The 72,089-nt window shown below is 35.2% G+C and overlaps 3 protein-coding genes across 5 annotated transcripts; 1 reads left to right on the forward strand and 2 right to left on the reverse strand.

Moving 5' to 3' along the window:
• Window positions 1-397: 397 nt before the first annotated feature.
• Window positions 398-15,224, reverse strand: LOC18423063 (Cleavage/polyadenylation specificity factor, 25kDa subunit). The gene is made up of 7 exons (XM_006827640.4): window positions 15,078-15,224; window positions 4,585-4,630; window positions 3,802-3,895; window positions 3,601-3,674; window positions 3,073-3,159; window positions 1,471-1,581; window positions 398-945 (listed from the first exon to the last, which is right to left on the reverse strand). Exons 1-7 carry the CDS (start codon window positions 15,194-15,196, stop codon window positions 874-876), a joined length of 603 nt encoding a protein of 200 aa, XP_006827703.1. The 5' UTR covers window positions 15,197-15,224; the 3' UTR covers window positions 398-873.
• A 7,015-nt stretch (window positions 15,225-22,239) lies between these two features.
• On the forward strand, window positions 22,240-35,383 carry LOC18422907 (propionyl-CoA carboxylase). 2 transcript variants are annotated; one of them, XM_006827641.4, is made up of 13 exons: window positions 22,240-22,971; window positions 23,087-23,288; window positions 24,127-24,201; window positions 24,334-24,435; window positions 25,910-25,950; window positions 26,605-26,718; window positions 27,553-27,667; window positions 27,927-28,117; window positions 28,229-28,345; window positions 31,974-32,054; window positions 33,013-33,251; window positions 33,684-33,723; window positions 34,400-35,383. In XM_006827641.4, exons 1-13 carry the CDS (start codon window positions 22,873-22,875, stop codon window positions 34,988-34,990), a joined length of 2,007 nt encoding a protein of 668 aa, XP_006827704.3. In that variant the 5' UTR covers window positions 22,240-22,872; the 3' UTR covers window positions 34,991-35,383. The 2 variants fall into 2 exon arrangements, with proteins under 2 accessions (XP_006827704.3, XP_088727601.1); XM_088871475.1 differs by lacking the exon at window positions 26,605-26,718.
• A 5,948-nt stretch (window positions 35,384-41,331) lies between these two features.
• ATAF1 (NAC (No Apical Meristem) domain transcriptional regulator superfamily protein) lies at window positions 41,332-44,600 on the reverse strand. 2 transcript variants are annotated; one of them, XM_088871476.1, is made up of 3 exons: window positions 44,054-44,600; window positions 42,999-43,285; window positions 41,332-42,593 (listed from the first exon to the last, which is right to left on the reverse strand). In XM_088871476.1, exons 1-3 carry the CDS (start codon window positions 44,211-44,213, stop codon window positions 42,174-42,176), a joined length of 867 nt encoding a protein of 288 aa, XP_088727602.1. In that variant the 5' UTR covers window positions 44,214-44,600; the 3' UTR covers window positions 41,332-42,173. The 2 variants fall into 2 exon arrangements, with proteins under 2 accessions (XP_088727602.1, XP_006827706.1); XM_006827643.4 differs by having other exon boundaries at window positions 42,999-43,294.
• Window positions 44,601-72,089: the final 27,489 nt, after the last annotated feature.

The raw sequence follows: 72,089 nt of genomic DNA on the forward strand, positions 1-72,089 counted from the left end.
GAACATAAAAACAAAAACAAAAACAAAAAAAATATTTTGAATCCCATAAATAATGCATCTTGCAACACATTACCTAGACCATCCATTTTCAAGATTCTCATGTGTTTATAGATCTAATTGATTTTAACTATTTTTTTTGTTTAAAATTTCATTATCAGATATGAAAATAGATTGAGATGATTCTATTAATTTTCTACACCAAAATTACATGTGATGATAAAATTTAAGGTGTACCTTAATTGGATTGTTAAAAGGTGTAAACCTTATAAAAACCACACCCTAATAATAATAATAATAATAACAACAATAATAATAATAATAGTAATTACAAAATTCTCTGCCCCTTTCTCCCTCTCACTCTCAATGACATGAAAAAAGACGAATCATCAAACAAATCTTGAGGAAGATATTACACAAACTTTTAATGAAATTCAATCATACATTTCAATCAAGAAACCATTAACAAGCCCCAAAAATATAGTCAACAGACGAAGTTCATAAACCAACTTTGTCCTAAAAGTGGGTTCAAGGCTACAGGAACGCATTCTTGCAACGGATGTTTGTGGTCTCGTACCCACTTTAGCTTTCGTGAGCACTTTGCCTTAAATCCCTCTCTCTCTATATATATATATATACTTGATGCCCTCACCACATAATTATGCATCCTTGCATAACATGTCTATCAGGAATACAGCCAAAGTATCGTGTCTGGCTTCGTGGTTATCAATGTCAATTAATCAAACACAACACTTGGTTCATCGTGCATCAGAGAGAGACCAATTGCTGTTATAATTTAGCTTTAGTTTGGGGAGCATCTGATGGCCACAAAAGTCAAGCAGTCAAGGAAATCAATAGCTGAAAGCTCTGAAGTTTTCATGCATTGATCATGTTGAACTGAAACCTTGATAATTGTTGCGGGATGGTGGAGATGACAGGCCCATATCTCTGCAACCAAATTCCACCATTTGTCAAAAAACCAAAAACAAAGACCAGATTGTATTTTCTTTTTTCATTCAAAGACCCCCCATTGGAGAGTTTTTCTCTCTCCCCGTAATAGAAACATATTTTTAAATGGATGATTATATAAATTAATCTATCCAGTTGCTTACAATCACAAAAAATGCAGCATGCTTTTGAAACCCAAGAAGATATTGCAACCTGAGGCATTTAAAGGGAAGAAATGACGGATTTTGATCCTATTTTATTGGGTGAAAGGAACATCTTTGGGCATAATCTGTCTCTCCCCTCTTACTGAGGGCTTTGAAGGGAAGGAATGATCAATTTGGATCCTACTTCATCAGGAAAAGGATAAAGCACAAGAATCTCTCTCTCTGCACAAATGCCAAACCTGTGTGGGGAGAGAGAGAGAGAGCTAGAAATCAACAGCCTCCTGCCCATCCAACCACTTTCACCCATCCAAAACAGGAGAAACAAAAGAACAACAAGGCCCAAAAAGAGCATCGAGCATACCTGAACATTGTCATAAAGCTCAAATAGGGGAACAGCAAGCAGTTTCAAGTTTTTGGGCACTGCAAAGTACTCCCTCTCAGACAAGTGAACAAGGAAAAGCTTCTTACATTCCTGGATCAGAAAAAGATTCACTGAGCCAAGCAGAGAAAGGATTAAGAAAACTGTCCATACAAGCCAAGCAGAGAAAGGATACTAGAAAACAATCTAAACAACAACTAAGAGAGAGGCACAGTACATGCAGCCTTCTAAAGAGAAAACGTCATGTGTTCCACATTCATAACAAAAAATGACCTTCATAAACTGCCGATGGTTTCTTCTCCTTTTTTCCTTCCTGATCGTTAGTGTTGTAGGGATTTCAAGGAAAATGAAGGAAATACCTTATCTCTTATGCACCGAGAATCGCATGTACAGATGTGAGATGCAAATGAAGAAGGAAAAAGTCTATATAAGGAAAATGTTTATATAAGGTTGAGGCCCTAAACAAACAAATTAAGGCCTCAAAAATTCACTAGAAAGAGTTTTGATGTCAAAAAACCCTCAAATCGATCATCCCGATCTTGAGCTCTATAGACAAAAAAAAATTGGATTTCAAGTCTAGGAAATAGTGCTTCTACTAATGCATGTTCTGGGCCATCAATCTACTCAATCTACACTATTTTTGAAGCTTTAAATTTTATAATTAGAGATGAAAATAAATTTTCAGGCCATCATAAAGTAAAGATTTTTGCAACTGAAAAATCATCTTTCAACAATATTTAGCACTGTTGTTATCTTCGCTTCGCTTCGGGCGAAGAACCTGAAGTCTTCAGGTTTACCCTCCATAGCAAAGCGAACCAAATACGGAAGAGTGTTCTTCCTTTGGTACTTGTAACTTTTTTAAACTTTCCATAAGCAAAAGGATGTGTAACTGTTGAATGGCACCTATGTAAAATACAAAAAGGAAAATGACATCTTACATTCTTTGACACATATAGAGATGTAAAAAAACAAAGCATTTCCACCTTATGGGCTTTGACCAGGCTCAAAGCAAAAGTAAAAAGTAATGATATTTTTTAAATTTAAAAGAATTATTCAAGTACTTTTAATTTTAGTAGTATTAAAATAATATTTTAACTATTTTATTTATTATTAAGTGTAGTAATAAGTTTATATATTATTGATTTTTTATTTTTATAAAATTTAAAAATAATTTTTTATTTATATAAAATAAATAAATAAGAACCGAAGTCTTCCCCCGAAACAGCCGAAGCACCAAATCGCTTCATTTTTTAAACCAAACCGAAGCAAGCTCCGAAGTGAATATGACAACATTGATATTTAGAACTACGCCTTACTTTGATCATTTACAGCCTCAACCTCATACAAACCACACCCTATAAAGAAATATCACAACATTTGATGCTGAAATCAGACCTAGGTCTATGATTGCCCTTGATATGATAAATGACATGAAATACCTAGTCTAAAAAGCATTTGGAATGGCATTTAATGTCAAAAAAGGAATGACATAAAGTTACCCGATTGAAGGGGCTCTCTCTCTCTCTCTCTCTCTCTCTCTCTCTCTCGCCACACACACACACACACACACAAGCAGGTTCCAACCTTAGGTTTGGTGATGTGCGGAGGGCAGTATGGGTACATTATGGTTTCAAAGTTCGGCCTCCACCATATGGCCACACATTCTCCAATCTGTGACAAGGCCAACAAACCCATAAATGTGAGTCGATACAATGATCACACACAAAATCTGTGCCAGACCCCAGAATAAGTACGAATTCCATACACACGGCACAAACGGTGGCATGTGTTTTGCAAAAAACACATAAAAGACTTAAATCATCTCAAAAAAAAAAGACTTCCGAAATTAGAGAGAGAGAAAGAGTAGATATGGTAAAATTTCATATACATGGGTCACTTTTTATATAGTAACCTTCTATGCCCCTCCATTCCAAAAGAACAAAACTTCAAACATTCTTCAATTTTATTTTATTTTTGCTGATAATTAGCAATACAATGTTCATGAGCATTACCAGTCATTGTAATCTGTGGGCACTACAATAAGCAGATGAAAAGAAAAAACATCAAACTAAAATAAATCAATGCACATTTAACGACAGTAAGAATTACTACCTGCCAATCAGGCTGGAGGGCAGCAGCATTGGCAGCCAATTTACTTGACAATTTGCGTTTTAGGCCCTCAATTTCTGCAAGATTCAGGAAGCGCTGATAAGAACACTCAAATGACAACATTCAAGAAATTTAAACTTCAAGAAAGCAGCAGTTGTGTGAGAAGTGTTTGCAAAAATAAAGATAGCAACCACAAAGGCTCACCATTCTCTCCAGGCTTCAGACGCCCACCAGGGAGCTTACAGAAGGTATTTCCAATTTGAAGTAGTAGTATATGTGGATGGTTATGTTCCTGTACCTGCGTCATACCAAAACTACATATCACTTTGCAAAGAGAGAACAAAATAAGTCAAACATATACATCCTAGAACTCTTAAATGTTCATTGAAACACAATACAGATTACAAGGATTGAAACTTTAAATTTTATGCAAAAATATCACATGATATGATTTTCTCCTTTTTTTGTTATGTAATTTATATTGATTGGAGAAACCATTTACATCAACTTGCTCCAAGAGGAGCAAACAAACTAACAATAGAATATGAAATAATAAAAAACTTGAACAAAATTATGTGCTTTCAGAAAAGACTTGAGGATTTTTGTCAACCACAAAGCCCCTCACATGTTCCTCCCAAGTTTCTGATGACCCTCATTTCATTTTGTTTTGAAAGATAAGTGTCCTGACAATTTCTTTGGAAGGGTTAGAAGTGTGGAATAGGAAGAGAGCACTGGGAGAAAACATCAAGATGAATCTCATCTCTTACGTACTAATTGGGCAGGAGCTTCAAGTGCAGTAGAGGACGCAGTAAAAGAATGCCCACAGCCAGGCAATATAGCCCATTAAAGAAAAGGCATAAAGATAAAGGCTGCATAATATAATAACATTTCCCCAAATCATACACAAGATAATCATGTAACATATTCAAAAAAAGTAAATTTAGAATGGCTGTTGATAGGATATAAATAGAAACAGTGGGAACTAACCAGTAGAATCGCTTCCACACTTGTTCTCATGCCCTCTTTCATATAGCTGCGATGAATAACAAAAATACTAAGCATAATGGGACTGAGTCACTTAATTGCTGAACAAGAAAAATTACTATCTTAATCAATAATAGATTGCAGATATATCAATAGAAATGATATGACCAAATGCATTTTTTTTAGATAGTATAGCAGTATGATATAATATAGCAGTAGGATTCAGAATAACTGAACTTCAAGATTTGATAGAATTTGACAATAAGGAATATCAACTCGTCAAAGTTATGATATGCTCGAGAAAATCCGGAGACTATATGCCAAGTCAAGGTGACCACCCTTGGAAGCACAATGCCCAGTATAGAGGATAATTAATGTGATATAAAAGAAAGCAGGCAATATTTCTAACATAAAACAGATAACACTGTATCGAGGAAAAACAATCTTAAGGATAAGGAGTAACTAAGAGCAACTTCCATAGCAAATACATGCGAAGCTAAACAATCTTTCTTAATTATCAGAATTCAGAAGTCAGCGACCAATATAGTCGCTTGGATTTTCCTCAATACAGCACAAACATCTCTATAGTATGTTCTCAGAAAAACATAGCCCATTGGTTCACCAGTGTCCACTGAAATGACGTAGAACATGGTAGAGTGGGCTCACCAAAACAAGACATGACCCCAGTAGTGGAAAACATTCACTCTTATCACGGTTCATCATTTCAGTGGATTAGAAGATGTTGACAACCCAATGGGGGACAATTTGTCCATAGCCCAGTTCATTATAGCAGACATCCCCTACTTATACATCTATCACAAGTAAAATGGTACAAGAATAGCTGCCTAATGAAGTACTTTAAGAAGGATCAATAATGGGGATCAGATTCTCAGGAAACCAAAAAACATCCCATCACCCATTAGGAATGTGTAGTGGAAATTGAGGATAACAGACTAACAAGAAATGACGATTTTTAATTGGATTATATGAGGTTCCATTCTGCTCTCATCCATTCCTATGGCTACCTGAGGACTGGAACAGAAAAAGGCCAATAGAAAAAGTCCCCGTAAACATAAAGTTATAGAAATTGAAGAAAACATACTGGTAAGAAATGACAATTTCAATTGGATTGTATGGGGTTCCATTTCGCTCTCATCAATTCCTATTGATGCCTGAGGACTGGAACAGAACATGGGAAGAGAAAAAGTCCCCATGAACATAAAGTTAAGGTAAATTTCCATTCCATCACACATTGATGCCCAATAGCACATCCATAAGGTCATAACCCTTTCATCCATGAGATAACATGTTGATAACTTCTGGTTTCTTGCTTTTCACCACGTCTCAAAATTCCTCCCGCTGCTATCACTTTATTCACAAGTCCATCTCAGCTGGCCCTTTTGCCTTGCAAGCACGTCCATGTTCCTTTTTTAATTAGTAGAATTTTCAAACAGTGCATGAAAAGACAAGGACAAGGGGTTATGAAGTGGAAGTAGGATCATCCCCATTGATATGTTCTATGCCCTCTTTATCCCTATATTTGATAATCCAACTTACATCTTAGTCCAAGACATGGAGTTCATCTCAACCCTTCCCTCTCTCTGTCCACCCCTTACTTCACGGAGGAGTCAACAACCCCATTTGCAACTTGATGTGCAGTCACAAGCATCTCCTTCACAATGTCGGCAATTCTCCTAAATTAAGCAATGAGTCCATCAACTACATTCAACTAACTTCTCTCAACCATCAAGGACCCAGGAAAATTTGCATCAAAATTTGGCAACAAATAAGATTGACAACTGCCATAGAGACCGACTACCTTAGAGACTGTTGCAAACAAACCTAGTGAATGCTCTATTCCCAAGGTACTCTCTTCCAGACAACAGTAATCATTTAACATTTTCAGTTACTAGTTGAGCCCAACCTCAAATGAAATTTATTCCATCTTTAAAGATGCTTCAAAAAATCACGACATGACACAAACATCATATTACATAGTGCTTCATGTGAAGATGACAACCAATAACCCAAATGAAAAAAAAAAGAAAAGGGCATGAATAACCCCAGGGGCATGGGAAAGGAGAGAAAGCGAGCTCAGTGCAGCAATAAGCGGTACACAAACTCCTCAACATCCCCAAACATCCAACAAATTTTCTGATTTTGGATACTATACTCAGTTGAGGTGGGGCTTATATCTATATCTCTCAACTACTTTTCTCATAGAATTCAGCTCTCTTTTGGATGTAGCATCTTTCAAGGAATTCATCCTTGAAAAAAATTGGTATCTCTACTCTCAATGACAGACCCATTTTCGAGATAGTAGAAAGGAAACCCATTTCCATGCAGGGCATACCCATAAAAATGCACTTAATAGTTTGGGTTCTGTTGCGGACGTATTCAGGGAAGGAACAAGGCAAGAGCAAAACAACCACAAATGCTGAGGTGATCAAGGTGCAGAGCACGACAAGTGAAAATCTCGTAAGTGACAGAGGCACTATTTTAGTGGGAATCCTATTCAGGACGTAACCCGCAGTCAACACAACCTTACCTCAAAAATCTAGTATGGTTTTAAGTGTCAAATCATGCTCGTCACCATCTCAACTGGGATCCTATTCTATCCCAGCCACCACAAGTTGTTCAAGTGTATTAGGCAAGTATATTGATGGATAATCTTATGCCTAGTGCAAAACACTCTAAACAACTAGAAATGACTATTCTCCTCCTTTATAGGACATAAAACTATAAATTTCCTATTGGTTTGGTTTTCTCCTGCTGCACAGTAGTCTCCAAAGCTCTCTAAGGCTCTAGATTTATTTTTCAGGCGGTAAATGTGGTCATATCACAAGGGGTCATCAATAAAAGTGATGAAGTGCCTCTTGTCACCTTTCGAAGCAACATTGTAATGACATCTAACACACAAACAGCTATTTGAGCTTTTGAATAGGATCTTTTAATCTACTTTACCTTGCACACACAATTAATAGAATCTTGAAAAAATCCCTTTGAGATTTTGCAAAAACTTTACTCTCCTAGGCCTCTCTATATGCTTGCAAATGATGTGGCCAAGCCTTATACATCACATGTAAGAATTGTCCTCACATCCATCATCGCAAGACGAAACATAAGCAATGGAATACTCATTAAGACCAAATTAAGAACAAACAGACCATCAAAAAATAACCTGGACATGATAAGTTTTCCATCAATAGAATCGCTTCTAACTTTTACCATTGTCCTTGGAATGTGAGAGTTAAAAGAATAAGATCAGACTTTTCCTCATCTCAAGAGCATACAAATTTTTGTTTCGAATCATACTTTGATCATGAGGCAATTCAACCCACTCTCGACACATTTAATCAACAAGGCTTCTAAGACCATTACTGGCTCTTGCTATGCCTCAAAAAATAAAAAAAGAGAGAAAAAAAGGAAGAAGAAGAGGCTTAGTTGTTGCCTTATTCTTACAATATTCAGTTATCTGCCCAAACATAGCACGGCTACAACATTTCATCTTCTTACAATCCCTCTTTTGATTTTCAGTGGCTCAGGCTTTATCCTTATCATTTACAAGAGGTAGTTTTTCTTCCATCTAGAAAATCCTTTTTTTCCCCTTGTATGTGCTTGGGGTTTTAGGCTTACCATATACACAATGTTTTAAGAGTCAGTATTTGCTCTAGAATTCCTCCCCTCTACATCTGCCTTAAGTAGTTTGATTACTTCCTCAAGCTTGAGAGATGAACCACTTTCTGCAAGTGAAGCTGTAAAGACCTCCAAAGAATCTGGCAAAGAACTCAGCAAGTTACACACGCAGGTATTGCCAAAGCTTTCATGGTCAAGGAACATGTCACAAAGCCTTTCTCAAGGTACTTGTGAGTATGTGCACCTTTCATCAAGGTATGTAAGACATGCCCCACTGATGTGTTTTGTTGAGCATAGATATCCCTTGTGGTTGGCCATCATAACCACCAGGTTGATAAGAACAAGTGGAGGTGAACATATATGGCTGCATCTTTCCTCGTCAAACATATATTGAATTTTGTCTTTTCATGAGGCTCAGTTTAAAACAATAAACTTCTCGACCTTTAGGAGCTCAGCCATAAAATTCTTTGAAGCCATGACTTTCATCTACTCAGAGATTAATACCCAGTATTGTCGATTAAAAATTTGCACAATTCTATTGCAAATACAACAAATCACCATACAAGTGTTGCTATGGACAATATCTCATCGTGAAAATTCAAACTCTTCGACAAGAAAACACGAACAAAAATGAAACCTAGCAAACTTCCATGTCCATGCAAAAAATACCATATTGGACAATAAAATCAATAGAACAAAACAAACCAACTATAAAATCACCTTAGAACTCCTCCAAGGAGGTCGCACATCCCACTCCAATCTCCTCAAATCAACGTTGCACCAAACATAAGCAAGAGTCTTCTCGACTCCCCATTGCGCAAGTAAAATCTCAGCAGAAAAAAAATGACGGAATGAGGGCCTACACTTCTAGAGTTTCACTCAGTTTTAGAGTCTCTCTCTCTCTCTCTCTCTCTCTCTCTCTCTCTCTCTCTATATATATATATATATATATATATATATATATATATATATATATATATATATATATATATATATATATATATATATATATATATATATATATATATATATATATATATATATAAATGGAAGAGACTAAAAAATGTCAATGGGAGAAAATGAACAGTATTTTCGCCCACAGGGTCGACGCCGTCCAATTTTTTCGGACAGTGTGGATTAAAGATCGTCATGGACATAGCATGTCTGTGGCAGCCCGTCATAGATATAGCATGTCCATGACAAGGTTTTTTCACGAAAAATTGACGCAAAAAATATACGGGGACTGCCACGGCTCTCGTACACGATTTTTAGGCAAAACCATCATGGACATAGCATGTCAGGGGCAAAACACTGTAGCATATATATATATATATATATGAGCAACGAACCAGCAACGGTTGTACCATAGTACAATGCAACGACACTTCTAGAAAACCATGTTTGTGGTATTTGTATGACCTCAAATTTTGCACACACACTCTCTTCATCTCAAAAATCAATCCCCCCAAAAACAAAAGTTCAATTTTAACCCTAGATATGGTCAAAATGAGTCCCCTCCAAAAACGAATCTAGACCATTCATTTTGTGAATTTCAAGATCTTAGCCTTTATAAACTCAAAATCATTTTTTTCTTTTTAACATTGTTCATCTAATGATAATAAAGCCATCCAAAAAAATTGGAAATGAAAAAATCCTTATAAGGCCTAGATCTAAGCATCTCACCAAAATGAACGGCCTATGTTAATTAGGCTAAAAAAATACTTTTTGGGTTGTGTTTTCAATTTTTTCTTTTTTTTTGTGATTGTTCATTAGAATGAAAAGACTGTATATTTCACAATTTGGATCAAACAAATGACCATAAGATGGTTTTTTTAGGTTGTTGCATCATATTACTATACAACGGTTGCATGAAATCATTGCCCTATATATATATATATATATATATATGTGCAAACCCCGGTCCTTGTTCTTCCTCTCTGTGAGTATGTGAACCTTTCAGTGAGGTAAGTAAAAGAGGCCCACTGATGAGTTTTGATGAGCATAGATATCCCTTGTGGCTTGGCCATCATAACCACTAGGTATATATATGCAAAACCCTGGTCCTTGTTCTTCCTCTTTGTGAGTATGTGAACTTTTCAGTGAGGTAAGTAAGAGAGGCCCCACTGATGAGTTTTGATGAGCATAGATATCCCTTGTGGCATGGCCATCATAACCACTAGGTTCTTAAGGACAAGTGGAGGTGAGCATATATGGCTGCATCCTTCCTCGTCAAGAATATACCCAATTTTTTCTTCCATAAGGCTCAGTTTAAACCATTAAACTTCTCGACCTTTAGGAGCTCAGCCATTAAACTCTTTGATGCCATGACTTTCATCTACTCAGTGAAACAAATAAATGGGTTACAACTGAACTTGCATTGATACCCAATATTGTCAATTAAAAATTTTCACACTTCTATTGCAAATACAGCAATCCACCATACAAGTGTTGCTAATGAAAACAGGGCCTTGAAAACTCGAACCATGAGTCAATGTGGTGGACGTTGGTTCCTTTTGACCGCCAAAACTCAATTTACTTACATCCCTCATAACTCAACCAAAGTAAGGACAAAATTTACTCAATCCAAAGCCCCGGCCAAGTGTACAAGGAAAGCTAACAAATCCCTGCCTTGTCCCTGTTTCAAGCTCAAGCTTAGAATGCAAGTTACGGTCGAGATAGACAATCGTGAAAGCAATAAAGAAAGATAAAAAAGTGTGGTTGTTTAAATAGCTACAATTGTGAAAGATCAAAGCCATGAAACTCAAATATGAGAGAGAGTCTAGCCGAGAGTTTCATGGCTCTCATCTTTCACAGTTGTAGCAATTTTAACAGCCATATTTTTTTCTTTCTTTATTGCTTGCACTATTTTTTATCTTGGCCATAACTTGCATTCTAAGCTTGAGCTAGAAATAAAAGCTACACAGGAATTTGTTAGCTTTTCCTATACACTTGGTTGGCCCTTTGGATTGAGTAAATCTCGTCCTTACTGTGGCTGAGTTATGGGGCCATGAGTAAATTGAGTTTTGGCAGTTAAAAGAAACCGACAACTCCGAGATGGCTTCAATCTATTCAAGATTCCAATTCTCAGGAGGAAGAGATCCCATGAGATTGTTGTGAGATATGTCCAAAACTGTAATCTTAGAAGGGTTTCCAATGGAGGAAGGGACCGATCCCAAAAGATGGTTACTGGATAGCTCCAAATCAATAACCTGGGAAACGTTTCCAATGGAAGAAGGAAGAGAACCCACAAGAAGGTTATTATTCATGTACAATTTATTAAACTTGAGAAGGTTTCCTATGGAAGAATGGAGCAAACCATCAAGTAATTCCTTGAAAGATACAATTCCTCAAGATTAGTGAGATTTCCAAGTTCTCGAGGATTGGACCCAAAATCTAGTTCGAATAAATGCAAAGGAAACAGAGCTTTTTGAGAAGGCCAATTTCTAAAGCTTTTTGAGAAGGCCAATTTCTAAGGGATAATTCCTGCGAGTAAATTGTCATGAAGATACAGGGTAAAAGGTAGTTAGATCGGTCCAATTCCCATTAAGCCGTGCTGGAATCACATGACCAATCCTATTCGAACTGATATCCAACTCAAAAATGTTACTCAAGGAACTCAATGACGAGGGTGCATGGAACAAGTTATATTATTGTAACTGACGTCTAAGTACTTCAGGTTTTTGCAAAGCCCAAGTTGAGATGGAACCAACACTTGGGAAAGGTCTAGCCCCTCAAGAGCCTGAAGTTGACCAAGAAATGCGAGGATGGATCCACCTAAAATCGGTTCCCACTCAAATCAAGGGTTTGAAAACCAAATGTGAAACCGATTTCATGAGGAATAGACCCCAAGAGATTGTTTGAACCTAGTCGAAGTTCCTGAAGTTTGGTTAGATTCTTTAGTTCAACAGGAATAGGACCTTGAAATAAATTATGACTGAGGTTGATGAACTCTAGGTTTTCTACACTAGAAAAGAATTGACTTGGTATTGAACTAGATAATGAATTGTAAGACAAATCCAAGTATACCAATTTTTCTCATCAAGAAACGAAGATGGGAACTAGGTTAAGAAGTTATCGTGGAGAGAGAGGTGATTAAGCGACACCATCTCAGGAAAGCTTGATGAATCAGGAGATGTAAGGTTGTTTAGTCCAAGGTCGATGTACCATACCTTTTTCAGATTGCCAAGCTGATAAGAAATCGTACCATGGAGTATATTTAAGTAGAGAGAAATGAAGTGAATCTTGGTGAGATTGCCAATCTCCAGAGGCACTGATCCTGCAAAATTGTTGAAGCCCAAATCCAATAAATTGAGGTTCGAATGGGCACCAATTATCTTTGAGATTTCCCCTTCAATAAAGTTAGAGTTAAGATTGGGGTGGGTTAATGGGGGAATGAAAATGCAATTTGAGCGTGAGTGGAGCTTGTAAATAGACCCACCATGGTAGTAGGTAAAAAAATTTTATTTACATGCATTGTACGGGATCTATATAGCTAACATTCAAAACCTCTCACAAATTCATTAAGTGGGTGAAAATATTCTAATAGGGTTTACCTTTTAAAGCTATCTCTTATAAAAAAAAAAAAAAAACCAACTCAAAATAACTAAATTACTCTTCTCTTGGGTGGAAACCCAAATAAGTAAAGGGCATTTAAGTAATTTGATCTATCTTTAACAAGCATGAGTATTATCATCTTTTGGTTGGGATGGTCTAATTATTAAAATGCCCTTACTTGTTCTACAGTTCCCAACCTTGAGTAGGCACAATTTGGACATTTTTTATGATATTTTCTGAGAATGTACTATAATAAAATTGAAATTAAGAACAACCCTCTATTGTCAATTGGGTAGTTTTGAGCCCCTTAATTATTTTGCAAGGATTTATAACCCCTAAAGATATATTTTCCCTAAAAACTAACCTCTTGGTTAGTAGATTAGTTGATTATAGAACTCAATCCCACTAACCCCCAAAAAATAGTGATCCCCAATTCCAAACTAGGGAAACCAAGTAGAACTATAAAGGCAACAAAAGAATCCTCGCTAATTACACATATAGACAATGAATGCCATGTGGAGACAAAGAATATGGAAATTTCAGTGGACAAATATAAAAAATTGAACCCTCATAATATGAAATTTTTCACTATACGTGTTAATAAAATAGGTTGAACAAAAACTTTCTCCCCTTCAAAAACGTGCCCTTTCCAAATGAGCAAAATAAATTAATTCCGTACCAAGAAATTTCTTTGTGAAAAAAAAATGAGCACAACATAAACTTCGACAGGACATACTATAAATCAAACCTATTACAAAAAATCTACAAGAGAATGACTTGGGAGATTGAACTATGGAAGAAATAAAATTTAAGCCCCTTGACAAGCTATTCCTGACATAGCAAGTTGTCTTACAAAATGCAGCAAGAATATAAAGCAAATATGAAGTTGGCCGAATGGACAAGTCCTCTGAGATGGAACAAGTCCATCAATCTGGGTTATCTACTTCCTATTGCACATGTTGCACAGAAGGTGCTAACACATGGTGACTAAGCGTGACAGACTTAATACATGAAAGATATTGACTTCGGGTTTTTTATACACATAAAAGATCCTAAAGAACGTCTACATTAGGGCTTCCGCAAACCTTCTCAAGGTCATGAGAGATCAAATTTACATGATGATGCAAAGGACACATAATATCAAAATCTTAAAAGCTAGTTACAATAATCAAGAGATCGACTACCAATATCATGCATGTCCATAAAGCTTATACATAATAAGAATAATCCATCAAACAACTTGGTCAGCTAATAGTGAAATAAGCCTTTGCTAAACTTCACAACACGTGTGGTTCACAAAATAATCCTTTTAAAAAAAATATTTTGGCACCTCAAAACTTCGAAATAAATAATATATATTTCAATTTTCTTTTATTCCTAGCATCCTCTTGTTCAATCAACCACCTTCCATTTTCATTCACAAAGTAAGCGTTCTTTTTTGTTTGGGTGGATTAGTTGGGTTTATGGCCACTACATCAACGTTGCAGCAACAAGTGCATTTCAGTTGGATCTGTGGAAACCTTCATAAAGGAATCACTTCCTCAGATTAAGGTACTTAAGGGTGATGGAATTGAGATTTTCATTACGCGTATTTATGTACCAAAGAGATAAGCTTTATGTTTAAGTAGAGTTTATTTAACTGACACGACTAAGACTATACACAGAAGTTGAGAAGTTAAGCAAGACTTATTTAGTGTCACGATACACTGGTTAGCAAAGGTCATCAACGGGAACACATACATAAGATCATGCATCAGATATACAAATTTGATTGTCCCAATAACTACTTAAAATCATAAGAAATCCAATCATCAAAATAGTGAGCAACAAAATTAGAATTAGGTTCATGCAATGAACAGTCAAAGTCATAATAGACAAAATCAAGAATTTGTGTAGTCATGAGAGATTATGAACATGTTTCCATTTGTAGTAGATATATGGAACAGATATGGAACAAAAGAGGGTTTTTAATAAACTAATTTACAGTTCATATATAGTTTACAGATCTATTTACATTATTATGAGATAATGAACTCGTTATTCATCACAAGAAATCCATTTCCCAAAATTTAGCATTTAATCCAAAGCCTATCAAAGTCATCATAGATATGAAATCCATGATCCCTCATGATTTAACCAAACAAGGGTTTCTACAGACCTCATCACCAATAGTGAGAAACCCAAATCAAACCAAACCAAATTTACGGTTTCCCAACACTCACGCACAGTGAGCTAGGGTTCCTAGAGAACTAAGTAATTCTCAAAAAGTTATAGAATAAAGAAATTAGGGTTTTCATGTAACTTACTTGACCCTCATTCTGGCAAGGCGCTCAGCAACGGAGGTATCCTTCTCCATCTTTGGCTCCTTTGTGCCGAAGGTGTAGCTTGAGAGAGGGTAAGCATTCACAACTGAAGAAGTCACCATTTTCTCTCTCTAAACTCGGACTCCAGAGGAGAGAGAAAAGCAGGAAATAAATACCGCTAAAGGGCTATTTATATGACCGCCCCAGCTTCCCCCCAAAAGGAGTGGAGAGTAGTTCGAAAATAAGAGAGAGACTAAAATAACATAAAAATGAAAAATGAAAACGAAAATATGGCTAAAATAAGGATTTCACCTTGGTACCTCTCTAGAACATTCAAAAAATATTGCCCATATGCCCAAACACATCAATCATTTCTGGCCTATTTACAATTATGCCACGACCCTATGTTTTTTCAAGCCTATTTTGAAAATAAATGAAATGATACCGGCAATGTATTAAATTGTACATCTTAGGTGTAATTTGATAAATTTTCTTAATACTATGAGTATTACCTTATAGTTCGGGGTAATATGTAATCGAATCAATCTCGGAAACTCGAATCAATCTCAGAAACTGGCCAATGGCTGGTCTCCTAGTAATTGGTAAACTGGCTGGTTAGGCTGGTTTAACTGGGTAAGTCTCAGCTGGTCAAAAAAGTATTAAAAAATTTTAAAAAAATTAAAATATGAAAAGTATATGTAAAATATGATTAAACAAAACACATTCAAATGAAATTGAAAATTAATAAAAAATATATATATAGATTTTAAAAAATCGATTTGTGAAAGATATTTTTTAAATTTTATAAAATATTTAAAAATATACAAATAAATTTCATGGCCAAAACACTTTCCCATCTTTACCATAAAAAAATATTTAAAAGTGCATTATAAACAAATATCTTGTTTTTTGAGATTTTATATTTTAAAAAAAATTAAAAAATACCAAACCGGATCACTCAACCCGGCCAAAACCGAAACCAACCGCTGGCTCGTTCCAATCAAACCAGCTAATTACCGGCCAATATTGCATTCACTGCTCGGGAAACTTTATCTACTTGAGACATCTAAGCCAAATGATGCAATGCCATTGCTTGTTCAATTCCTAGTTCCATAATATATTTTTCGTGTTAAAAATCCCTTGTTCGAGATTTTCGAATGGAAAAAACACAAATACATCTAGGTCATTCGGAGCTTATGATCAAACCCTTTTTTTTTTTAAGGAAAAATTGCAGATATCCTTCCAACTTGGACTTTTTAGACAACCTCCCCCAATCAATTTTTAATCGTAATTTTTACCCAAAAATATACTTTTTTAGCAAATATCATCAAGTCAAAAAAGTCATAGTTATTTAGACAATGCCCATTATCCGTATAAGCTCACGTCACATCCTCGTAGGATGTACAATGGCCAAAGGTTAACTGCCGGACCGCGGTAAAAAACTGCCAAACCGGTACAATAAAACCATTGTCATACCCTAATGCAGAGCTGCCCAACTGCATGAACAATATGTCGAACTGTAGTAAACAATTGTCGGACTGGTACCCATGTCAGAAGACCAGCCCTTCAAACAACCCATTCCAATAGGTTAACAGTCGAACCGAGGTAAAAAAGTGACAAATCAATAACACTTTGTGCCGAACTGAGGTAAAAACATTGTCGCCCCCCATTGCATATTTGCCAGACCGAGGGTTCCTCGTGCCTGACCATGTGCACACTATGCCCACATAGAGTACACTGTCAGAACGGCAATTGGAAGTGTCGAGACCAAGCACCTCATGTTGGACTATCTTTCTTGTTGCCGAACTGACAACCTAAATTGAAAGACCATGGGCGGACTGACAATTGGAAGTGTACAGACAAGGGTATTTTGGTTCAAATAACTAAAACTTTTTTATTTAGGGGTATTTGCTAGAAAAATATGTTTTGTGATAAGAGTTGCAATAAAAAAATTGGTTGAGGTGAGGTTGTAAAGAAAGTTGAGTCAATAGGGATTTTTGTAATTTTCCCTTGTTTTTTAATTGAATGTGCTTGTTCTACATTCATAAATTTAAACAAGAGGGGGTGATTTAGCCAATATGCTTGAATTAAGCCGCCCAATTAAATTGACAGTAATAACCCACTTATTCGAGGTTGGGAACCAATTTTTCCATTTGATCCTTTTCAACAAAATAAACGATTATTTAGAAATAAATTAGAAACTATATGACACGAATAAAACTAAAGAAGAATCACCGTTGAAAATTCATCGTTACTAAAATGAATGACTGAAAAAACTACATAAAATTTTAAGGTTATTAATAATCCAATTTTAGATATCATAAAACATATTTTCATCTAAGCTGGACCATAGTGCATAGCACATACCATTAGCTAGTTGTGACTGCGAATAAATGATGGTCAAATTGATGAACATTATTTACCTTGCTGATTAATGTTGCATGGTGCAACTAACAGTGATCTAATTACTTAAAAAAAAAAAAAAAAAAGGAGGAGAGAGTATAAAGGGTGTGGTTTGTATTAGGTTGCAATCTTAAACAATCAAATTAAGGCGTACCTAAATTTTTTATCATGAATATAATTTTTTTGTAAAAAGCTCTTAAGATGGTTTGAAAAGCTATTTTTATATCTAATTATAAAATCATAAACTTGATAAATAGTTCAAATCAAGTAGTTCTATAAACATTTAACAATTTTTAAAATAGATGATCCAGTTAATGTATTTCAATATGCACTAGTTTTAGGGCTCGAATCTTCTTTCTTTTCGTACTCGTACATCTCGATATCAAGATGATCAATTTGAAAGTTTTCCAACATCAAGTCAGCTTTTTGTGATGGATTTTTGAGGTTTATCTTAATTCTACATTCTAAGGTTGCAACCTTATAAAAACCTTTTTCAAAAGTAAAAAGGGTCTTACAAGTTTGAATGACACAGTTGTTTGTAAAACACACATTTAGCGTTTTTTAAGAAATGGAAATTGTTGTGCTTGTTGTTCTAGTTAAGAGCTTTTCCACCCATAAATTTTAGAGAAGACTGTGTTGGGCCTCATGAACAAAATGAACGTGAAGCCTTGGTCTCCATTGACCATCAAGGCATCAACCATGGTTTAAAGTTTAACCAATATTGCAGCTTGGTTGAATCAACTTTCAACTTCAAGCATATAGCACACCAATCCCACTTTTTTGTTTCCATGGCATCTCTCCATACATTTTCCTTGCACTAAAATAATGTTTTCCTTTCAGTTAGCAACATCCCGCTGGACCCGGATTGGGACCAAAAAAATTTAGTGTGGGATTCGGACCCGACCAAAAAATTAAAATATATATGTATTTAACTATATATAAATATATTTTATATATTAGGACCCGAAAAATATTATCAGACCTGGACCCGAACCCAAATAGTATCCGGGTGCAAGATTTGGACCCAGACCTAACCCATCAAGTCCAAATTTTTGACCCATATCTGGACTCGGATCAAGCCTACCCCTCGAGTCCCTGGTCTGGTCCGTGTCCATTGCCACCCCTTCTCTCTCACGCTTCCAATTTATTTTGCCAAACTATATATTAGCAACTTCAATAGTATCCCCATGAAATTTGGGATACTATAATCCAATGAAATGTGATCACAGACAAATGTTGAAATCACGTTAGACTTGGATTGTCCTCAAAACCAACCAACTTTCTAAAGTATGTTTTTGTGGTTGCCACCATAGCGGAATAACACTATTTGGGTAATAACACAAATCAAAACCGATAATAAATTGGTTTTGTTCCAAAAAGTCAGATGAAAAAAATGGGTAAAAATCATGCATTTCCAAATTTTAGCTGAGTTGGATAATAATAATTTTTGTCCTTACATACTTGACATATTCTTATTAAACATCTCAATCATGTTCACTTTATTCTCACAACACAAAACATATAATGGATCTATTGAGAGTTTGGGAGCATAATGAAATGACAATAACAATGCTAAACAAAAGAACTGCATTGGCAAATAACACGAATTGTAACCCAATTTATAAGATTCTTGTTAGAAGAGATAAAAGACCCTCAATATAGGATTTCAATTAATTAAGTCATAAAAAACCCAAAAAATGTGAAACAACGGTCCTCATTTGTGTTGTATATGCCGAAGAAATAACAAAAATTGAAAATGATAAATTAATCGCGCTTTTGTATATATAAAAGAAAACTAAATGTTTCACCCAACATTCCTGGTTTCCTAAGACTTTAGTTGTGAATGAATCTCTCTCTACTCAAGATTTAGAGAAAAATAAGATTATTCATTACTCATTAGGATAATTTTCGCTGACTCTCCCTTTTTATTTTGAGATATATTGCTGGTTTGATACATTATTTTTTTGGGAATATATTGCTAATGTTTTTATTAGCACACTTTTTAAATGAATATGTCAGTGAAATTTTTTTAAGGGGTTTTTTATTAAACAAATCTTAACTTACCCCACTTTTAATGTGTTTGGCTCTAAGTAGAAATTCAAAGATATCCAATCAATTAAGAGAATAAAGTTTCGATATAGTTAAACATAATAAGTTTTTTTACAATTTTTTTTTAAAGAATAAAATATGGATTTACATATGCTCCACTAAAAAAATGATTTTTTGAAGATATTTTTAGATACTCGGAGTTCTTAACGAATTTCAAAAAGTTAGAGATCAAAAGGATGTTTTCAACCAGAGTTCAGTTGTAGCATGTAGTATGTGGGCATTCATGGGTAGTGCCGCAAGTGTTAGTGTATATACCAGTCAAAGGTGTTTGTACTTTGGTCTAAAAATGAAACATAGTCAGTCTCGTCTATAGTATTTATTATTTTCACCCTTTTAGATATATTTTAGCCGACCTCAAATAGTTGATAAAAGACTATGACGATGATGATGATCTTTCTAGATATATTTTATATAATTCCGTTCATTTACTATGCTTTGATGCAATGATTGTGTCGAAGACTTCTAGTTATAAGTTCACATTGCACAAATATCATTTATAATTCATTGAACCATCTTAAATCCGTCTCTAAAGTGCGCTTTTGAATCCTTTCCTGGATTGTAATATCTGAACGCACCATCACATATTTTCATTTGTTGATTTTTGCATTATTGAATTGAAGAAATTTGGTGATTTTGATTTCATGCAGTGCTCTAGAGTATTGATTTCCATTTTTTTGCCTCACAAACCTTTTATTTTTATCTTATTTTTTATTTTTTTTGTCAAGTTTGCCTTACATGATTTTATATATTTATTTATGAAAAAGAATACAACGAGACCATGTACTTTTGGAACAAGGTGGTCATAATTAAGATTGACAATTGTATGGTTGCATTTATTTCATTAACCAAACTCAAGATTCAAAATAAAATTTTATCGACCTTTGTGACACACCCCAACTATCAGATTTCACACTGGATGGTTATAAGTAATTGTGATCTTATTGTTTCAAAAGTAAATGATCTCGTTATATACAATCATTTTCTTTATTTATTGATACGTCAACAATGGAAATAGAGGGTGGGACGTTTTTTAAGGCACCCGCCCCCTTAACCACTAATGCCCCGACCCCATTCCCGACTTACACGATTTTATCAATATTTATTTTTTTTATTTGATAGTTTTTCCATGAATTATGATAGTTTAGGTCTTAATGTGCATTTGTATTTATTTGTGGGGCATCCACGTACACAAACTCTGTCCACTACTTTGATATTTTAGAATTAAATTAAAAAATGCGAGTAAAATGTTAAATTGTTCATCTCGCCTTTGATAAATTTCCCTATAGTATCCCACCATGATATGATTTTTTTGCTCTAGAGGTGCAACATTTTTCTCAAGGAAATGCGGACTCATAAGCCCAAAACACACACTTTGAAGGATGCCAATCTCAATACCTGGCCCATGGGCTTCCAATCCGCGCCTACTTTTATGCAAGCTCGAGCTTCCCTAGGGACTTGGCCTAGTTTTGCCAGGCTTTTTGGTCCTGTTAGAGCGCCTGGCTGCGCTTAGGGCTTGGCATTGTTTTCAAAAAATGGGTCTAGGCCAACCCTAGCCCATTACCAACCGAAAAAATATGCAGTGGGTTGGGTCCAAGTCCACCATGGTCCGGCTAGTAGGCGACCATACTTCTGCATTGTTAATAGTGGCAACGGGTTGGGCTTGACGACCTGGACCTGACCGGACCTGAATTCACCGGCTTGGACCCGATCCGGCCAAAAAATTAAAATAACTATATTTCATATATTGAGACCCGAAAAATATTACCGGACCCAAATTCGAAACTAAATAGTGTTCGGGTCCAAGATTTGGACCTAGACATGACCTGATGGGTCCAATTTTTAAACCCATACTTGGACCTAGATCGGGTATACCACGGGCCCAAATTCATTACCACCCCTACTCTGTTGTACATGGAGGCTTTACTTGAAATCTTGAATAGTTGGGCATATTGTTTGAAACCTAGTAATATGGAACGGGAATTATCAATCTGGGAATTCCCTTGGACTGCCCAGGATCGAATTGGTTCTTGGAAGGTATGGAACCCAACCTGGCTCTCCCCTAAAACCCGTTTTTTATTTTTTTATTTTTTATTTTGTTATTTGAACCGTATTTAATTTATTTTAGGAAAATTGTTTCCCGTTATCCTAAATATCCACAAATCTCTATTTAAATTGAAATTTTATTTTATATTATTTTTTTAATATTTTTCTGAATTGCTAATTCAACCCAATTTTGAGTATTCACAATTCTGGATTGCTAGTCCAGCAGCTACTTATCGCATTCATTTTTAGGGTATGGACACAATCGTATTTGAGGTAATCGTTATGGGCAAATTTGTTTTAATATTATATTTATTTAATTAAATTGTTGAAAAATAGTACAAAAGTAAATGAAATCGCGGGAACAAGGCTCAAAAAAAGGGGCAAATCTCACCAGACCAGGTACTGTTAAAAAATTTTAAAAAATATATTTCGAATTTACTCTGTATATAATTTTGTATATATTTATATAGTTATTAAATAATATATTTAAAAATCTTTATTCGGATACATTTGAAGGGGAAAACTTATTTCATTCTATATTTGCTATTAATAAATTTATAAAATTACAAATTAAAGAAATTGGAATGAATTTCGTTACATAATTTACTTGTTAATCGTATTTTTTTTTAGCAATACTTGCATTTTTTAAATTTAGATTTCTTAAATATGCACCATCAAATTGAAATTGACTATGATCATAATTTTATTTAACACGCTCTCAATATGTAGGCTGTTTTTGTAAATTTTCACTTAGTGGTTTTTTCATGTAAAATTTATATTTTTGGTAACTGTTTTACACGTTTCAGAAATTAATTATAACCATTTTTTCCATTTTTTCGGAATATCATCAAGTTTCTGATTTCCTAAAAAAAAAATCCTGAATTTTGTGTGGTTCCCATGTTATTAATTTATCATTTTATCTTAAAGTCCGTAATCAAATAATATTGATCTATTTCTATATTACCAGTACTATCTTATAGTCTCGCTCATCCACTTGATCTAATATTGCTTTTTTCAAATTTTCTCAAATTGAATGACGTGATCTAATGTTACTTTTTTCAAATTTTCTGAAATTTAATGTGTGTTGTTATTATTATTATTTTTTAAATTTCTGTAATTTGTTATTGTTTTGGGATAGTTTAACAAGGTCCAAAAATCACATCCCTGTATAATTTGTTGTTAGAGAAAATCACATCCCTATATAATTTGTTGTTAGCCAAGTTATCTCTCTCTGTGCATTTTGATGCATTTTAGAAACCCAACATGCAGTTTTGAGCCAAAACAATCAGAAAACATGAAAGCCCACATGGATGACTGTGTAGACAACTGCGAAATCAAGCTGGTCAGTGAATTACTACTAATTTTATTTCAAGCATTTCATCTCTATCTTTTATCTTTCGAAAAAATTTAACCCTAAACCCGAAGTGGTAACATGTAAGATGTGTGTCAAATTGTAGAGAGAGAATCCACAAAGGCACAAGGACAAGATTTACATAGGTTGTGGAGCTGGGTTTGGGGGAGACAGGCCTCTGGGTGCTCTTAAATTGCTTGAAAGAGTCAAAACATTGGACTATCTTGTTATTGAGTGTTTGGCAGAGCGCACGCTTGCTGATCGATACCAAATTATGATGTCTGGTGGTGATGGCTATGATTCTCGCAGTACGTACATTTCCTCTATCCATTTTTTTCAAAAGAAAACTGGTCCAATTCACTAGAGTTGCACTAGATCGGGAGGCAGGCGATCTCGGGCTGAAAAATCCCAGAATCACTAGTCTTCCCATATTTTTCATAATTTTTTAAATTTCTCTTATTAAAAGGTTCCCAGTCTGACTCAGAATCCCTGTCAGACCTCGGGGACTCGGGCTCAGGACCATGGCGAGTTTGAGCTGGGGTTCCTACTTTTTAAACACTGCCTCCATCCATTAATTGTCATTCTTTATTGGACCATCATTAATCACCATCAAGTATTTCTCTTTATTCCATGGATCATATTCTTAAATAGGCTATGGTCATCACCATCACTACCAACACTGCTATCACATCATTGCTTGTGAAATCGCAGTATCATTCATTAGGAAGATGTTACAATTCTTATTTATGTTATTCAGTGGATGTGTTCACCATAGTTGTTTGAATTTCAAATGAAAGGCAGCTTTGTTGAAACTGAGAAATGGTGAGCTTTGCTGATTTTTTGTTGAATGGGTGTTATTCATGAGTTATGATAATTGAGTTTCTTCTTGGGAGGTCTTTGATAGTAATTGGAGGTTATTATAAGTACAATTGAGTTGGTTTTTATTTAGTTTTGGAATGAGACTCTACTGAGATGAAAAGTATATGGAGCCATGACGTGTTTGTTACACCATTGAGTTGAATGAAAATGCAGTTCAATTGGTTTTACATTTAGAGTTAGAGTCTGCTGAGATGATACGCATTTGGTTGTACATTTAGAGTTTGGTCTTTTTTTTTGCACCTTTTTTTAATGAATGCCAAAATGCAGTTTCTGATTGGATGCATTTGCTTCTTCCATTGGCTGTTGAGAGAGGAATCTGCATAATTACCAACATGGGTGCAAGTAAGTAATGATTATATTGTTATTATATCTACCCAAAAGAGAGTTATATTGTATGTTTCAATTTGCAATATTGTGGACTGGTAATTGAGTCTCCCTGTGTGTTTTGTTCTTCTTTTGATTGTCTGGCTGAAGTGGATTCACTTGGTGCACAAGAAAAAGTTCTCAATGTAGCCAGCAATTTGGGCCTTTCTGTTACTGTTGCTGTTGCTTATGAGTGCAATCAGCTCGAACCAGGTTATTCTCCTTGTACTTAATTTAAAAAGGGAGTTTGTTTATTTGACATTTTTAATAAAAATAAGTCTGTTTGGTTTCTTTAAGTACATACATGTCAAATCTCTGCATGGAATATTCTCCCTTTTACGAAGTTTATTGTTTACAGCTTGCAAGGGTTGAAGTAGTCATTTGTTGTTAACTTTCCCAATGGAACCAAAATGAAAAGCACAATATCTGCACAGTGAAATCCTTGTTTGCTTAAATAGATCTTCCTAAGATCTCCTCCAGTGTGGTCAGGTGTGACCTGTGGTGGGTTCCAGTTAGTTTGGATAGTGTAACAAACTAGCAAAAAGAGAAGAACTAACTAGACCTATCCATTCGAGCCAAGGCCAAACCATATGACATGTTTGGTCTGCTTTACTAAAGTATAAACCAATCCGTGAGCCAAAACCAGGCCTCACCAACGCATAGGCAAATTAACCTAGTTCATTAGTATTACTGAAATATCAAAATGTCAATGAATGCGGTCCTCCTGTGATTCAATGATAAGTGTCAAATCGAGAGGCATGTAGCTACGTACACTGTAAATTCTTCTTGAGTGACTCGAGATGCTGGCCACGAATATTGTAACTGTTTGTCTATGAAATTGATTACAGCTGACATGAAAAAAAAAGATAACAGAGTCAGGTCTATCTTTAAAAACTTTTCAAGATAAGTTATGAGCATTTGTGTCAAAATCTATTTGTATGGTTCTCTTCAGAAACAGGTATCCTTAGCATTTCTGTTTATGAATTTTTTTTTATTTTTTTATTACACAGGATTGAGACTGCTACATATATTCCATCTTCTGCCTTTTGTCAAATTTTCTTTTGATAGTGACTAACTTTAGGTTTAAACTTGATTTCATCCTTCAAATGATATAACTTTTAAAGTACTTGGAACCTAAGATGCCCAGGTATAGGAGTGGAAAAAGACATGGATATCATCATCACTACCATCCAAGCCTTATCCCAATTATTTGGGGTCAGCCGGAAAAGGACATGGATGTGGAGAATGAAAATGCCACTCGTCATTTCTCAAGATCCAGGATATGGAAATCGAGTATCCTATCCGACACACATCGATAGATGTACATTCTGTCTTGTTTATAATTTTTTTTTATGCATCTTACACATTGATGCATTTGTACACCACATCATAATGCATAATACTATCTTTTATTTATTATTTAATTTTAATGCTTGTCTCATTTTATATTTACAAGTATTCTGGCAGTGTTTGGTAAAAGTATAGTATTGACTTGATACGGCATCGATATGTTACGTATATACAAGTATCCATGCATCATATCTTGGAATTAGATCTTAGGCTTATTATTTTCCAAAATGATATCTTTTCTTTCTCCCTCTTTATAGTAGCCAACTCTTATGTTTTCTCTTTTCATCTTTTTTTTTTGTTTTAATTTATTGCTTCTCATGTTTTTCATCATTTTCAGGGTCAGCAGTTTCATCCACAAGATCCGGTGACATGCTGGGTGTAAGAGTCTCATACACCTTTATGACCCTTGGGTTTTCATTTAATTCTGTTCCAGCTTGGTGGATACTGATAATACCATAAAACATAGAGACATATTCAGTTTGTAAAATATTTAGATTGGCATCATAACTGATATGTCTAGAGCTGATTTCCTACATCAATAATTATACTCATGTATTTACTTATAGGAGATACCATCAGGATGCTTACTTCTCGTGCTTCTATCTCAGTTACCAATGTTCCTGACTCAGTGGCTGTACAGTCCTTTTTGTGTGTGAAAAGATACTTTGAACAAGTCTGTTTCTCTTGTAGCTTGCATTTTTGCTCTTTCACATTTCTTCCAAAATTGTGTTATCATAATGCTGTGTGATTGATTGTATGGCACATCTTAATTATAATTTGTCTTGATAATTAATGCCTATGAATTTTAATAAAAGTTTGTTTCCACATTGCCTGAGTCTTCAAGTATGTCATAGTTTATAAAGGAAGTACATCTCTAGAAGCCATGTGGTTTCACCCTATTTCAATGTCTATATCTATTATATAGAAGTTGCCTATCCTTTCTTTAATAGTATTACTGAGATGTGGATGTATCCCTATAATGTTTATTCTAATTAGTTTTCTCCATTGAGCCATCTGATTATGTATTTGAAGGGAGTTAGCACTTACCTTGGGGCAGCTCCTATTGTACATTGCCTGGAGAAGTATAAACCAGATGTTATCATAACTTCACGGGTTGCTGATGCCTCTTTATTTCTTGGTCCAATGGTGAGTTAGCATTATGACCATGATGTCATTTATATTTATTCCTATTGGGTATTCTAAATTTGATGCTGTTCATATGGAATAGAAATTTGGTGTATCGTAATTGGCTTCAACTGTTGAAGATATTAATTTAGAATAGATGTATTCGTGGGCTACTAGATTTTGCTGTAATACCATAGCAATTGACTCTTTGATATTGTTCACTGACACTAAAATCTTACCTTATGTTGGTACGAGTCTTTAATGTTTACAAGAACTTCATTTGGACAAGTCAATCTATATGTGTTTTGCAAGTTTGCCTGCTTCCATGTGTGTGTGAGCACATGCCTGTCTGGGATAGATAGGTAGCCAGCGGTACAAAGAAATATTTGTTGAAAAAATTAAATCTAATATAGTGTTCGTCTCTTCCATTGAAGATTGTGGCACAGGTAGATACTCAGTAATTATCTATGAAACCATTTACATGGTTACAATCACTGGGAACTATTGAACAAATCATCTGTGGGCTTCATGTCATGTCCAATTGTAGTGGCATCTTTAATTAATTCTGTATTGGATAATGTTTGATGTTTGATATAAAATTTAGTTTCTTTTGTACAATGGAGAACTTCAACTATGACAATGTTTGATGATGAGTTGGTCATGAAACAGTCAAGATGTAGTAAGCAAAATAACGTACATGAAACAGTCAAGATGTTGTAAGCAAAATAATCTACGCCATTATTTGGGCTATGGTTTATGTGGTCCATAGTTTATTAGACACCACTTCTTTAGAACTCCATGTAAAAGTTGAATTACATATGAGAAGTAATAGCCTTTTTGACGGGTCAAACTTAGGTATATGAGCTAGGATGGAACTGGAATGATTTTGATCAACTAGCTAGAGGATCTCTAGCAGCACATCTTCTTGAGTGTGGTTGTCAGCTCACTGGGGGTTATTTCATGCATCCAGGTAAGTGATTTGGTTATGATTAAATTTACTTTCAAACTTTCTGAGCTGATCTGGCCTTTCTGTAGCTTCATTTATGTTTCAATCTCCTATGACTCTGTACAGACCAGATTTCTGTTCTTTTCCAAGCATTGCAAAATGCAATGCATGGCCATAGCATATGACCTTTAAGAGAGTGAAAGAGACCTTAGATACTCACAATCCAAAAAGTAAAAAATAAAAAGAAGATGGAGATAAGTGCTCAGGCTTTGTCTTAGTGCAGGTGACAAGTACAGAGATTTCTCTTTCCAAGAGCTTCTGGATATGTCCCTTCCATATGTGGAAGTTGGTTATGAGGGAGATGTTTGTGTTGCTAAAGCAGAAAATAGTGGAGGTGAGATAAGTTGTAGCACTTGTGCAGAACAACTTCTTTATGAGGTTGGAGATCCCAGTGCTTATATTACTCCTGATGTGGTGAGTTAAGCATATTTGTTGATTTGTAACTCACAATCATGGAGTTTCAGTGTTTTATTTCATTATTTTTTTTCAACTGTAAAAAAGCAAAGTACTTTTTCCGAACTGCAGGTTGTGGATTTTCAAAATGTCACTTTCCGCCAGTTGTCAAAAGATAAGGTTCTTTGTGCTGGGGCAAGAGTCTCCAGTGTCAAGGCCCCAGAAAAGCTTCTTCAGTTGGTCCCAAGGGTAATAATGTTTTCTTCTTTCTTAAGTCCTTCGGAATATGTTAGGCTAGAGGAAAAGGGAAGTTTTTATTCACCTTTTGTTTGTTTATTCTAGTTCAATATAGTTCCAGTAGCATCTATTATCTACATTATGCACTTAGATGAACTTTTTGATAATTTTATAATTGCTGCTGGTACTTTTAGGGTATTCTCATATTTTGTGGTTTATAACTGATATTTCTGGTGTCTAATTATGTCTTTGTAAGGATATACTGGTTGTTAAAGTAATCGGTTTCGCTGAATAACTTTTGGAATTTTTTTTTCCCTTTTCATTGCTTTTGTGGAGGGAGGTCAGCAGTGGGTTCAAACCGTGTATGTTGTGTAGCAATTGTCAGCACCCTAAGCAAAGAAGCCAGTTCCTGAATCCCAACTTTGGAACATTAATATCTGAATTGAAAGTTTGTGGGAGTATGTTGTTGAGAAATAGCCAATCTAAATTTGCAATTGCAAGGATGAGGTTTTAATCTAGTAGAATTTGATTATGGTCTTTTTTGAGTATAATGTAAGTGATATTTATATAAGTTATTGAGTTGCTGATAAACATAAAGAGAGGAAATGGAAGGGGAGCAAGGGAGAAAGGGATGGATCTTTTCATTCTTCTACGCATCTTTAGAACTTGGTTAGTGGACAAGTCCCTTAACATATATGTCATTTAAATAATACATATCATTCTGGAGACTGAGGCATTGTTTCTTTGCTGCCCCAAATCATGCTTTGGCACTGTTGGGGTGGCATTTTAGTTGATGGACAAAATGTGGTTCAAGGGCTCCCAATTTGGATTCCCATTTAGGTGTGCATACACTAAAAAAACCGCCATTTTGTGTTTGAGACAAAAACTGAATAAACGAGTTCGTATCCCACTTGCAAATTGCTACATTGTCTTGGATACTAAATGCGTATTGTCCAAAACATGTATAGTAGCGAGAGTAGCATTGGAAAAACAATGTAAATATGGTTATGTGGTTATATAGCTATCTAGGATATATATAATGTATTTAAATATTTAGATGAAGCATAATTTTAGGAGAAACTAGAGGGAAAATAAATTCCGATAAGGAAACTTGGTGGTAGAGTAATGAGGGTCTGAAGTCCAATCATGTTATAAAACTTGGCAATGTAATAGAAATGATCAAAATTGAGAAGAATATAAAAATACCAAGAAAAACACTAAGCAAAATATTAAGAAAGGCTAAACTTAAGGCATATGATAATCTATACATCAAACTGGGAATAAAAAAAGTAAAAAAGATATCTTCAAATTAGCAAAAATGAGAGAAAAATATAGGGATCTAGACCATATTAAATACATTAAGAGTGAGGATCAAAGGGTCTTGGTGAAGAATAAGATGTCAACAAAAGGTCGAGAGTTTGTTTTCAAATATTATTAAATGACAAATACAATGGAAACACAACAGCAGAAAGAAACGTTGGCATAAATGAGGGCGGAGGTCATAGATACATTCATAGGATTAGGATTTCAGAAGTAAAAGATACTTTGAAGAGGATGAAGATAGGAAAGGCTTTTTAGGACTAGATGATATCCTGATAGAGGTTTGGAAGTGCATGGGAGAGATCGGCATTGATTGGCTAATCAAGTTGTTCAACAAGGTGTTGAGAATAAAGAAATGCCAAATGAACAGAGAAAAAGTATTGTGGTACCTATTTACAAGAACAAAAGAGACATACGAAATTGTATGAACTATCGAGGGATCAAACTCATGAGCTATATATTATGAAGCTGTGGGAGAGAATGATTGAGCAACGACAAAGGCATGAAAGGAGTGTCTCAGAAAACCAATTTGGTTTTATGCCGGGGAGGTCAACAATTGAGGCCATTTTCCTACTTAGCCAACTGATTAAGAAGTTTAGGGCGAAGGGAAAAGACCTCCACATGGTGTTTATTGATCTAGAGAAAGTTTATGATAGAATACCTCAAGATTTAATTTGGTAGGTATTGGAAAAGAAAGGAGTCTCTAAATATATAGACTTGGTGAGAGATATGTATGAGGCAACACTAACTAGTGTGCGAACAACTAGTGGAGAGACGAGTGAGTTTTCAGTGACAATAGGTCTACATCAGGGCTCAGCATTGAGCCCATACCTCTTTGTCTTAGTTATTGATGACTTAACTAGGAACCTGCAAGATGAGGTACCATAGTGTATGTTGTACGTGGACGACATAGTTTTGATTGATGAGACCCGAAGCAGTGTCAACACAAAGTTAGAACTTTGGAGGGATGCTTTAGAATCTAAAGGTTTTAAATTAACCGTATTAAGATAGAGTATATGAAATGCAAATTTAGCAATAATAGGGATAGAGACGAGGAAATAGTTGAAGATTTATGGCCAAGAAATACCAAAAAGAGTGCACTTTCGATATCTCAGGTCGATAATCCAGGAAAATGGAGAGATTGAGGAAGATGACGTATGTAGAATTAGAGCTGGGTGGGCGAGGTGACGATGTGCAATAGGAGTTCAATTTGATCACTGCATACTATGAAGATAAAAGACAAGTTTTATAGGACAATGATGAGACCAGCTTTGCTTTATGGGGCGGAATGTTGGGCGGTCAAGAAATAATATACCTAAACGATGAGTATAGTTGAGATGAGGATGTTGAGATGGATGAGTGACAAGACAAGAGATAGAATTCGAAATGATTACATTCGGGAGAACTTAGGTGTGGCTCCAATAGGTGATAAGATGAGAGAAAGTAGACTTAGGTGTGTGCACTGCAGACCCAGTACAATACCTGTTAGAAGGTGCGAGTTAGTTTAAATAGAAGGCTGAAAATAGGCAAGGGGTAAGTAGGGTCAAAAGGACATGGTTGGAAGTAGTTAGAAAAGATATGGCAACTTATGGCCTCACTGAGGGTATGGCCTTTCGTAGAGCAGACTGATGGACCAAGATTTGTGTAGCTGACTCCAAATAGTTGGGAAAAAGCTCAGATGATGGTAGTTATAAGGAATGTCCTAAAGAAACACCCATTCACACATTAAATTGGGAGCTGATTTGAAACTGCCATCATCAGTTCCTTCTTATTTCATTGTAGATATATTTCACAACAGTGCACCAGTTCATTTAATTAGTAGCTGGAATCAAAGTAGGGTTCTATATACTCATTGTGGTTCTAGTTGTTGTAGTTGTTGTTGCTGCTGCTGTTTGATGTTGCTCTTGTTGTTGTTATTCTAGATTATGAAACGATTTGAGCATTCCATTTATGTTTGTTGGTTATGGTAAAATTAGATTCTTAAATTGCACTCCTTCAATATTTGTTGACTCTTGATATTTGCATTGTTTGGGCTTTCTATCCCTTCTCAATCATTTTTTTCCTAGGGAAACGTACAAGGTATTTTGGGTTTGGGGTGAGGTTCTGTACCGTTTGAATTGCAAAAAAATAGTGGCAATTTTGTTGAAGTCATACATATGGGATGCAATGTTGAATAAAAGTGTGTTGGGTGCATTTTGAAGGCTGATTTTGCTTTTATATTCATATGTATCCTTTTCAGAAGCATGGATTATCAGCTTCAAATGTTACCAAATCCCAAGTTCAATTTGAGTATCGATATAGGCATTGTATTATTGTATAGGACTCTGGTTGGAAAGGTTGGGGAGAGATATCTTATGGAGGGCATGGATGCGTAAAGCGTGCTGCTGCTGCTGAGTTTCTTGTAAGTCCATCCACTGGAACATTTCTCACAATGTGGTTTTCATTTCTTTGATCATGTTCTTCTGGGGAGGTACACATACCAGTGGTGTACAGTGTATTTGTTACCACAGATTTATCCACCATTATGTGGCTATGATGGATGGTGGAGTTTAACCATACCCATGGCTGAACATTCATCGCTAAGAACTATGGTAAACCGTCACCATCCATTATGGTTTAGTATTGCTTAGGTTTTTAAAGCCCTGTGATCCATATCTGGAATTATCGACCCGGATCGGTTTGGTGGGTGGACGATCTAAGTCCCCACCTACGTTAATCCCCATGATTTCATTTTTTATCAGTTTTTTAACAGATTCGTTCACCAGTTTGGCCAATCGGGATTGTTGATCTGGCTGATCCAGATTGAAACAATGAGTGGGAGACCAAAACCCAATTCTGGGTTTGAAAACACTGGTTTTTTATTGGGATTGGATATTACCCATTTGCTTGATTGGGTCATTACTCACGTGAGTATATTTTGCTCATGTGTTGTCATTGCATCATAAAACAAATGTGCTCTTTAATCGTCAATATGCTTTATAAGTTTGCGACATCAATGATATGTATATATTTGTAGTAAATGAGCAGTAGACAATGTTGCACTTTACATGAATCAATCAAGAAAAAAAAATCCATACGATGGCTATTATCTTTTTTTTTGCCAAATGGTGGAAACAATTTTTTGAATGAAAGTGTACCACCTCCAATAGATTATGGAAATAGTCCACTGGATAATGGCGCTCTGATGAAATGGTGGACAGAGATGAAGACCCAACAGAACAGGATATGACTCGTGTTGGTCCCACTCTATCACTCTCCATTCATTCATAGGATGCTCTTGGTTCCAAATATTCATAGTCCATTGAACTATAGTATATATGACTATATAATTAATCTTATAAAGTGGACCATTTGTATAGGTTAGATCTTGGACGGAAGAAGGATTATCTGGTGTTCAGGATCGTATCATTTCATATGCCATTGGAGTAGATAGCCTGAAGGCAAGTAGCATACACGACCGCAATTTGTCCATGGAAAACTATATGGATATTAGATTGCGCATGGATGGGCTGTTTGAATTGAAAGAGCATGCTCTTCATTTCATCAAAGAGTTTCTAGCTCTCTATACAAATGGACCTGCAGGTGGAGGGGGAATCAGGTTCGTACTTATTTCTGTCCAAATGTTTGTATTCCTTGGACTAAATTTTAGAGGGTGGTGAAAAGGCTTATTTTGTCTATCAAAGGAAAATTTCTCATTTCTTTCCATACAAGAAATTCCAATCTTGAAATATTTTCCCTTTATAGAGTGGCAATGTATACTATGACCCAATGGACTATGGAAAACCGTAGTCCATTGTGGTCCTCACCATCTATGAAACAAAGGAAGGTGTTAGAGTCCTACCAATGGGGTCTTATTAAGGCAATATCCTTTACATTATGGAATTCCAAAGTTATATTTGTGTAAATATCTTATTCTTAGGTAATTATTCCTGTTCTGAACTATTTAATGTTTTGGCTAATGGTAGTTTTATATTATGAGAGGTTTTTGTATTATGAGAGATACCGAGTGATCCCCCATTTTGAAATGCAGCACGGGGCACAAGAAGGAGGTGATTCTTCAAAGAGAACAGGTGAATTGGTCATTTTTACTATTGGGATGGGTGTAATTGGTAACCTTGTCTTTTAACACTGTTTATACAGTCAGCAACCAATAAATTGTGTTGTAGATATTTAATTTAACTGACAATAACGGAAATTTCTAACTCATTCGGGATTGACCATGAACGCAGTTTTGCAATTTAGGTACAAAAAAGTTGGCAAAATATTATGGATTCAGATTGTCCCTACTAAAAGACTTGGCTGTAAAACAATAAAGATGGAACTAGTCATATATTGATGTAAGGGACTGCCTTTCAATTCAATAGTAGTGTGAAAGGCAATTGGGGACGAAGATTATGCAATGCATCAATGACTATGTTATTGTAATATTATACTTTACATTTGTGTTGGGTGTGCCTATGTGCTCATCCGCATTTGTGTTTGCACTTCACACACAAACGCACACTATAAATTTTCAAGTCCATATTGATTGTTTTAGGCCCTAACTTCTCAGTATTGGATACGCCTACTCCCATTAGAACCACCATCTCTCTCTCTCTCTCACACACACACAAACAAATGCATGCACTGTCTGTGTGTGCATGCATGCATGTGCACACACTTTTCTTTATATATGCTTCTAAATTAATTTCCAAGTTTGATTGCCTTGTCTTTTTCAATGATTGGATGAATTGCTTGTTTACGCAGGTCCCACGTGAATCTGTATTTTGGCGCACAAATGCAAAACAATATGAAATTTCACTACTTCCTGCTAAAGGTCAGATGTATCTTGAGAAAGCTCATCTTGGTACCCATTCTCTTGTGCTACCCATGACACTAAACTATCGCTCTAATGCTTTCATGGAGTTGTTCCCTAAAAAAGATGGTCCTCTTGAGCTGCCACACCCAGCTCCATCTAATCAAGAGATATCTCTATATGATATAGCCCATAGCAGGGCTGGGGATAAAGGAAATGACTTGAATTTCTCTCTCATTCCTCACTTTCCCCAGGATATTGAAAGGTTGAAGGTGGTCATAACCCCAAAATGGGTGAAGAGTGCAGTCTCACCTCTATTTAACACCTCCTTATTTCTCTCTGCCGAGACCAAACAAGAAAGAAACAGTTGGGTTGATGAACATTTAAGTGTAGAGATTTATGAAGTCAAAGGAATTCAAGCTCTAAATGTTGTGGTTCGGAATGTTCTAGATGGGGGGGTCAATTGTTCTAGAAGGATTGATCGCCATGGCAAGACATTCTCAGATGTTATACTGTGTCATCACATCGTGTTACCTCCATGATCTCAGGCCATTCTAATTACACTTTTCCATATATAGTCCAATGGGCTACACAGGAAAATAGTCTATTGGGGTAACGACAGTCCAATGACATGATGGATGCCCGGGTCCCTCTCCCTCTCTCTCTCTCTCTCTCTCTCTCTCTCTCTCTCTCTCTCATCACTGTCCAAATATTGGATGGTCATTACTCTAGTGGACTATGGTTTTTCATTGTTCATTAGACTATAGTGACTTGGCCTTCTTTTTTTCAGGCTACAATATTTTGTTGTATAATTTTATTTTCTGGAATTCCCCCAGAAATCATGATTATTGTCAATCTATGTAAATTAAACCAGAAACTTTTTTGGTAACTCTTATGTAATTTATCCTTTATATTGCTTTTCGGAATTCGTACAATTTCCACAATGGGCAGCAACTGAACCAATTGCCATAGTTGCAGTAATCCGATTGTGACTACTGGTCACAAGTTATCGAATAAATTATACAGTCAACTTGAGAAAAGAACCAATGTATAGCTCATTCCTCAATTGATGATTTTGTACTCGTCTAGCACTAAACCACCATTTCATTTTGAGTCCATATTTAAGGTATATTTCTAAAGGCTGGTGGAAAATATTCGAAACTGCGAACCAATTTTGGGAAATCCGTCAATATCAATGTCTCCCTTAATGCTTTTTTAAATCCATCTACTTAGTGAGTTACACTGAAGTTCAATTTCTTTGAACATGAGGCATAACTAACTCAAATTCACCTTTTTCTTTTGCAGGCTCGCGCATTCCTAGTTCCGCTTCAAGTATTCAGTACCTATGGACTTTGGTTTTCTTGTATTCGAAGCAAAGTGTTAAGCTAGTTTATTTGAAATCGTTATTTTTCAAGGCATAATAATTATCAATTTGAGTAAAAAAACCAAAAATATAAATATCTACTTCTCATCAACAAACTATGTTGTTTGCCGTATTGTTATCTCAGAGGGAAGTAACTTGCCTGCCAGATCACTTGTTTATGTGTGGCGTTTGAGACATAAGGACTCAAGAAAATGAAAAATATCATATTAAACTAAAACTATTCTGTTTGTTGCATAGGCCTCTTGGTCCTCAAAAGTGCAATTTAAATGAATTCTTATCTTGCTTTCTTGCTTGCCTTTGATTGGCTTTCTTGAATGGAAAATCATTTATTTTAGGGTTTTTTTTTGACAATGTCATTTATTTTAGGTTTTTTCTTTTGCATATTGGTGAATTCTTGTATTGAATCGCAAAGTTACCAACAATTCAAATGTTGTTAGTGGTGATGAAACAGGAGGACGATTTTAGTAGCAGTGCCTACTTTGATCTATCTCTAATAACACCCTAACCTCTCTACCTGGTGCAACACCAAGGGGTTATACCCATTTTAGTTGAGTTGAGCACATATGGCATAGACTCCCAGGAATACACATTACACGTGCTCCATCTGGCAAATGATCTTATGAGAATTCTTTCAACCTGAAATTTTGGGGTTTGCTTCAGAATTACCAGATAGATATTAAGAAAGGGTCCAACTTGAGTTCTTAAACACTTAGATTTAGCTGTCCAAAAATTGGATGGTTGCTATTCAATTGTAGGAGGTAATTTATTTTCTATGCACATATGGAGTGGGTATATATATATATATATATATATATAATGTAGGAAGGGGTGTATATTCTTGGAATTATCAGGAAATGCCTGACCTTGATCCAAGGGGTTGCCACCCACAAATTAGCTGTTGTCCGGCACGAAGCTGGTGAAACATGGACAACGACACTTTTGACCAGAGCTCATCCCTCATACTGAAGAAGAAATCGAGAAGGTAATGGCCATGTATCCTACCTGACTAGCAAATATTATCTCAATAAAAGAGTGGATTGGACAAATCCGGGTCTTCATCGACTTTCACGATATGAACGTTGCTTGCCCTAAGGATAGCTTTCCTCTCCCTATAATAGAGCTGCTATTCAATTCCTCCATGACATGCCAGGCCTTCACCTTCATGGATTGATAGTTAGGGAATAATCGGATAAGGATGGCCCTAGAGGATGAAGATCTCTTGGTTTAGAATTCCCAAGGGGATTTTCTGCTTCAAAGTTATGCTCTTTAGACTCGAGAATGTGGGTGCTACATGAACGACCATCATCTTTGAGGACAATTCCCATGGTTTTTGGGGAAAGCTATATGGATGATCTATTGATGAAATCTCAGGACCGTTTCGCTCATCTGAGAGACCTTAGAATGGTCTTCGACAGCTTCGGGCTCACCAACTCAAGATGAATCCTTGGAGGTTTGCCTTTGGTGTGGCATTAGGAAAGTTTTTGGGTTTTGTCATCAGGCATTGTGGCTTAGAAATCGATTCGGTAAAGATTGGTGCCATTCAAGAGATGCTGCAAACCTGCAGAAACTCAAATCTCTCCGAGGGACGCTTGCTTATATCAGAATATATATATATATAGCAAATCTCATTGGAAAATGTAAACCCTTTTCGAAGTTGAAGAAGAAATGGGTACTCTTTGTATGGGTTCTGGCCTATCAAGGTGCTTTCAATGCTATCAAGGCCTACTCTTGAACCTACTGGTTTTGTTGGCACCTATCCATGGGAAGCTGCTCCTATATGTAGCAGCACTGGTAGAGTCTCTTGGAAACGTGCAATCCCAACATAATGAGGAAGGGGAGGAAATTTGTCATTTTCTTCTGAAGCCACTGGGATATTAGAAATTTGGGCCTGAGATTGTATTCCTCATCAAGATCAACCACGATGAGACCTTCCACAGTGGCTTGGCTATATTCTCCCAATTGGCATGGGGCACCCTCTGAACAAGTCATCCTCCTTCAGAGGTGAGATGGGGCTTTCTATGTCATCACCAGCTTCGGACAATGTGATGCATAGTTTAATGTCATACGAAGAGGATGGGTGCCTTGCAGTTTAATGTCCTGTGGTGAGGACTCTTCGTCTTGTTACTGTTGACTTTTCCTAATTTGATTTGGTTTTAACCCCTTCTTTTTTTACAGAATGTTTATGGTCTAAGGAGACATGGTGGGACCTTTAGTGGTTATCACCATCTGTCCTTTTTACTTTGGCATTACAGTCCATCCCTTTCTAAGGGGATTTATAATGGTTGAAAGGGCATATTTATTCCTCTGGTTCACCTTGAAAGTGATTTGGAATGCTGTTTCCTCAACCCATTCAGTGCTATATAGAGAGGTTTGGATGTGGTGTCCTTGTTAATTTGGATCCCCAATGCCTTAGTAGTTAGTCGGATCTTTTTCGTATATAACTTTCAAGGGAATGCATAGAAGTCGAGGACTTGGATTGGGCTCTTTGAGCTCAATGGTCAAAGCTGTTGTCAGTTCGATCACTTGTGGGAGTATCACAGTCAGAAGTATGATTTTTTCTTCAGCATCCAAATTCCCGAATACCCTTGCAAACGCCTTGTTGACATCATCATGATACAAGTCATCATCCTGGCCTTGGGTCCTGCACTTACTGGGCTCGACCCTGGCTGATGGTTTGCAGTTTGAGCATCAAGCATGCAATTTGGCATGGTTTGCAAGGGAGTACTAGATGATGCAGAATTTAGGCTCGCATCCAGAAGCCTCATGAGACTCTTAGTTTAGGCTCATGCGACTAGAAGCAGTCATCTTTCAAAGATAGTATTTGCCATTAGCATAATGAGAATCAATGGAAGGAAACATTTTCTTGTTTGCATAGACTGCACTATTTCTCATTCCAGCAGTACTTGATTTGTTGTTTGGAGTGGACTCCATTTTCATGCAGCGATGACTGTCCCAGTAGGATATTATAGCGCATACTGATGTCAATGGTATGGTAAAAGACGTGAGAGTCGAAATCTCCTACTTTGAACGTAAAGACTGATGCTTCATATGGATCTTTCACCTGATTGGCCGAAACCCTGAATTGCGAAATATAAAGCTTTAATTTATCAAAACTCAAGCTAAGTGACCCAGGATTAGTGTTCACAAACTCGGTTGGTCAAACCGGAATCGGGCACTGGCCGATCTGGTTTTGGCCGGTTTTAGCGCTCTGGTTGAGTATTTTAATTTTTTTTATAAATATATAAAATCCTCAAAAATAAAGAATTTGTTTGTAATGCGTTTTTTAATGTGTTTTTATGTTTTGGTAAAGATTGGAAAGTGTTTTAGCCATAAATATTTATTTTTATATTTTCCCCTCTTTTTGGGAAAGTTTCAAAAATACCCCTATGCCAAATCGATTTTTTTAAAATCTATTTTTTTCACTATTTTTCAACTCCATTTGGTTGTTCTTTGTTTAATCAAGCTTGAAATATATTTTTTTCATATTTTTTTAGATTTATTTTGTATTTTTTATTTTTTTAATACTTTTTGGATGGGCCAGGATCTGCTCGGTTAGACATGTTGAACCGGCCAGTTTACCGGTTACTTACAACTGGCCTTTGGCCAATTTCCGAGGCCTGTTCGATTTTTCAAACACTGCTAGGATCCCTAGAGGGAGGAGGTTGATTGCTGACTCCCAGATACACCCTCGTCACTTGTGTAACATAAAGTTTGCTGGGCACCAAAAGAAGGTAGCTGTGGGATTTGCAAAGTAATTGTCATGCAATTAGCAAGGAATGATCAACCTCAATTAGCTCAACTTCGGCATTGCAGTCCCTTAAATGTGTAGGGTCTGTATGAGGACTATTTGAGGTTACTGGACATGAGGGCATCATAGACGCTCAATTTGGCTGAAATCTTAGGTAGATGGGCAATGCCGTGGTATTTTACCCTATGGTCATCTTTCCTTAAGGAGTCTATTTGATTACCACCTTGGTCAAAGATACTAGCTTGAGTTTCCCCAATATTATTTTGGGGGTGCTTGTCGCTCCATTGCTCTATTTCGAGGGGGGCTTAACTTCAACAGTCCTCCCGGACTGGAGATGAATGTGGTCGACCTATTGGAATTAATCTACCTGCATTATCTGAATTATTTGACATCTGGCCATCTTAGCCATGCATAATTGCTAGTCCAAAGCGATTAGCTTTAGCTTTTTTTTTTGGATTTAGTTTTTTAAAGTGTCAATAGGTAAATAGGTACAGGGGTGCTACCGCGACCCAGCTCCTTTCCTATTGTTGAGAGTAAAAGTGGGAGAATAGATGGCAAGGGCATCTTTTGCTCCTCTTTCTGCTTTTTCCTCGTCTTTCGTGAGGACTTTGGGCTTTTTTTCTTTGCTCTTTAGGTTTCAATGGACAGGTCCTTCTCAAATCAACAATTTGGAATCCGACCTGCAAGAGTTCTATACATTGTAACTTGTAACCGATTGTGCTCTTACTTGCTAGTATATATCTCCCAAGTACCTTCAAAGGCAGATGGAGTTTCATAGGACTCTAGAGTTTGATTCCTCCAAACCACCTGGGTCATTTTGAGGGATCTCGGAATCTTGGTTTTGAGTGTGCATCGGTATTTCAGCATGGTGTGCTTGTCCCTTCTCTGTCTCTTCCCAGGGCTTGTCTCTGAACACAATTTTCCCATCGGCAATTCGTTCTCAGAGGAGCCCTTTGGGGTAGCAATCCTCAATAGTATGCCCCAATCTTACAGTGGGAACAACAAAAACTAGGGTTCCCAAACAGTCAGGTGCCTCTGGGATTCTTCGGCTTTGGTAGCTCAATCATGCCTACTTTCATCAGAGGTGTGTGAGGAATGAAGTAGATACCGATCTTATCCTGAGGCATTTCCTTTTGCACCTTGTCAACAACAAACGGTAGATTGGTAGATTCCGACTCCAATTCGGATTCGGAACATCTGCTTTCTGGCTTCATGGGAGAGATGGATCCTAGCTACAACTGCCCTGCCCTTTGTGAAGAAACCATGAACATCGGTTGGTTTTATTGTTAACTTTTTACCCATTTGTTAAACAGAGAATTTTGGCCATATTTAAATGGTGAAGTACTAGGTGGTTGATGAAAACCTAAACCGTTATTTTTATCCCATTTGTTAAAGATAAGCTTTGGCCATATATAAATGGTGTAGTACTAATAGGGTAGATGAAAAAATGTGGGAAACGTTTCCCAACAAGAGGAGAGCAACTTCCATAGGGAGAATATGAAATAATTTTCCTAAAAATAATTCATTTTATAGGACATTTCCATAAAGGATTGGAGATAGTAACAGTCAGTTTAGCCACGAACATTCAAGGGTTCAGAGAATCTGCTGATAAATGATCATCCTTTTGTCCCTAAAGATGCAAATAATTAGAAGGTTCTTTATAGATGCATTATTTTCCTTTGTGATGTCCACAACAATGCCAATGTAATGTTAGATACTTTGGCCAAAAATTACCAGATGTACCCTGTAAATGCCATGAAATTCCTCTGCTTATTGATCAAATATTTCTCACCAAGAACACAAAATGTACCCACATTGAAAAATGAAAATATTTGATTTTAATTTCATGTAATACATGCAACAAAAGTGTTCCCCTAAAGATACTTCTTGTTGAATTTTCCCAATCCAATTTCACTCTTGAATGAATCAGCATCAACAAATGAATACACCAAGAGTTTGGGCATCCTCCAAGAAGAATGTTGATCATCAGTGAATTATGGACCCTTCCACCAAGCTCTTGAAGGTCATAAAATGCCCCCATTTACCTCATGACAAAGAAGCCATCACACAATGCTACACACAAGTACCTCTCATTCCACCAGGCATCCCTCCACCATCCTACACTCATATATACTCCACCATCCTACACTCATATATAGCAAAGCTCTAACCTGTGAAGCCACTTGGTCATATTCACAAGAGTACAACATATAATGGGGTCCCAAGCTAATTAGGCTACAAATACTATACAAGGCAGGCCCAATCCCAACCCAAATACTTGACCTATCTCCCCTAAAATGACCCTAAAAGAGAAAACAAAGAGACCCACAATGATACAGAAAGGAAAAGGAGAAAGAATGTTTAGAATTTTCTACTTTTTGGGGAAGCACAGCTACAACACAAGGCTTGCATACCCTTTAAGTATATGGCATCAAAGGACTTGCCCCTCCTCTTTCTTATCTTTTTGTATTTGGGTTCATCATTCCCAATAAATCACCCCTCCATTTAAAACTATAATGACCCAAGCAAGCTTAAATTTGAGATTTAATGGGGTCTGATCCCTTTTTTTTTTTAATAATAATTTTACCCTCAATTAAAAGGGCTTTTGGGTATAGAAAAGGAAGTCCTGGTAGAAAGGGTCCTTAAGCTGGTCTAAAGGAGGTAAGGGGTTAGGGTTACTATTGCTAGTATTGAGCAAAAGCTCATCCAACAAGCCCATTCCATTCCAATCCCACTCTCTCCATTTGGCCTCACTCTGCACCTCCCTCTCACAGGCCAACTCAGGCGCATGCTCTGAGCAGCTGGAGTCCGTGTAAAGCCTCGGTGCGGAATCTGAGCCCTCCATTTGCATTACATCCAGCTGTGGCTGCACGATTGGAGCTGGCATGGGCCCCACCAGCGGTTTCCGATCCACCGTCGACTCGAGGGGCGGCTGGCCCCACTTGGCCTCCCTTGAGGCCTTTTCAAGGCTCCCTTTCTTGTTGTAAATCCGGCATAGGACCCAATCATCAAGCTGAAAGAGTATAGAAGGGTGAATGCGTTAGAACTACTACCAAGTAAAAATTGAGATATGAGGTCATCAGGACTGAGTACTAGAGACATGCATAGGTAGAAGAGAGAGTTGTGGAGTAATATATTTGTTATGACTAGTGTTTGATAAATCAGCGAACAGACTGAATTTAGGTGATTCGGCCCAATATATATATATATATATATAATCCTAAAAAATAAAGAATTTGTATGTAATGTATTTTTAAATGTTTTGTATGCTGCCTTAGACCTGCCTGATTAGGCAGATTGAACCGGTCAGTTTCAGAGTTCCTCGGACCCGGCCAGGTCCGGTTCGATTTGTCGAACACCGGTTAAGACAAAAGGGCTCCGTTATTGTGAGAGAGAAAGAGAGAGATTTTAGGCTTACCCTAAGGTTGTTGTTTTTGCGAGGAGCACGATCAACATCAGCCAATCTATACTCATGCATTATCCAATTGGTCTTCTGACCCTTGGGTGGTTTCCCTGAATAAAAGACCAGTGCCTTCTTAATCCCAACTGCTTTCTTGTTATTAGACTTGGAAGGCCCAAGTCCAATGGGCTTATCAGCACCCGTTGCCTTCCAATAACCAGACCCTGCTGCCCTGTTTGGTCGAGACCCATTGGGGTACTTTCGGTCTCTTGGTGAGAAAAAATACCACTCTTTTTCTCCATATACTGCCACACCTGCATACACAACCCCAACAATTTAGCTCCCACATAAGACCATTTAAACCAAGTGACAATTTAAAAAGTAAAATAAATCAGAGTACTTCACCCAAAAATAAAGTCATTTTGTATTTTTTTATTTTTCATCAGTACATAAATTACTCTGTTTTTAATTGAGAACCTAGACACAAGAGTAACACGCACCGATTGTGTAGAGGGTGATGCAAATGCCGGTGGATCCTTTCGTGTAATTTTTAAACCCATTTTGTATTTTTTTTACGTTGTGTGCATAGGTAAATGGTCCACTTTTTAATTGAGAACCTAGAACCAATGGTTTAAAGGGTGATGCAGATAAAGTGGGACCCAGCCTCTATTACACCTTTCAACTCGCTGATCGTGCGGTGATCGCTTAGTGACCATCGATTGGTGTGGTCCTCAGGATTACAATATAATTAAATAGACTTGCAAACTCTAACAAGACAAAACTCCTATTGGGTGCTTTTAAAACCTTTAGACTCTCCCTCTCTCTCTGGAGCATACAAGCTGAGGCATCTCTCTCTCTCTCTCTACCATATACAAGCTGAGGGAACTTAAGTGTTTCTCTCTCTAGAGCATATAAAAGCTTAAGCTCTCTCTCCTAATAGCCTTCAGAAGTGCTAATTTTTCTAGAGAGAGCGCAATACTAAAAATAAGGTAAAAATTAAAAAAAAAAAAAAAAAAAAAGAAAAAAAAAAAAAAGAAAAGAAAAGAAAAGAAAAGATAGAGAAAAGGGGTTACCAGGAAGCTGCCATGGATCATACTTGTACAAGTCGATCTCTGCAATTATGGGGACTGCAATGGGCTGAGAGGCACACTTTCTACACAAATAATGCATCACCAATTCCTCATCAGTTGGGTGAAACCTGAATCCAGGAGGCAACTCCAAATCCGAGGTCATTTCTCTCTCTACAAAAGAATTTCGATCCCCCACCAAGAATTTTCAATTTTCTCTCTTACAAACAATAACCCAACTCTAAAAAATATGCAATTTGTTGTGGGTTCAAGAGAAATCAGATTCTTTAGAGAAATCCTCTCTCTAAAAGATAGCTCTAAATCAGCTCTCCACTCAACTTGTCTCCACTTTCTCTCTCTAAAAGATTGACGCTAAAGCAGCGGTTTTCTTACAGAGTCTCAACCTAGATTAGAGCACAAAAGATTATCCTCTTTCTTTGAGCTTTTTGGGCAAGAGGATTCCTCTTGGTCTGTGTTCTTTCTCTTTCTCTCTCTAGATTCCTCTCTCTCTCTCTAGAATTCAAGCTGAAGTTTCCTTGCAGATGAAGTGAGCTAAAATTAGAAGCGATCCATCCTTATACACCATATATAAAGATTCTATAAAAGAGGCTGCGGTCGAAAATGCCCTTGTGAACGTCTTTAATCCTTACCCTCTTTTTATGAGTCAAGTTGAATTTATCTGACCTTTTTCATTTGGACGGAAATGCCCTTTCCGTTATACAGTTATATAGATACTTAAAGCCGTTGGTTTTACGAATGCTTTCAACAAATTACCAGATTTATCGTTGCCATTTTTCTTAACAACTTTATTCTTGCTTTCCCTTTTTTTTTTTTTTTGGACCAATCTTGTATTATTACTAGGCATCTACATTGTAAAGAAGATTAAATTATAAATGGTCTACCTAACTGTCCCTTCAAATTTTCACTTTCTACTTTTTTACCTAAAAAAAAAAAAGAAATATCTCTTAACAAATAAAAAATATTTAAGCAATCATCAAAGGGTGTGGTTTTTATAACGCGTCAACCTTATACTATAAGAGTAAGGTGCACCTCAAATATCTAACCGAATAGGTTATTTTTATGTCGTAAATCCTTTTAAATCTATTTTTACCTTTAATTATATAATTTAAAACTTTAAAAATAATGTAAATCAAACAAATCTATAAATGCTAAAAAATCTTGAAATTATCGTCAATTTTAAAGGTTTTTCATATATTTACATCTCAATATCTAAATGGATAATTTTAAAAGTTTTTTAATGTTAGAACAACTTTTTTGAATAGATATATGCAGTGCACCTTACTTCTACAGTATATCCCTCCTCTCGTCTTTAATAGCAAAGATGAGTCCTAAATCCATTTAAACCAAGAAATCATTGTTCCTTCCAATAAAAAAAAAAAAAAACCAAACCGGTCTTTACAAGGAAACACCGAGGTCAATTTCGTCATTTTACCTCCCATTTACCGCCACGTGGGATTCCTTGTCGCAGTCAACCGGTCGCCCCCAGTCGAGATTAGTCGGCGCTCGCGCCTTCGAGAAGGACACGTGGGCGTCGCCGCTCTGCAGGGCCGACTGGAATCGGTTGACTAGGCGTCCTACGACCGACACGTGTTCGGCGGAAAAGGTCCATGGTTTTCTGGCGATAGACACGCCGGTGGAGATTGGGTCACGGGTGACATCACAGGTTTTGTCGATTAGCGCGTGGGGTGCGGCGGCTTGGTAGGCCTCCACGTGGAAGGGTACGGCGTTAGCCTTGCCACGTCACCACCAGGGCGGCGGGGAAGGGATTGGGACGCGGGGTGGTGACGTGTGCGAAGAGATGGAGATCGAGATGGAGATGGAGAAGCATAGCGAGTGAAAGATGCTAAGACAGATAAGAGAGAGATGAAGAGGTACATAGATCTTAAAAAAATAAAAACAAAAAATAATAATCATTTGATACTCCTTTCGGCAATTAGAGGGAGAGAATGAGACGTACATAGCCTTAAAAATAAATAAATAAATAAATAAATAAGCATTCACAAATCCGTTGTAGGTATTTGAATTTCAAATCTTATTCTTGGTGTTAAAAAGTTGATTTTAGAGCCATCAAAGATATTTTCATTACCAAAAACGTTTTTGGGATGAGGATTTGAGACTAAACTTTCTATTGTTTTCATAAAAGCTTAGGCCTTAGAAAAATTTAATCATTTGTTTCTCTTAAGCAACGTACAGAGTGCTCTATTAGAATTTTTTTTCGTTTTTGGCGACAGTTAGATTGAGATGTTGCATTCCTGGAATTTTGAATTATATTTTTACATAAGGGAATAAATAGATAGTATGCTCTAACCGGAGCCCAAAATCTTTTAACAAAATAAAAATGCCAGGGAGGAGAGGAGAAGCAACATGAGGGAAGCCAAAAGATATTCTAGTCCCTTGAGAGTATACTATCTATTTATTTTTTGAGTAAAATCCTATTAGTTTTAGAGCCTCAATTTTTGGGATAAAACCTCTTTAACACGGGCTTATCTTAATAATAATAATAATAATAAAATCCTAATTGTACCTTCTAAGGCTTTGAAAAAAATAATGTCTCGAGATTGAATAGAAACCATCCAATTTTTAGAAGGTGAGATCTAAATAATGTCTCAAGATTGAATAAAAACCGTCCAATATTTAGAAAGTGAGATCTAAGTGTTAAAAAACTTAAATTCAATTATTATTTTTTAGAGTAATCACCTAGTGAGTCTAAAGTAGTTACCAACTTTCAAATTGAAAAAATTATCCTAAGCAGAAGATTTGACTGAAAGAAAAGAAATAAACGATGCTATTGAGGGACATAGTATATGTGTAATCACGAGAGAAAGGTGAGAAATGACAGAGGGAGGAGATGAATAAAATATTAGGGTAAATGAAAGATAAGGGAGGAGAGAAAAAATTAAGAGCAGGATAATGGGAGATCAGAGAGAGAGGGGGAGAAGGAAGATAACTATTTTTTATTTTTTTTTTAAAAATCTTGGAAAAGTCGTTCATGAGTCTGGCGCAAGAGCCGGCTGACTCAGCAATGAAAGATGAGCGTTGTAAAAAACTCACAAGGCTTATACATTATAATTTGTTTTAAAAAAACTTACATGTTAGATATCAAAAATCTTATTTTATTTTCATGTTCATCGTCATCTTCATCTTCATCTACATCATGAATTCCTTAATTTTTATTACAGTTCATTTTTAAGATAGTTTAATCGCAGCCTCCATATGTACAGTCTGAGTCGTCAGACTCCGAGAGACCTTAATCTTTGAGAGAGGGAAGAGACACTTGACATGAGGGCTTCTGAGGAAGGGTGCTTTTGATTTGGGGCTGTCTTTTTGTTGAGAAAAAAAACTAAGACATGTGGATAAAAAGGCTGTTGTACCTTGTTCTCTCTGTCAAAAATTTTTCCTGTTTTTTATGCGACATTCATGCACCTTGTCACTCCACATTCACTTTTTTTAATGCTTCATACTTTTCTTTTCTATGAACTTATTTTTGTCAATTTCTCTTTTTTACTGGCACCTAACCACCTTCTGTTGTCTATCTCTTTCTGTCCTTCTTGAGCGCCAGCAGGAGCATCCTGTACATTTGTCAACTTCTCTTCTTCATTTCACTTCTTTACTGGCATCTAATAACATTTTATTATATGCCCTCTTGTCTTTTTTGAGTGCATATTTCGCGCTCTACTAGGATCATACTGTACAATGACTCCCCTCAGACTAGGATCATACTGTACAATGACTCCCCTCAGACCGAAGAGCTCCTAGTGGCTTTTTGTTCATTTGAAATCTTGTGATTCACCTAAAAATAGCTACATTGTAATTCTTGAAGAAAAAATAGATTTGAAAAGGGAAATTTATTAACATACCCATGAGAGATGAAATACTTAATATGGAACTATTCTAACTCATGAGCATAGGTTTTTCATCGGCATTTCAAAATAAAGTGAGTAAAGTGTTAAATAATCAATAATTTAATAAATTTCCCCTGCAAAAAAAAATAAAGTTTGAGATCTCAGCCTTCTAAAGTTGGGAATCCTGGTTAATGTTATTTTTCTTATCAAATACAAAGTGTGTGCCATCCTATTCATTTTTTTCTTTGGGTGTGGTTTGTATAAGGTTGCAACCTTAAACAATCAAATTAAGACACACTTTCAAATTTCATCATAACTATAATTTTGGTGTTAAAAATTCTTAGGATGGTTAGGGAATCTATTTTCATCTCTAATTATAAAATCTTATACTTCAAAAATGGTTCAAATCAAGTACATCTATAAACACTTGAAAATATTGAAAATAGATGGTCCAGATAATATGTTACGACTAAACCATTTTTACGACTTGGAATCTTTTTTGTCTTTTCATATTCATATATCTTGATGTCGAGATGATCAATTAGAGGGTTTTCCAACATCAAAACAATCTTTTATGATGGATTTTACAGGTGCACTCCTAATTCTATATTTAAAGTTGTATAAATTTTTTTTTTTTTTTTTTGTATGATTCATGGCTAAGTTCAAAAGTTACATTCCCAAAAAATTTGGATCCTAGAAATACTTTTATCTTGAATTTACTTGAGGGAGCAATGAACAGTATGCTCTTGCAAGAGCAAATCCTTATTTTGCGTCAGCTCGTTTTGCAATGTGCATGCGGTATTGCCGACTAAAAAAAGTGAGCCAATCGACAAACGCCCACCCTTTTTCAAGTTGCCAACTTGTCCACTTGACTCTCCCCCTTCATCTTCATCACACCCTGGATTTCACACCTCTCTCTCTCTCTAACTGTTTCTCTCTCTAGATTTTCCCTTCATCTTTATCACATTCAGACTTTAGGAGCCTCCATACATGTTTCTCCCTCTTGTTTTTTCCTTTCATATTATTACATTCATGACTTTAGAAACCTCTATACATGTTTCTTTTCTTGTTTTTTTGTCTTATTTTTCCAAGTGGAGGCTTCAACTAAAGTCATATATGTTTATATCTTAGGCATATCTCTATGTGCTTCTCTCTCTTTTTTTTCCTTCATCTTTGTCACATTTAGACAGGCTTATTTGTACATTTTAGGGTTATCTATTCATGTTTCTCTCTCTTCTATTTTTCCTTTTCTAGGTTTTAGACACATCTTTATATGGTTCTCTCTCTTACTCTATCTCTCTTCCATTTTTCCTTTTCTCAGGTGTAGGCTTCAACCAAAGTCATATTTACATAGATTTTAGACGCATCTAGTATGGTTGTCTTCCTTTCTCCTTCATCTTATGTTGCATTTAGATTTGGAAGCGGTTAGCATGCTGCTAGCCCACATATTGTAGAAATACGTGCTTGGCAATAAATGTTTTTTTAATATAATTTGATCCTAATTTTTAAAGTATATATAATCTTTAACATAGAGATCATGAAAATAAATAAAATTTGAGAACTAAAAATAATAATTATATTAAAAAAATATTTAGTTACAATTGTTTTTAGATGGACCACCTATTTGCATCCATCGTTAAGATGAATGCTTTAGATGGACCACCTATTTGCATCCATCTTTAAGATGGATGCTTTATACCTCGGGGACTACATATTGTAGAAAGTGGTCCAACCCACATTAAACAATTGTTCTTTAGATTTTAGACACATGTATACATGTTTTTGTCTCTTGTTTTGCCCTTTCTTCATGGGGGTGGCAATAGGCTTGCTGGCCTAGCCTGGCCCTAAAATGCTAAGGCTTTGGCACAAAGTGTGGCTTGAGGGCTACGTCATAGCTGGGCAACCACGGCCTGAGGGTAGGATTGGGGCGGGCCTAATATGGTCTAGTTCAATTTGGTTTGACCCTCTTTTTTTTGTTATTATTTTTTATTTTATTTGGTCCTACCCGACTCGAATAGGGGCCAAGGACTCTTTGGCCCAATTAGGGCTTGGCCAGGCTTGTGCCCGCCCTATAAGGACTACAGTTGGGCCTTGCCCAACTGAGGCCCGGCATGTTGTCGACCCTATTTCTCCACAAGTTTAAGCTTCGACCAAAGTCCTCTTAGTCTACACTTTAGACACATCCCTCGATATGTTTCTCCCTCTTATTTTTTAGAGCAATGATCCAATGCAACGGTTGTATTAATTTCTCCACAAGTTTAAGTTTCGACCAAAGTCATCATAGTCTACATTTTAAACACATCCCTCGATGTGTTTCTCCCTCTTATTTTTTACAGCAATGATCCGATGCAACGGTTGTATTATAGTATAATGCAACGACACTTCTAGAAAACCATGTTTGTCGTATTTGTATGACCCCAAATTTTACACACACACTCTCTTCATCTCAATAATCAATCTCAAAAAAAAAAAAAAAATTCAATTTGAACCCTAGATATGGTCAAAATGAGTCCCCTCTAAAAACGAATCTAGACCATTCATTTTGTGAATTTCAAGATCTTAGCCTTTATAAACTCAAAATCTTTTTTATTTTTATTTTTATTTTTTAGCATTGTTCATCTAATGATAATAAGGCCATCCAAAAAAATTGGAAATGAAAAAATCCTTCTAAGGCTTAGATCTAAGCATTTCACCAAAATGAACGGCCTATATTAATTGGGCTAATAAAATACTTTTTAGGTTGTGTTTTCAATTTTTTTTCATTTTTTTGTGATTGTTCATTAGAATGAAAGAGTGTATATTTCAAAATTTAGATCAAACAAATGACCATAATATGATTTTTTAAGATTATTGCATCATATTACTATACAACGGTTGCATGAAATCATTGCCCTATTTTTTATTTTCTTCTTCCCAAGTATAGACTTGATCTATGTCTATGTCTTAGACACATCTTTGTGTGGTGCTCTCTTGCTTTTGTTTTCTTTTGATAGGCTTGGATCAAGGTCCATGAAAACGGGTGGTCCACCCCTTTCCTTCGTCTCTTTATTGATTTCTTATGTGGCTTTTTGCACACATTTTTTTCCTTTTTTTTATTCTAAAGATTATGAAAAAAAGGTAGGGGCACGTCTTTTCCATTCAATTACCTAAAAATAATAATAAAAAAATTTGGGTCCGTGTTTGTGATAAATTATGTTTCGTTCATTGCCTATGTGGCATTTGTACATTTCTTGATCTTACTGGTATCACCTCAATTATTTGGCTAGGAAACGATTAATTTTTTTTTTCAGGGTCCGTATTTGTGAATAATTTTTTTTTTGAGATTATTGCATCATATTACTATATAACTATTTGGCTTGAAGAAGTAAGGTTATTTTAATAATTTGTCCATTTTAATTATTCAAGCCAAATGGCTAAATTCATAATGTTTGTTCTATATTCTAAATTTTTTTTTTTAGAAAAATTTATTCTAGAGTTAGCACCTAAAACCAGGAGTATTTATATCTTTTTTACTTAAGTGACTTAAAATGAGGCTAATTTCCAAATTGGCCATAATTGTTTCGAATTTAAAAACCGTAACTTCAAGTACATCCTGAACCATCACCATCATTAGAATTTTTTTTCAAATTATTTGAGGTCGGCTACACAAATACAGATCCATCATTCTACTCTATCGAATGCCATATCTTTAAAGCCATAAATCCCCATATCTTCTAAACACATCCTGAACCATTTTGTTAAAAAATATCTAAACAAATAACGAAATTGTGAAACTTTGGTCACTGAAGTTACTCAAGCTAAATAATTTGAATATGCATGTTTGTATTGGGTTCCAAATTAAGGACATGTTTTTTCATGAAAATTGCGTTCTAGATTTGACCCCCAAAGCAAGCAGAACTATTTACACAGTGAGTGGAGTGATGCTAGACTACCAAAGTGTCCCAGGTTCTAACCTGCAATAAGATTTTGCAAACAACACATCTTATGTTTGGAACCCGGAATAGGTAAAAATTTAGGAGTATTTAGAACATTTGGGCTCAAGTGTTAAGTGAGTAAAATCGCCAAAATTCTTTCAAATTACAAACACAAGCAAAAGCAATTCAGATATTTTTTTGATAAAATTTCTTGGAGGTAGCCAAATAAAAAGACTCTAAAAATGGTGACTTTTTTAGTGAAATTATTGACTTAATGAAAATACACTCTCATTTTAGTGACAACTGTCTGGTTTTATTCATTGTGCATATGGCATTTTGTACACCTCTATTTCCATACTTCTGTAATTTTTGTTTTTATTTATTTATTTATTTATTTCTGCTTATTTCCGCTTCCAAGTCTGGCCTCTGCTTTTCATGCTTGTGAAAAATGTAGTCCCCCACACCCCAAAATTTAAGATAAAATAGAATTAAATTATTTGAAATAAGATAAAATTAAAAACTCTTGTCCCTAATGTGTCTCAATATTTATTATTTTTGTGGCGTTTTGTACACGGCCTCATAAAAACTTAGGGCCCCTCATGTGTCCCTACTTAGTGAAAGCTTTGGGAAAGTTAGGGCTTCAGCCATTTATTTGTGTACTATGTCTCTGTGGTGTGCCTAACGACCTACCCTAATCTTTTCAAAATTTAAACTCCGTGCACGTGAATAAAATGGTCCATTCTCTTCTTTCTCTCTCCTCTCTCTACTTTCATATTAAATATTCCCTCTTCAGACCACGTGTACGAGAATTTTTTTCTATACACGTGGATACCAAAACTTTTCTTTATAGATAAGTTTGATACGTGTGAAAATATTTTGTAAAAATATTTTTATGTGAAAAACTATTTCATGACATAAGGTGTAGGATTTTTTTTCCACTAATTAATCAGGATATATCATAATTTATAGTTAATTAATATAATAATACTCCCATATTTAATCACTTGAGAGAGTTTATTCAAAAGTACTTCTTAATCAAACGTGCCATGTGTCTATCATCAGCTTGTTTTCTCTCTCATGAAATGAATTATGTCCCTTCTCTTCCCACTCACGTGTGTGAAATCTGGAGGACCACCTCTCCTCCTAGAATAGTGAAGTCTAGAGGACCACCTCTCCTCCTAGAATATAGCGTTGTCTCTCTCTTCTGTCTCTCTAGAGCTCTTTTTCTATTTTTTTTTTTTTTTATTTTTTAATTTTATCTGGAAGCATCAACTTTTTCGTCTAGAATTAACGGTTCTCTCTATTAGAGCATTACCTCTTTAATGTAGACAAGCTCATTCTTTTGGTTCTCTCCCTCTTGGAGCATCATCTCTTTACCGTAAGAGAGGTCTATCTTTCTCTCTTTTTCATGCTTTCTTTATATATGGGTTATATTAGGTTGCTCATATTATGGAGTAATTTAGTACTATATTTACATTATGAGGTATTACATCATCTACATAGAACATTAAATATCAATGGTATATACTCCATATAGGTGATGTCATTTTATGTGGATGATATTATACCTCTCATAATGACTAAAATATTTTTATTAAAAAAATACTACATATACAAAACAAAAATATAAAAATGTTCAAAATTTGTTGAGTTTAATAATAAATTCCTCATTAATATGAGCAGGTTAACATAACCCTCTATATATATATATATATAAATAAAAGATGACATACACGACATCACGCATAAAAAGTTGGTGTGCAAATGCCTACAATGAGAGCTGTTGAAGATAGACGGAAGCGGGAATCAGTGTTTTCAAATATGCATTGCCCTGCAACGAACTAGGGCTATATGCCAGATGGCAAGCTTACCCTGCAAAACCCAATCATACTGAATCTATCTCTTTCTACCAATGCTACCACTCCCTCTCTCTATACTAGACGAACAGCCAGACCAGAGCCATCTTTCCCTCGTGCCTTTCTCTCTCTCTCCAAACCAGAGCTGCAACCCTTGCTCCCTCTCGCCCTTTATGTTCTTTCTTTGCTCCTCTTATACGCAATCTCTCTGTCTCTCTCCAAACCAGAGCTGCAAATTGCTGTCTCTTCACCCTCATCCAAGCTCAATTGCGCCTCTTCCTCTCTCTGTGCCTCTCAGACGACAACAGAAGGGAAACCATTCTCTAGCTCGCTGTCACATAAGTACAAATCACTTGTATTAAATTATATTAATGGTATTAGTACTGTATTTTTGGGTTTTTTGGTTTGTAAAGCTTGAGATGGGTTTGTATTTTTGGGTTATTGGATTTACAAATGACAAATCTTTGTTTGTATCAGTGCTGTATTTCGGAGGTTTTTTTGCTTCGAAACCCCTGTCAATTTGGGTTATTGGGTTCGCATATTCGAAATTGTGTAACTTCTTACCATCGTGGTTCGTGGTACCTATGATCTCTGAGGAGACATTGTATCCCCTGGATTCAGTTGAATTTCTTTTAGAAAGGGCCTGCAATTTGCAGCACGCCGTTTATGGTTTTGTCCGAGTGTTTTCAATTGCTTTAAAATAGTCATGTTCTTGGATGATGATGACAATGGAGAAAACACCATAACTGAATCGAAAGGATGAATAAACATAATGAGAAAATCTTGAATGGTGTATTAAACACCCTGTTGTTATTTCATGAACTAAGTTAAAGCTTGTGTACAGGACAGTCAACAAAGACAAATGTTACCATCTTTTGCCATACACATATACAATGTGAATAAGTTGTAAAATGGTAAAGGTGCTTCAATCTCTTTTTGTCTTTTCTCTTGGATCTACAATATAAAGTGTTGCGTTTAATGTTTATTCTGATTCTCCCTTTAAACGTCCATCTTCTGCGGCTCCATCGTAGCCATTCGCGCACCAACTTCCTATATGCGATGTCGCCTATGTCATATTTTTTCGTATATATATATATATATATATATTCAGATTCAATTTGGATAGTTGGGCTCATATATTCATACGAGTTAGTGGGCTAATCTTAGCTTTTTGAATCCAACTGCTCAGATTGAATCTGACACCTTGATGAGAAGAACACACACCTAAAATTTCAAGTAATTTAGATTTGTAGAAAATAAAATAAAATTCAAGTACTACCAGACATCCGTGATCGTCAGATTCGTTCAGATTCAATCTAGACTATTAAGCTTATATGTTCATATGAGCTAGTGGGCCCAACTTTTTCATATATATATATATATATATATATATATATATAAGGTGTATTTACAAATTTTATCATGGCATATAATTTGGATGTAAAATGTTCTTAGGATTATCTCAAAATCTATTTTTATATCTAATTATAAAATTTTAAATTTCAAAAATGGTTCAAATCAAGTAGATCTATAAACAAATGAAAATCTTGAAAATAGACGGTGTAGATACTATGTTGTAAAATACACTATTTATGAGACTTAAATTTTTTTTATTTTTCATTTCGATGTCGAAATGATCAATCAAAGGGCATTTCAACATTAAAACTACCTTTTCTGATAGACTTTTGAGGTGTATCCGTAGTTCTACATTATAAGGTTGCATCCTTATATAAATTAGGTGCATCCTTATATATATATATATATATATATATATAGATGTATTCAATGCTTATTATCAATTCATGAAAGTTTATATTGACGATGTCCTAATTTTTTTTGAATCCATAGATGAACATATTAAACACATTAACATTTTTATTCATGCTGTCTAGAATGCTGGCTTAGTTGTACCTGCAAGAAAGATTACTTTATTCAAAACAACTATTAGATTTCTAGGGCATAATATCCATCATGGCACTATTATTCCTATAGATAGATCCATACAATTTGTTGATAAATTTCCTGATCAAATACCCGATAAAAAAGAACTTCAAAGGTTTTTAGGATGCCTAAATTATGTTAGTGATTTCTATCCCAATCTTGCTATAGATGCTAAGCCTTTACATGACAGATTAAAAAAGAATCCTCCACTTTGGACGGATATTCATACCAATGCAGTACAAATAATCAAACGAAAAGTCAAAACTCTTGTGTGTCTTTCTCTTCCTCATTCTACTGCTTTCAAAATAATTGAATGTGACGCCTCGGAATTGGGATTAGGGGGCATTCTAAAACAACGAATAGATGGTCATGAACAACTACTCAGGTATACCTCTAAAGCTTGGAATCCAACCCAACAAAACTATTCTATGGTTAAAAAGGAATTACTTGCAATTGTTCATTGCGTTACCAAATTTCAAAGTGATATTCTCAATCAACAGTTTCTTATTCGAACTGATTGCAAAGCCGCCAAAGATATTATACAAAAAGATGTTCAAAACTTTGTTGCCAAACAAATATTTGCCCGCTGACAGGCTATCCTTTCTGCCTTTGATTTTACTATTGAACACCTTCCCGGGTCTTCAAATTCTCTGCCTGATTTTTTAACCGGTGAATTTTTGCAGGGGAGGCAACACTGACGCCAACGACGACACACCACTATCACTTACACTACAGCTCTTTGCAGCTAATCAAAATAATACTCTGTCCAATCCACCTACTCTCATGGGCTCTCGTAGCAATTCTTCTCGTAATGAGAAACGCCCTTTGACAATAATACCATTTGAAGGTGATAACCAGCCTTTGGCCACCCTTTCACCTTCCATTTCACCTATTCACCAAATCACTTATCCGGACACTAATACATCCACTCCAGCCTATACTCCAGCTCAATCAAGGCCAAACCAAAGGCCTAATGTTCCTCGTTCTTCATTTATTGAAAGAGCATATCTCATGGATATCACAATTGATGATCACCATACTAGTATGGATCCTATCAAACTTGCTCCAGTATATCATATAAACTATTTGAATCCAACCAATGGAGTCAAAACTCGTGAGTATTATGAAGCCATTCTTATGGAAGCAGGGTCCATCTCTGTTGTCCATTATTACCAGCAAAATATCAGAGTAATTGCATATTCAAAAATATAGATCAAGAAATTACTTTCTTATGAGGAATGGGGTTGCAATCCCGCTCAGGGCAAAAAATTACATAATCCTGATTTTTCGTACAAATATTACAAGTATGCCGAGTACATAGAAGCCTGGCATAAAATGTTTTATTACCAAAATCCAAATAACACTCATAGTTGGTATATTCAATTTAGATTACCTATTTTCGAACGATTCCCCAATTAGTTTAAAAATTGGTTTTTAGTTTGGGGATCAACTACTGCAATTTTACCTTCTACTTTCCAAAAAGTGCAGGAACAATTTGTTATATTCAATAATAGTGATAATAATACAGACAATCACCTGTACTTTGTTGCACTATACCAACTCCCATGGATTATGAAATGTGAATACTTAATCTCTGTAAATAATACAGCTGATCATATTTATATCCCACGCCTTGGAAAAACCATCTCAATAAAATGGTGGGATATTTTCAATATGGACCCCATAACCATAGTTCCCAAACGCATTCCTCCACAAAAACCCATATATAATCCCAATCCAAGTGGACATAATACTGCCAATACTTCATTTGACTTCCCCACATATTTGAGAAATATGCTACAAACAAATCCTAACGCCTTTAAAAAACCCCTTGAACAACAAATGAAAGAAATCTTTGCAGAAGCAAGAAGAAAGCCGATCTCATCAGATGAGACCGTACAGTTATCACCAGCTCATAACAATAGATATTTTCCTCTGGAAGAAACGGACCCCGAAGAAGAAGACGAAGATGATCCAGATGAATGCAGCCAAAGACCATGACCAGTTGCTGCCACAATTATGACCGACAAGACTCACCAATATACGACAAATAACTACTGTTTCAAGATGCCATCCACCGACATAAACGACAAACCAATATTATTCCAAGATGCTGTTACTGTACCCACCGACATAAAACGACAAAGTTGCCGATACTGTAGCAACAAGTGGTGCCAAAAGACTTACTGTTCCTCGATGCTTTTTTGTCCACTTCTGCCGACAAAAACAAAAAATTTTTTACTTTTCTTTTTGGTTTTTGTTTTCTTCCTCCGACAGCATCTTGCTTTACGTCTCGTCTTCTTTTCGCTTTTTGTCTTGATCTTACCTTTCCTTCGCAACGAAGCAATCTCCTCTCGCCTATATAAGGCCTTCCCCTTTCTCAAAGAAGACAGGTCGCTCAGGAACTCCTTCTCAGACGTCTTCTTCCCTTCTAATCTCTCCTTCTCAGAAGGTCTCTTCTCTTCTGATATATATATATATATATATATATATATATATATATATATATATATCTCTCTCTCTCTCTCTCTCTGACTTCTCTTCTCATCTCAGCTCCTCTCTCAGAAGTTACTCTTCTGTCATACCTGCTCCATCCACTGCAACAGCTATTTTGACCTCATAGCTCATGAATACCAAATCACATAATTTGTCTTAAATTCCAGGTTCTGTCTTTTCCTCCTTCTAAATATTCTTAGCATGTGTGATTGTAATCTTCACTCTCTCCATTCATATTGCCCTCAACACTGGAAACTCTTTTCCAGTTATTGCATATGTACATAGTAAGTTTGTTGTTTGTTTTACAGTTAGTTTGTTTTTACAGTTTGTTACTTTTACAGTTTGTATACAGTGTATAAGTTTTCTTTACAGTTTGTATAAGTTCTCTTACAGTTTTCTTTCCGATGTATTTGTACAAATTTATAATGAGATGTTATGCAATTCAAAATAGTGTGATGTTATGCAATTCAAAATAGTATTTAATATCAAAATAGGCAATCACAACCACACACAGTGGTTAGTCATAGATACCCTTTATTTGCATACTTTTATTATGTCTAAACTTTTATAGAATTTTACAAGAAATACGAAAATATAACAGCTTAATATTCACATACTTATTGTAATCAATATATTATGTTTTTACTGTAGATTTCGGCGTGTTTTGGTATCAGAGCCAAACAGTAAAAACAGTGAACTGTTAAGAGTTAAAAGTTAACCTAACTAAATTTACATCTAAAAAAGTTGGTCCGAGAGTTAAGGCAAGAGACGAAAGAAAAAATCTAGGCAAAGTACCCGCCAAGGCCAGGAAAAGCCGCTTAGGGGAACACGTTGGACCCTTGATCGTCCAGATTGTCATTATCCGCAACCTACAGATGACAAATTTAATTAGGAATCTTAAAGGTAATACAACAACTCAATCTCAAACCTTAAGAGTCAAAAATAAGGAAGAGATCATCATAAATGATATTGAACATCATATACAAAATTGGAATATCCTTAAAGTACCAATAAAAGATATTTATCAAAAAGGAACATTCAAATTCAAATTAGGTTATACTATAAAAACAGTAGAAGAAAGTCTATCAGTCACTCAAAATCAAGAAGACTTTCAACTATTATCAAGAAAAATTATTGAAAAACATAAAGAAAATAATTATAAATATTTACACATTGGATTAATACAAAAAGCCATTAAACCATTAACCCGTCTAGGGTTAAACACCTCAGTGCTTGTATGCCTAAGAGATACAAGACACAATAAATTTTCAGACTCACTCCTAAGCATGGTTGAATCCAGTCTATGTAGTGGACCCATATATTTTAACTGTTTTCCAAATTTTTCTGTTTCATTAACAGATCCAAATATATTAGATATATTAACTATAAATTTAAAAACTCATGGATTTAATATGACACATGGTTCTCAAAATTTGGCAATAGTATATAGAATCTATTATAAAGTAATGAATACTCTCTATCCTAATATTATGCAAACAGATAAGAAGGATCAAACTATACTATTCCAAACTAATATAGAAAAATCAAATACGATTATACCTAAAACCATTACTTGGTCCGATATTATTCTACCTCAATCATGGGCATTACAAAATGCAAACTAGCCCAAGGAAGTACCCGTGAATAATATTCCCAATCAAATAATAGAAGATCAGGATGGAAATATTGAAATAAAATTTCAACAACCTATAGTACATGATGATATAGATCTTAATAGGAAAAGAAATAAAAAACCATTAGTATCTGCTAGGAAATCTTGTCATACCACTCCCGATGTTATAATACTTCCTTCTCCATCAATACCTAGATCATCTTCAGAATTCCAATTACAAGGAGTCAAACGAACAGCTGATCACGTAGTTATTCCCACATATACATCTGCAACTGAACCCGACATAGCTGAATTTCAAATACTTACATTACAAGTGGAAGATGATATAAATATTGATGAATATATGACAGGATAGTTAGTTGCTAAACTGGCAAGGAAAAAGAAAAAAATAGATATTGCCTATATACAACAAGATTATCTTGCTCCAAAAAATCAAGGAATTAGAGAATGGTATCTTAAAACATTCCAATCTAGGTTAATAGAATTATTCCATAAAAAATATAATAAATTATTGAAAAAGGAAAGAGAAACAAAAGGATTTTTTATATGGTTACAAGAAATATGTACTCAATATAAAATTACAATTCCTCAATTCAATACTATTCAAACAATAGAAGAGAAAACATACATCAGTACGGATGGTACTACTACTGCTAGTACACACCCTCCTGAGAAAAGTACAATACTAAAGGGTGTAATAACCCCTTTAAACAAAGGAGAACCACCACAATCCCTATATGATATTATTGCAACACCATATAAAGTTCTACCAAAAGAAATAGGTAAAAGCAAGAACTAATACCTCATATAGTAGAACAAAACAATTATACCAATTTATATATGCAATCGTTAGGAAAACAAGCAGAACATATAAAAAGATTAGTTACTCCCCAAACTAAGGGAATAACTCCTATTCTTAAAGCAGTTTTGTTCAAACCTCCTCCAGAACTTAATGAAACTAAATTCCATTTAGGAGAAGATAATAAAACATTAATAGACCAGTTAATATCTAAATTATCTCAATTAGATATCAAAGGAATCCCTTCTCCCAAACTTAGTATTCCTATACCAATACCCAATATTTCTGTACCTTTACTTATTGTCCCAGAATCTTCAGATAGAGGAAAAACAAAGATTCCAGAGCATGAGACCATGATGCTCCAAGAAGAAGAATCAGTTATAGAAGATACCATACAAAACCAAGAATATGCTTTTATGAATACTTCACCCATTGATTTAAATAGGATAGCATATGGTAAAACATGGAAACCAATCACAGCTTTACCATACTATAAGAGACATACACCTGTTGATGTACAACTGGAAGAGGATGCCAAACAACAGGCTGTTTCCTATTCAGGAAGATCAATAGTCAACTTGACAATAGATGGTTTATTAGAATTAAAGATATTAGATGTCATGAGACATATGACAATGTTATATATATATATATATATATATATATATATATATATATATATATATATATATATATATATATATATATATATATATATATATATATATATATAGATGGTTTGTCTAAAATTGACAACTCTTCAAAATATAAAGATTCAAATTAGAAGGGGTTGTGATGGATGTATTTATCAAAACAATCATTACTTCTTTGTTAAAAAATTATTTAAATAGGTAACTTTACCTTCAAGCAAAGACAAATTTAAAATTTATACAAAAGTACAATGGCATTTTGGAAAGTGTCATGGAGCTTTATTTGTAGACTGTCGTTGTTTTTTAGTTAAAATTTCAATTTTACCCCTTATAGAGATGACAAAAATACCCTTTATCTTGCAGTAATATTCACAAAATTGCCACATAAAAGCAACTTTTTTTAAAAAAATAGACTACAAAATTAATAAATCCACCATTCATTATTCTCTCTATCTTGAACCTTTGTAATTTGAAGGGTTGTGAAGTTTAGATTTTCCCTATATATAAAGCCGTAGTTAAGGGATGGACATAAGTCACGAGACCCACTCTTAGAAATAATATAGGGCACATGCCCCAGGTAAAAAGATCTTTGGGGATAAAAAGATATCTTTCAATAAATATAGTTTTTTTTTTCTCACTATGACTTACCTATTATTAAGGGGGTGCGGTTTGTATAGAGCCTAGGCTCCGAACCATCAAATTAGAGGCTCCCTTCAAATAGTTTCGAGAAATGTAGTTTCAATATTGGAAATCTCTGTGATAGCCTTAAAATATATTTTCATCTCTATTTATAAAGTTTAAAGCTTCAAATATAGTGTAGATCGATAGATCTATAAGAACTTGAAAATCTTGAAAATTGACGGTAAAAAATCATGTTACAAAATACACTAATTTCAAAACTTGAAATCCATTTTTCTCTCATGACCATGCATCTTAATGTCGAGATGATTAATTTGAGAATATTTGGGCATCAAAACTACCTCTTCTAGTTAAATTTTTGAGGTTGGTTCTTATTTGATTGTTTAGAGCCTCGGCTACATAAACTTTTCCCTATAATAAATATCAGAGTACAAACCGGACTTGGGTCCATGAACATATCTCTCAGTTCCCATGATCAACCTCTCTTTCCCTTTTGGTCTTGACTGAATAAAGAGAGAAAGGAAAAGTCTTCCAACGCCTATAGGCGAAAATGAATAGTGATTTCGCATACCTTCATTACCGTCTAAAGTTCATCGCACGGTCACAATTATCTGATAGTGTTTTATTTTTTATTTTATTTTATAAATTGGAATGATATGAAATTAGTGATTTCGCTTACCCTCATCACCGTTCAAAGTTCATCGCACGGTCACAATTATCTGGTAGTGTTTTATTTTTTATTATATTCTATAAATTGGAATGATCTGAAATTTGGAATGTATGTACGTGTTAGTGAGACGCACTTAATAAAAATATAAAAAAAAAATTTCACAAAAACAAAATTAATGAAAATACCCCCAAAACTTTTTGGAGGTATTTTGGTCAATTTTTTTCATGTAAAATATTTTTTTGATATTTTTCATGGATTCGTCTATTTTTTATGAATATACACTCTAAATTTCAAGTCATTCTGATTTGTAAAAAAAAATAAAAAATGAAACACTACCGAACAATCGTGACCGTGCGATGAACTTTGGACGGTGAAGAGAGTATGCGAAATCACTATTTATTTTCGCCTATAGGCATTTTGTAGTATCTTCCAGAGAGAAAAATTTAATGTATTACAATAAATACAAGAGTACAAAACCAGATTTGTATCCACAAACCTATCTCTCGGTTCCCATGATCACCCGCTCTCTCTCTCTTACATGGTCCTCACTGAATATTAGAGAGAAAGATTCAATGTATTGCAATAAATACCAGAGTACAAAACTAGACTTGTGCCCACAAACCTATATCTCAGTTCTCATGATCACCCTCTCTCTCTCATGTGATCTTCACTTAATATAGAGAGAAAGATTCAATGTATTACAATAAATACCAGAGTACAAAACTAGACTTGTATCAGCACATTTTGATTGATTTTGAGCAACTCTGTCTTGGTCCTATCTCACGATTCCTATGGTGACCCACTGCACCCTCTCTCTCCCACGCCCTGTATTGGCCTCCCAATATGTGATGTCAATAACTCACACTAATATCATAATACACGCTTCAAGGACCTCACTCTTATCTCTTTATGGCGACACCAATGTAAATGTCCTTTTATAAATATAAGGAAAAAGTTTATATAAGGATGCAACCTTATAATGTAGAACTACGGATGCACCTCAAAAATCTATCAGAAAAGGTAGTTTTAATGTTGAAAAACATGTTGGGATATAGATATATTGGGTTTATATTGATATACATCATTATGGATGTATATGTCTCGTGATAAGGTTAGGTATCTAGAAGATAGAGAGCAAGTTATCATACCATAATTATCTTCTCTGATTGTGTGATTGTCATCTATATATAGATGTACTTATTGATGTAAGCTTTCATCCAATATAATGAAGATGTAACCGGTTGGGGCATTGGATCCGTGGACGTAAGGCTTCGGCCTGAACTGCCTGAACTATGTAGATGTTGTTCTCTCTCCATTCTATGCTCCCACAAATTCTAACATGGTATCAGAGCCAAGTTCCTCAATCTCAATCGTGTAGGCCGAGAGGTTGCCAAACTCTTATCATCTGCCTTGCAATAAGGCAAACGTGTAACATGAAAAAGCCCCTTTCACCCTTCAAGCTTGGAAAATTCGAAGCAGTAGCCGCCTCAATCCAACCCCCTATCTATAACATTAGCAAGAGCGATTTCAGAAACCTAGTCCAACAATTAGCAAGGTTACGTTCCAATTCAACCCCCAAAACCACCAAGAATGAGTTTACAAAGGATCACACCACCTCCATTGAGGCCTCCAATTCACAATCCACAAATCCTAAATCAAAATCACCCAGTTTTCAACAACCCAAATCCAGGATTCCCTGAAAAACCCCTAAAAACTCACCATTGTTGGCTACCCCATCATTTTTGCCATTACCTCCATTAACACCAGATGATGCTGAATGGGTCAATAACTTTTGCAAAATCCACTGTCCCTGCATATATGTGATACCTCATGAACCCTAAGAACCAATTTCATCGGCATATATATATATATATATATATATATATATATATATATATATATATATGATATGGTTGTACTCAAAAGAACAAAAAAAAAAAAGTTGTATTTTGCAAGTTGGGTGTTTCTTCGCATCCACACCCAACTTGAGGGAGAGAGTACATGAGATATGGAGATAAGATGAGTAGAGATGAAGTATAGGAAATATAGAGATGAGATAAGTAGAGATGAAGTCAAGATCTCTAATGTACTCGCTATATGGACAAGAATATCAGTTATGGTATTCGTGTATTTCTCAGTTGTCTCGCGCATTATTTGATCCTAGCGCCTCGCCATGTTCCAATATTCGCGTATTTTTTAGTCATTCATGATTAGCGGATTTTTTTAAGACTTTTTGGTTTCAAGACTCTAGTTCCAGTTTCAGTTTTGCTTTGATGATTAAGAGTTCCGAAATTATGGTTGATGATCAAGAGTTCTGTCTTTAGATGAAGCGAATTTTTCAAGACTTTTTGGTTTCAAGACTCCAGTTCCAGTTTCAATTTCTCTTTGATGATCAAGAGTTCCGAAGTTATGGTTGATGATCAAGAGTTCCGTCTCTAGATGAGGAGATGAAAATGATTGAATTTCTCGATCCTGGTTGATGATCAAGAGTTCCATCTCCAGATGAGTAGATCAAGATGATCGAATTTCTTAATCTTGGTTGATGATCAAGAGTTCCATCTCCAGATGAGGAGATGAAGATGATCGAATTTCTCAATCCTAGTTGATGATCAAGAGTTCTGTCACCAGATGAGATCAACCAAGAGTTCTGTCACCAGATGAGAAGATAAAGATGATCAAATTTCTCGATTCTGGTTAATAATGGAGTTTTCCTTTACTCCCTCCATCCTGTGTGAAGAGAGAGAAAGTTAGAGAAGCCTATGAAGAGAGAGAAAGTTAGAGAAGCCTCTGGAAGAGAGAGAAAGTCAAAGAAGCGCCTGAAGAGAGAGATTACTCCTTCCATCCTGTGTGAAGAGAAAGTAAGATAAGCCTATGAAGAGAGAGAAAGTCAGAGAAGCCTCTGGAAGAGAGAGAAAGTTAGAGAAACGTCTGAAGAGAGAGATATTTAGATAAGCGTCTGAAGAGAGAGAAGCCTCTGAAGAGAAAGATCTTCCGAGAAGAAAGTAGAGAAAGTAGAGAGCCCAATAAAGATTGATTCTTGGAAGATCATGGTAACATCTGATTTTTTTTGGTAACTTAGTATTGATCAAACTCGAGTGGCTTTGTGTGAAAACATCCTGAGTTTGAGGGGGAGTGTTGGGATATAGATAGCTTGGGTTCATATTGATATACATCATTATGGATGTATATGTCTCTTGATAAGGTTAGGTATCTATAAGATAGAGACCAAGTTACTTGGTCATCAAGTTATCATACCATAATTATCTTATCTGATTGTGTGATTGTCCTTTATATATAGAGGTACTTATTGATATAAGCTTTCATCTAATATAATGCAGATCTAGCCGGTTGGGGTTTTAGATCCGTGGAACTGCCTAAACTATATAGATGTTGTTCTCTCTCCATTTTATGCTCCCACAAATTCTAACAGAAAAACCTTTTGATTGATCATCTCGGCATCGAGATGTATGACCATGAAAAATAAAAAGATTTTTAAGTCTCAGAAATAGTGCATTTTACAACATATTATCTACACCTTCAGTTTTTAAGATTTTCATATGTTTATAGATCTACTTGATTTTAACCATTTTTTAAATTTAAAATTTTATAATTAGATATAAAAATAGATTTTAAGATAATCCTAAGAACATTTTACATCAAAATTATATACCATGGTAATATTTGAATGTGCACCTTATCCCTACAACTACGGATGCATCCGTATGCCAACTGCTCCCTAAATATAAACTATCTTTAACCTCCTAATTCTTATACATTAGGATTCAGATTCTCTTTAGGTAGACCTTCATACTCACCCTAATGGCGATGAACTCCATATCTAATTAAGTTATGACTCTCGACTACTAACCTTATATGGTGCTCTTTTGACTCGTAGAATATTTTTTAATCTCAAAATAATTTCTTCACTTTGCTTATACTGCACTCAATAGATTCTATAGGCTCATAGAATGTCTTATTCATGTATGTATTGATGTAGCAAGTCAGGGAGGTATGTAAGGAAATAACGAAGTTTTTATAAAAATCTTCATTAATAGTATCATATATGTCATAATCTATTCTAGACTAGAGATAATATTTACCAGAGTTTCACTGTAGATATACTCGTAAAGAGGTTTCAACCCCATAATATTGTTTTAAACATGGTAGGAAAAATCAAATTGAAACGGTTAACCGGACCTGAAGCCGGAAGCGGTTCAACCAGCTTAACCGGGGAAGTCCTGGGAAGTCAAAAAAGTGTTTAAAAAATAAAAAAATTTAAAAATCTAATAAAATATGACAAATATATTTAAACCATAATTAAGCAAAACACATCTAATTGAAATTGAAAATTAACCAAAAAAAAAGAAGATTTTAAAGGATCAAATTGTGCATAGGGGTATTTTTGAAAATTTTCAAAAAGGGCAAAATGTAAAATTAAATATTAATGGCAAAAAATAATTTTCAATCGTTGCCAATATGCAATCGCGTACTATATGGATTTATAAGGTGTATTTGTTCATTTATTTAGGTGCATCAATATGCAATCATGTACTACATTTTAGGAAAGATAATGCCCATATATATAGCTAATTATGTTCCAGTAGAAAATATATAGCTAATTATGTTCCAGTACACAATATATTTTCCCTCTATCAGTAGCATATATTGTTTTTATGCATGTTATGTTTTTTTTTTTTTAATCGGATAATATAATAGTATTTTTTATTGTCTTTTTTTATCATATTTTTTTTATACAATATTGTTCTGATGAACTTTTTTAATGTCATAAAGTACATTAGCTCATTTACTAATAAATTGTCGAGAGAATAACTTGCATGAATTGTTGAGAGAATTCAATGAGATGCATCAATGCGATGAAGAAGAAGAACGACTTTGCCTTTCATTTTGGTATTAGGTTGTATTTTGGTTGTTGTATGCTTTATTTTGGACTTTTTATTTATGTCCTTGATTATTATAATTTTTTTTCTAGTGATGTGAATGAACGGTTAACTGATATTCCGATAAGGGAATTACATCACAATATTCATATATTTTTGTAAAATAATGAAAATGCACTACCCCTAATTTTTTGGAAACTCAAAAAACACTATTTTTAACCAATTTTAGTGACTTTTTGAAAAAAAAATTGGGATAATACTTGCCGATCCGCCCAATTTTCAGATCCGGATCGCCGGTCCACTAATCCGACAAATGTTGAGGCAGCCGATCTAGGCCACCCATACGTTTGTTCAAACCTTGGTCCAAACAAATAGCACAACATAGACTTGTTGCATAAGAACTCTAACCAAATAGGTTGGTAGATTCTTGTTGCATAAGAACTCTAACCAAATAGGTTGGTAGATTCTTATTGCATAAGAACTCTAACCAAATAGGTTGGTAGATTCTAAGCCTCTAGGACCTGCCAATTAGAGCCAGGATGTTGAATGGCATGGGATCAACATGGGCAAAACATTAGGCTTCACCAATAATTCAAGACATGTTGTACACACAAGAAGATCATCTTTAAGGCTAAACTTCATTTTCTTTAATTAATTATGACATGGTTGTACACACATGAAGATCATCTTTAAGGTTAAAACTTCATTTTCTTTAATTAATTATTATCCTGCTGTATTTGGTGCTATTCAAAATCACCCATATCAATAAATCCTAGATGGAGATATTTGTGGAATTGAGATATTCCCATATTTTATGGGATTGAGATATCCATATTTTATGTTGGATTAAGATATTCCCATGTAGGGTTTGAGATTGATATTTGATAAGTTTCCTAATGGGCTGTTTGGTAACCTGAAAATCTATTACATGTAAATAGATTATACGTAAATATGACATTTCCATGGTTTGACTACGGTAAGGAAATGGAAAAAGATTTCCCACAAAATTAGTAAATCTATTATGTGAGGTGAAAGGTGAAAAATCTATTAAGCACTTAACCGGTAATCGGCGAAATCTTGATGGCTAATGGGCAGAAATCTTTCGGGTACGTCTCTATTTTAGCTACCCAAAAATCCTATTGATTCACCTCCTAATAAACCATAAGAAAAAAAGTTATTCAAATAGCATCTAAAACACAGCAGCCCATCTTCTTCAACTATAAGCTAACCCGAAAAATCACACAGCAGCCGCATCTTTTTAGCCTCATTTTCTACCACCACAGTTGTAGCTATGGTTTATTCCCAGATATCCAAGATTTATTATTTGGGTTATGCAACTTGTAGCTATTATTCTAAAAAAATAAACGGATTTGATAAATTTGAAATAGTTAATCATTATCGTTAAATCGTTTTTTTTTTTTTTAATTACTTGATCTCTTTAATCTCCTGCAATGCCCCAACATAATTTCTCCTCCAATACATCTCATTTAGTCATAAATCCTTCTAGGTTACTAGCCAAATTTCTCTAAACTTTTTTTTTCTTGTGAATTTGCCCATGAAAGTTTTCTAGAGAGAGATGATCGAAATGCTTTAACACAAGAAAAGAAAACATAAAAAATACAATGGCTTAGCATAATAAAAGTATGTTATTCCAAAGTGTTAACATCTTGAAAACATGTGATTCCAAGTCCAGATGCAAAGGCATACAAAAGGTGTGGCTAATTCTTATGCCTGATGTAATTATAAAATTTAAGCTACATACTAATAGGGATTGTACGCTCAACCATGTTTTGGGTATAAAGCCAAAAAAGAAAAAAAAAACAAAAAATGTTAGTAATGCATTTCCCATATTTCTTCTGGAAATAGCCAACCAGTAACAATGTATTTACCAGGTTTTATCTAAATACTACCCAAACAGTGACAATCCATTTGCAGGTAATGTATTACGCAGTAATGTATTACACCAATAATATATTTCATAGATAATATATTTTCAAGTATCCAAATAGCCCCTAAAAGAAATAGAAATCCAAAAAGATTAGGACTCTTGGATGGATATATCTCTTGGTATTTTGAGATATATGTAATATCAATAGGAAGTTTTCTATTTAGTATGGAGTCATTATCTTACATATATGGAATGAAAGTGCAGAGAATTTTTATGTGTTTTATTTGGATCACCATATGGGAATAACGGTTTCTCATGAGAGAGAGGGAGTAAGAGCCTCATGTGAATTTGCTCTTAGAGAGAAGAAAGCTTCCTTTGGACAGAAACAATGTGATGATGTATCTTTTAGACTTCTGAAGATTGAGAGGTTTGTTTGTTTCTTGTAGAGAAGCGGTTCCCATAGATATTTTGGGTTGTTCCCCCTTTTAGTTAGAGAGAAAGTCAGTTTCTCGTTGCTCTCGTGTCTCTATTTGGTGTTGTTGGTAATGGTTGCCAGAAGTAAATAGAAGGAATGGAGAATGATTTAAAAGGGTTTGCTCGACTTGGGTTTTTATCAAGGTTTGTTCCGAAATCTTTAATGCAGCTTTCGTTGGTTTAGTGGATTTCTATTTGTCGTGCCCGTGGATGTAGCAATTTTGAGGTGAACCCCGTAAATATTTGTGTTCTTGTGGTGTGTATTTCATATTTTATTTCTCATACTTTATTTGTCAAATATTAACCCATCGAGATTAGAGTTTTTGCGCACAACAAGTGGTATCAAAGCACAACAAATCATGCCCGTAGTCAGATGATAGGCCTATAGAGTTTTGGATCCTTGATCAATCACCAAGATGGATTTAGAAAGGTGGACAGTTAATTCATAAAATTAGTAATGTCAAAATAAGTATGGGAAATATTTTAGTCATTCTGCTAAGTATGGGAAATGCTTTAGTCATTATGTTAACTCATGTGTTTTTATCATGACTTTTAAGTATTTTAGGACTTGAAACACATCCCAATTCATTTTAAACTGCCAAACCCAACCCAGATCCAACGTTCAGACTTAACACGGGTCTGGGTATGGGTTCAAGAATTGGACCCATTGGTTGGGTCCAGTTGCAAATATGGACCCGAATATTATTCAGCTCCAAGTTCGGGTCTACATCGATCTGACCTGAATAGTGTTATTATATAAATAATATTTAATATATATTATTTTTATAATATTAAATTAATATTTAAATAAATATAACTATTTATTTTAATTATAATATTTAAATAATACATGTATATATTTAACATAACATTTATATTACAATGACTCGTTGGGTCCCGAATCTACCCATCAGGTCCCGGGTCTGGTAGGATCCATTGCAAAGACTATAAACTTCTTTTTTTTTACCATCATATACCTTATGACTATGATTTTTTTTTTTTTTTTTGCCAATAATACTATAAAGGGTGTGGTTTCTATAAGGTTGCAACCTTAAACAATCCAATTAAGGCTCCCCTCCAAATTTTATCACAACATGTAATTTTAGTGTAAACTATTCTTAAGATTATCTGGAAAATATATTTTCCACATCAAATTATAAAATTTTAAATTCCAAAAAAAGGTTAAAATCAAGTAGATCTATAAACATATGAAAATCTTGAAAACGGATGGTCTAGATAATATGTTGCAAAATGCACTATTTTTGGAACTCAAATTCTTTTTTTTTTCCATATTCATACATCTCGATATTTTTTTTATATTCATTCATTTGGATGTCGAGATGATCAATTAGAGGGTTTCTCAATATTAAAACAACTTTTTTCAATGGATTTTTGAGGTGTATCTTTAATTCTACATTTAAAGGTTGCGACCTTATATAAACGTTTGCTAACTATAAATATTGCCAAGATTGTGACAATATGAACACCTAATGCATGTTGAACACATGATTATCGTTGTATACCCTATAACTATGAGTATGGATCAGGTCCGACTGGACCTAGACCCGAACATAAACCCGAATACTATTTGAGCTCAAAATTTGAACCCATACCCAAACCCAAGATCCGGTATACTTGCCAAGTCCCGGGTCCCGTGAGCTCCATTGCCACCCCTATCCAAATCCATATCCACTAGGATGGATTGAGCAAAATAGGTGTGCCCCGCATGCTTGTAGGCCATAAAGTTGGTGAGAAGTCGGTGGAACTTTTAGTGATTAAACCGTTGGATGGAGAAGATTGCATATGTCAATTGGTAATGGAATTTGAGCACGTGGCTCTAATCTTGAAGGGAAGAAACTCAATGATTGATTGACGACACCTATAACAATAAATTATTGTCAAAATAAAAATAAAAATAAAACCTATCATTATTAATGATAAAGTTTATATAGGGTTTAGGATATATAGAAACAAAATAAATACTCACCTAAAATCCTCATTTGAAAAGCACTATGGGTGTTAGAAATCCTCATGAAGGCTTTAGAATCAATTTTCGACACTGAAAGTAGAACTTGATACTAAAAAAAAAGTACAAATCTTGCAGTTATGTTGATACTTATTTTTAAAGAGAAATAGATAGTCTAGATGATTTGCTGCAATCTATACCATTTTAAAAACTTGAAATACTAATTCTTTTCACCACCATAATATTAAAGCTTAGATGATCAAAGGTTTTTCAACACTTAAATTATAATTTTTTATGAGTTATAAAGTGATGTTTTACTGATTTTGATAGGACTACAGCTGTATCAAACCATTTC

Source organism: Amborella trichopoda, chromosome 7, assembly GCF_054954075.1.
Source record: "Amborella trichopoda isolate Santa Cruz 75 chromosome 7, AtrichopodaSantaCruz75HAP2 v2.0, whole genome shotgun sequence".
Taxonomy (NCBI): domain Eukaryota; kingdom Viridiplantae; phylum Streptophyta; class Magnoliopsida; order Amborellales; family Amborellaceae; genus Amborella; species Amborella trichopoda.

Excerpts from the sequence above, each read along its gene's own strand:
- LOC18423063 (XM_006827640.4), bottom strand. The coding sequence starts at position 15,196 with ATGGTGACTTCTTCAGTTGTGAATGCTTACCCTCTCTCAAGCTACACC. Across the intron at positions 3,675-3,801 it reads TCTGAAGCCTGGAGAGAATG|AAATTGAGGGCCTAAAACGC; the intron begins GTGAGCCTTTGT and ends TGAATCTTGCAG. Across the intron at positions 3,160-3,600 it reads CCCTCCAGCCTGATTGGCAG|ATTGGAGAATGTGTGGCCAT; the intron begins GTAGTAATTCTT and ends GCCTTGTCACAG.
- LOC18422907 (XM_006827641.4), top strand. The coding sequence starts at position 22,873 with ATGCATTTTAGAAACCCAACATGCAGTTTTGAGCCAAAACAATCAGAA. Across the intron at positions 24,202-24,333 it reads AATTACCAACATGGGTGCAA|TGGATTCACTTGGTGCACAA; the intron begins GTAAGTAATGAT and ends GTCTGGCTGAAG. Across the intron at positions 26,719-27,552 it reads CTTTATTTCTTGGTCCAATG|GTATATGAGCTAGGATGGAA; the intron begins GTGAGTTAGCAT and ends GGTCAAACTTAG.
- ATAF1 (XM_006827643.4), bottom strand. The coding sequence starts at position 44,213 with ATGACCTCGGATTTGGAGTTGCCTCCTGGATTCAGGTTTCACCCAACT. Across the intron at positions 43,295-44,053 it reads TGATCCATGGCAGCTTCCTG|GTGTGGCAGTATATGGAGAA; the intron begins GTAACCCCTTTT and ends TTGTGTATGCAG. Across the intron at positions 42,594-42,998 it reads GCAAAAACAACAACCTTAGG|CTTGATGATTGGGTCCTATG; the intron begins GTAAGCCTAAAA and ends ATACTCTTTCAG.